General features: G+C 35.2%; 1 protein-coding gene across 1 annotated transcript; it reads right to left on the bottom strand.

Moving 5' to 3' along the window:
- Positions 1–6,306: 6,306 nt before the first annotated feature.
- On the bottom strand, positions 6,307–55,046 carry LOC149802903 (ubiquitin-conjugating enzyme E2-17 kDa). The gene is made up of 6 exons (XM_089952399.1): positions 54,919–55,046; positions 29,148–29,211; positions 21,836–21,867; positions 20,099–20,176; positions 15,868–15,973; positions 6,307–6,622 (listed from the first exon to the last, which is right to left on the bottom strand). The coding sequence occupies exons 1-6, from the start codon at positions 54,940–54,942 to the stop codon at positions 6,480–6,482; spliced, it is 447 nt and encodes a 148-aa protein (XP_089808525.1). The 5' UTR covers positions 54,943–55,046; the 3' UTR covers positions 6,307–6,479.
- Between the last annotated feature and the right edge of the window lie 437 nt (positions 55,047–55,483).

The following is a 55,483-nucleotide window of genomic DNA, read 5'->3' as shown; positions in this document are numbered from 1 at the left end:
TAATCACTGGCTTTGAGTAACCTTGGAGTGTGCTAGCAGTACAAATTTCACCTATCAAGTAATTACACGTGATTTGCTACTACTGGCCTCATGAGAAAAGCATTCAGTTTATTATATAATTCATATATTCACCCACATGTACAATGCAGAAACCATTTATGTTCGCTGATAAGACGTGTCCAACTGCAACCTGCATAGACCCAGATCTGCTGTATCATAATACACTGGCAGATCTGGGTCTGTGCAGTTTGTTGTGAGTAATCAATAACCTCGATCTCTGTTGTTTGCAGTATGACAACTTATAAGCAAGTATATATGGTAACCTGTTGAGAGTAAGATATCACTACAATGTATTGTTATTAACATGACAAGTTTACCACTGAATAAACACTTTTATTCCTAATTCCAACTGCAAAAGGCTTTCTCAGTAGCTAAGATGTACATGTCTCACGTGGATGAATCTATCTCTTCATAAACAGAATTACTTGACTCGTGTTTGTAACTCCAAATGTAGGTCACAGACCTCTTGTTTTAAGGGTATAATAGTATTAATAGCGATGCATCCAATTAACAAGCTCTATTATTGGAACATACACAGCACACATTCAATTAACAAGATTTATATAAAACCAATGAAGTAAGAAATATAGGTTTGAGACTTCTTTTGCAAAGAGGGATGTAGAATTTGTCAAAATTAATTTATTCACCAAGTTTTATGATTCTCACCAGGACAGTATGCATACAACATGCAAAAAAAACCCAACTAAATGCAAAAACTTGCAAAAGCAAATAAAGATGTAACATGTCATGATGAGTCTCTTAAGTATGTGGTATAACAGACATGCATATCAATTCATGATTCTAGCATTAACAGTGCCTGGGAAATGAACATCAAGCAAAAATGTTAACCTAAGTCAGCGAAGCATAACATATGGGTCATAATGACCTAGTACTGAAATGAGGAAGTAGTGCTCCTGAGCAAGTTTCATCATTCTAGGTAGGATACTATGTATACAACATGCCAAAAATCTATGTAGCATAGCCATGAACTAAATGCAAAAGCTGAACCGAAGTCAGAAAAACAGGAAATATAGGTCACAATGACCTTCTGGTATGGGTGTAGTACTAAGAGATGTATACAATTTAGATTAATGATTAAAGCATGAACAGTTAAAACATTAAATTGAATCTTCTCACTTAATTCATTTCTTTTCCTCCATTTTCATTCATGACCAACATGTAATTAAAAGAAATTTTGGTTTTAGAATAAACTTCATGTCTGTATGATCATCTCTTCAGGAGAAGTTGCTAAAACATTTCTAAGATGGCTACCATACTGAAGGTCTGTGTGCATGTGTATGTGTGCATGTGATAAGGATTTTTAACATAGTTTTAAAAAACATTTCAGTCATATTGCTACGATGTCTGCAGTGACAGTTTATAGGGATGTCTAGATTTGGGGCATACATGTAGCATGATGTCCCACCCAGTCACATTATCCTGACACCAGGCCGACCAGTCCTAACACTAACCTCTTAATGCTGGGAGCCAAGTGAGGCAGCTGTTAGTACCATTTTTGTAAGTCTTTGGCATGACTTGGCTGGAATTCGAACCCATGACCTCCCACTTCCACAGCGGACACTCTAACCACTAGGCCACCGGAGCGATCTGAAGGTCCGAGAAGCACCAGTTTCATTCAAGATCAATAAGTGAAAACACTATGTCCCTACCACTATACATGAAATAATACTGAAATGAGAATTCTGATTATGGCCACTCTGACCGCAAATTGGAGGTCTATTTGGATTAATTTTTATTCAAGATCAGCTGGATCTCATGTCACGACTTTTCATGAAAATTCTGTGTCAATATGACCATATATTCAGGAGTAGCAAAAACATAATTTTAAAGATGGACATCATGGCGGCAAAATGTTTCCAGATCAGCACCATTCCGATTTGTTACCAAACAGATATCATAAGAAGTCTTTTTGTGAAAACCATGTCGATCAGGAGGAATAGTGAATAAATCTGTACAAGAATGGCAACGATGTTGGACTTTAGATTAACACTATTTTCATCTATGCATTCCAAGCCTATGGTAACAATTCCGTGTTATTCAAAAAGTTTTTTCATGATGGCTATTATAGCCATGAAACTGAAGGTATGATTAGATTAATTTTCAATGGACCAACTTGATATTATAAGTATTTTAGTTTAAACTCGACATCAATATGACTACCATGGTGGCAATATTTGGGGCAAGATCACCAACATTTTCATTTAGCATTTACTAGGCATCACAATATGTCTTTTTGTGCAACAATTTCAATACAATTATCCATTAAATAATGACAGGATTTTTAAGATAGCTGCTGTGGTGGCCATATTGGATGTCCTATGGACAACTTTTTTTGCTGACCAACAGGAACTACTGGCAAGCTTTCTCACATACCCTTGTTGGTTGAGCCAAGAATTGAGCCCATGTGGACAGAGGTGAGATTTGAGTAATATCTAAAGGCTATCTTCTTAGCTCACTTGGTGAAGATGAAAGACATTCAACTATGTAAATATATGTAGATAATCTAACACTACCGTAGGTTAATTAAGGTGCAATTCAATGATCAAATATGTTGCTAGAGAATATATAAAATTACATTTTAATTTTTGACAAAAATTGTGTAATATTATAGTTGGGTTGTTTTCACACTGAAAAAATCATTACCCCCCTTCCAAATTAATTTTGAGTTTTCCTAAAAATGGAGTTTTCCACTTTTTTTAAATGACTTTTTAAAAGTATGAGACAGAGTGGAAGTGATATTGATTAATAAAACAAAGGTCTAAGATATGACAAATAAATGTGAGAGTTGCTGATAAAGTGAGTACTTCATCGACAAATTTTGAAATTGCCCTGGAGGGCAGAACAAAGTTGCATCAGTCAATCAAGAAACTTGATTGACAGGGTATGCTAATATGAAGCATCACGGAAAATTGGAAGTACAATAAAAAGTTACATCAAAAATATATAAAAACATTAAATAAATTTAAACAGATTATGACAAAGGTCATCTCTTCTGGGCAGCCATCTTTAACCTTTTTTTTCAGTCCATTTCTTAAAAATACTTGCCTATGCTTAGCATGAATGTAACCGTGAACATCATACATCTTGCATTATGCAACAGCAGATAGAAGCACATGCTGCTTGCAGTAGGATATTCATTATTAATATTACCATGATACAGTTTGCTAACGAGCATGTGGATTATGCCTCGCTATCCAAAACGAGTGCACTACACTACATGATGCCATTATTAGTGCACTCAAAAACACAAGATGCCATTACCAGTACACTCAACAGCACCAAGATGCCATTATACCCATGACATGAACTTCTTCAGTGTTCAAATTTTTTTAAAAATCAAGAGTGTACAACATTTTACACTTTAACATTACATTTACTAGCAAGCATTCTTTGTAACTTAAAACAACAAATATTTTTTTCTAAATATTTCCCCAAGGCCACATATATATCAATGTTTTGCCAGTTTGTTTTTAAATGCACTTGCCAAGTAATACAAAACTATATCACAAGGTGAAAATTCTGTGTCACGAAAATGACCAAGCTCCATTCCTTCTAATGAATTCTGATCCTCTACCAGACCTGCCAATGAGACCTTCTCAGTAAGGGGGTTGATTTTTGTTGTTGCAAGATTGGTCTATTTTCAGTAAGGTGTTAAATAATATCATATACTGATATTGTTAAGTTGGAAAACATGTATTTAAAAGTTCAGATGTTACATCCAAAACTGATGCAGCAATGGTAAACATTATGTTCAACTAAAAAGTTGGCAAAATATATTTAGACCTTAAATACCTCCTGTACTGTTGTAGCAACTTCAGTTTTAAACTCTATGGAGCTCAATGGCTTGTTGATCTCTAAAAACTTTACATACTTCTTGGGGTTTTTGTTTGTTGATTTCACATGACAATCAAATCTCCTACTATGTAATGTACTCAAATTGACACGTGATGATCAATAAACATAATTGTTGTTTTTCCTGCTTTTACCCAAAGAATCTTAATATTTCTTTTTGATCTTCTGTACTAACTATTAACACGTTTTAAGAGCCTTATTTTCCCTTTCATCTTTAACATGTATTATCTGTGGGATGAAATTTTTTTAAAAAAAATTCTATAAGCGACAGTTTGATCATACAGACATTTTGCATGAAAAAGGTATGTGTAGCTTTAAGCATCCGAAGTACTCCTGTAAAATAAGTCTCAATCCCTAACTCCACTAAATCCAATATGAAACAAAGATCCAAATCAAACATGGACGAATCAATTATCTGGATTTCACAGCAACAATCACATTTCCGTAATTTTTGTTTTTATTTGGCAAGTCCATATTTTAAGGGCCATTTTCGTAAGAATTGAGGCAAATTGTAAAGACTGGCAGGTCTCCTCTACCTAGACATCTCTAACCCATGCTAGTGCATAAAACCTATCCTATTTACACTCTCTGACTCTCACGTACATACTGAATACACTAAAACACAAAGGCATATATTCAGAACAATTGCTTTACTGTTTTTATGTTTATACAACAGACTTTACAGCATATATCATTGTTTAATCCAAAACGTAGGAGTATTACATTTACATAAAGATGAAACATTTTTCAACAGATATTGGTGTTACTCCAGTAGAATGTACTCACCGATTATACAGCTCGCCTCTATGAAGCATCTTTATTTTCCAGCAGCCAATGCAAACGTATAAATTATTACGTAAAAGGTAAATTTTAACTAAAGTGATCTTCACCTATAAATGTTGGTCCCTATGACTGGGTATAAAAGAAAAACTAAGAAGTTTCTTTTCTATTAATCAAAGCAGAGCTACTATAATGAGTTGACTTGTTTTTTTATTATATAAAATCACCACCCAGTAAATCCAATCCTAGAAGACAGATTTAATTAAGTGGAAGTAACAGATTTTTTAGTAACTTTTGAGTGACAGCCAGTATTACATACACAGTTCACATATGAATTAGTGCACTGACTAATCACTACAGCTGAGGAGTTGCATACAGCCAACCTGTCAAGAGTAACACATCAAGATATATAATGTCTAGTCATTAATATGAACAGTTTACCACTGAATAAACATATTTATTCCACTTTCAAATGCAATTGTCAGAAAGGGCCTTCTGGTAGGCTTCAATGCATATAGCAAGAAAACCCCTATGTGATCATGAGCTAAACACAACTACATGGTAGTAGTATCAAATGTAGGTTACACTGACTTTCTGTTGTAAGGTGGAGTAAAAGCAGAGATACTTCCAATTATACTAAAAGTCCAATTATCAAGTTTCATGATCCTAACAAGAAGAGCACCTATGATATGTACCTTTAACACAATATTTCAACAATATCAATGAAGCGTGAAATATGGGTCGCCAAGACCTTTTTCAGTATGGGTGCAATACTTATCAAAATGCATCTTCTCACTAATATCATGATTTAAGGTTGGATAAAAGTAAATGATGATCAATTTCATAATTATTAAATGAAAAGTGCCTGGAAAACACAACACCAAATACAAAATTTAGTTAGTGAAATACAAAAAAAATGACTACACTAACCTACTTCTGAAATGACGGTTCAGTGTCCATCTAGATGCATCTCTTCAAGTTTCATTAATCAAAGTAGGACAGTATGTACATTGCATGTAAAAACCTATCTGGTCATGAGCTGAATACAAACAAAAATCACTGAAATGTGAAATATAGGTCACAGTGACCTTTTGATGTATGTGTGGTACTAATAGAGATGCATACAATCATCTTGTTAATATATCTAGCAAGAACAGTGGCTGAAAATACACATAAGATACAAAATTTAACCCAGGTTAGTGAAGCAAGAAATATTGATAACACTGACATAATTTTGTGATGAAGGTGTAGTACCCATCAACAAGCATCCCACACAAAGTTTTAGGATTAGAGGTTTTACAGTATGTATGCATCCTCCAAAAAACCCAATGTGGTCATGTGCTAAATGCCAAAATTAGCCTGAAATGTGCATGTATTAAGACCCTTCATGTAGGTGATGTGGTGGTGGGGCAGGCGGCAAAGATGCACTAAAACCCACTCAAAACTGTTGCCTTGGAACCAGAAAATAAAGTTCAAAACCGCACATATGAATATGCTGGGGGTAGTACAATAGAGCTGTTCTTCTCTACTTTGTAGAGGCGAGATAAAAAAAATGACAAGATCAAACTATAGTATAGACTAAACCACAAATAATCGAGATTAAAAACTGTTTTTAATTTGGGAGCAGAAGCGTTAGTGTTTGGTATTCAACTTTTATGTTGGTCAGAAATTGTTGTCCTTTCATTTTATAATTTTCTTTTTTTTTCTTCTTGTTTTCCTATACACACAAATTTGTTTTGCTGCAAACTCAAATCAATCATGCACTTTCACTGCGATGCATATTTCTTTGTCCATTCTGCCGCTATTTCACTGTATCTCTTTCGGTCTGTTTTGTACATTCTTGCTATTTCTGGCACAAGCGGATCATCTGGATTGGGATCCGTCAACAGGGAGCAAATTGACAACAGAACTAAAACAAAAGGAAAAATCTCAAGTACTACCCAATTAAACCACAAATTGAAATACATATAAAAATTAGTTATGTTAATGATTTTACAAACAAAATACACACAACTCACATAAATCTATGTTGTAAAAAAAACAAAAAAAAAAAACACTTCACTCTACTGATCTAGCATTGTAAATTTATTTCAAAACTTTGGATTTTTGGATCTGGTCGCAAGCCCTAATTAAGGATAAATTCTTACAAATAACTGGTTTGCAGTTTAACATACTTTTAAAAATCTGTTTATGGTCCAAACACTCAAAATGAAGGATAATAAGATTATATCCAACATTTACTATCAACAATCACTACCATTGGTGAATCCAGGACTAATTATTTATGTTTATGCAACAAAAGCCATTTTAGAGTACTGCCATTATAGCAACCCTAGCAAAGAAGTCAGTAATATGCCCACTGCCTATTCATGTAAACATGTTGCCACAATATGCTTCTCCAACAGACTGGTGTGAGATTGCAACCGTATTATGTCACTTGGCAAAAGAAGTTACAGCTTCATGTGCAAAGCTTCAACTATAGTACTTTTACTATGCATCAAATAAAACTTGTTCCTGAATTTTTAACAGATTTGCCAGACATAATAAAAATGTATGAAGGTATAGCTATTTCTGTACCATTTATTCAACCATTCAGAAAAGTTAAATAAATGTGTGTGAATAGCACAAATCAACATTCTGTATCCAACAATGTATTACATTAATCCAAGTTTCATTCAGAACTCTGGGGAATTGCAATCCATGGACCTATACCAAATGTACTACCAATGAAACTTGCACAAATTTATAAAATCACAAGATTGTCATGTCAGTAAACTTTAAGGCTGTTAACAGTTGGAAAACAGATTCCATGGCACTCTTCTTTATCAGCCACACTGTGATGTAAGGATATTAAATAAATCCTAACTTCTTGCTTGCTATAAATTTTTGTTATAAACATTGTTTAGAATTCACCCCATTACCCAAGGTTGGCACATGTAATATTCCACACAGATGTAACATTTTTCCTGAACAATAATACAGTTGTTAAATTACCTAGTGCACCAAAAAAGGGCTGAACTATGGAATTTTCTGCTCCAGAATCCGGCTCTTAATGAACATTAAAAATTACCCACAGTCTACAAGTATTCTCTTTCATGATTCCATTCTTTCCCAAAAACTTTAGTTTTCAAACTTAAATTACGCATTTCTACACATTCCCTTGTCAATAAATGTAGTCCTTTGCATCCTGTATACAAAATATATTACAAAAGTGAACATTGGAAACCTCAAATCAAAAGGGCTATTTATACAAGTACAAGCCGCAACATTCATAAACACCAAATATGTTGTATTTATTATAACTAACTTATATTGGAAAATGTTGATCCTCATTAGCAATACTGGTGATCTCTAGTACCAACACAGAATTACCAGCAATTGGATATTCAAAAATGTGCTACAACTGTGAATATCTAAACAGACGAAGTACATATAAATTTATAGCTCTTGATATTTCTTTTTTTTGTTTTGTTTTACCCAATACACTGTCAGACACAACAGTTTAATTGATAAATGATGCAGAGGTCATTAACACATTTAATGCATGCCCCAAACAGCAAGTAAATTAAGTGTACCGAGACTTCATTTTAAAAAGATTATCATGAACGGTACATTACTAGCAGGTTTAACAGTCCTCTATATAGGCCTGAGTAGGGCATGGCATACTGTGGAGATTATTCGCCAATGTTTCATCTTTAAACCCCAAATCTATACATTTCTTTATTACCCAATGGGATTGCAGCCATTCACAAAGTTTGGTTAAGGAATTTACATTAAAACAAACACAAGTTTTTGTTTGTTTTGACCTCTGACCTCTTGTTCCTGAAACAGACATCTTCCATTGCTTAAGCGCAAGCCGTCCACAAACTTTATTCAACAGACATAAAAAACTAATAAACTGCTTTTATACCTTTCACAAATGTTAACTTTATCATTTATTTTGTATATCTTTACAAAACTGTAACATCTTTACATTTAATATTCTATTTTGTTGCGTTTCATGTTTTTACAATTCTTCCTCTTTACATCTGTACAATTTTACTTTTAATTGGTACCATATAGCCATACGTGTACAGAGATGCAGTTAAATACTTGTACATACAGTTAAATACTTGTACATACAGTTAAATACTTGTAAATACAGTTAAATACTTGTACATACAGTTAAATACTTGTACATACAGTTAAATACTTGTACAGTCCTCTTTCAGTGAGTCATCTTAACCTCTAACCCCAAAAATAAATAAGCTTCAACCTTACTTCAAATAGGTCTGTAATGCATAATGTTAAGTGACTGCATTGAAATCATTTTTCTTCTTCCAGTCATATTGATGACACTTGACCCCAAATTGATACGCTTTTACCTGATCCATATTGCAACCCTCAACAAAGTTTACCTCAGGTTTGTGATGTAGAATACTGTATAGAAACCATTTTTCTTCTTTCAAATACAGTAACCCTGACAGCTGAAATTTGGATTCCAATATCACAAATCCCCTTCCTCACCCTAAACGGAAGCCATTTATACAAGTTTGGTAACAGTAGATGTCAGAGATTTACAAATATTGAGGGAAGAGAAATATCAAATAGAGAACTGGATGGATGGTTTTCATACAATATGCTCTACCATATGCAGGTGTAAAAAGAATTTACAGCTAACATGAAAAGCTGGTTCATGACAGGAAAATGGGTGTTTAATTGTTCCACCTACAGGCTGTTAATGAAAACATTGCAGAATATAAATAGCCACACAATAGCAGACTGGGCTCTTCTACCTCTAAAAAATGAATGTGAGTGTCACAGGCAGTGTGCCTAAACAGTGAAATTTTGTTGTCCACTTAAAATATTACATAGAATACATACTCCAAAAACTGTCAATAACCAAGAAAACAATAGATTCATGTGATATACAAATATTTGTACCTGGGATGGTTCAGAATAAAACATTAGAACTAATCACATAAAAATGATAACCACTAAGCTGAATGTCTGCAAAGGAAAATGCCACTATGTTTACAATTATTAACACAAAATGGTGATGTCATCAGAATATTAGTCATGTACTCCCTACTTTTGTGCAGGCAAAGCTTATAAAAGGCACAGTCCCAAATGCAAAATAGGCTGATAAGCAATGCCTAACAAAAGATTATCTTCATTCTGAACAGAATTTGTTAACAAGTGGCCAAAGACTACATTTGAAAGCACTCTATTTGACAGCCCAGTAAATGTTTCACTCATGACACGTGTTAAAAAGACGTCAGAGCATATGTAAAATTTTATGTACATCATATATGGATCATTCTTGTAGGCCATGACGATAAAAATTTCCACCAAGGCTATTAAAAAAAAATGATTCTGAAAACAAAAAGAAAGATATCAAGAATAATATACGTCAACTAAGGAACAATCTAAACCAGGATAAAGTTGTTCTATCCAAGGATTATAAATGACCTGCAATGAAGACTGCGTGTAATATGAAATGGAGATTTTGCTCGTGCTGAGAGAGTTGGGCAAAATAAAGAGGCAGGATACTATAATTTGTATCAATATGCTTTTTATTTTGTATCTGATCTTTTCATCTGTTTAACCCATCTCCGAGTTATTGCCACACACAAAACAGATGGACAATATCAGCAAGTTTATGATACAGTATGAGTAACGGGTTGCAATAAAGTGTGAGTGATTTGGATTTTTAACATAGCTTTAACAATTTTTCAGTCATATCGCTATGATGTCTGCAGTATGACAGTTTATAGTGATGTCTAGCACTGGGGCGTCATGCCGCAGACATGTAGCATGATGTCCCACCTATTCACATTATCGTGAGACCAGGCCAACCAGTCCTAACACTAACCTCATAATGCTGAGCACCAAGCGAGGCAGCTGTGAGTATCATTTGTATAAGTCTTTGGTACGATTTGGCCATTGTTTGAACTCCTGCCTCCCAGGCCACCGGACCCATCTTCTTGTTGCAATCAAGTCTGTACAGCCCAACTTGTATGATTATACTTGTTATCAGATAGGCAAGCAAACATCACATCCCCAAATTACTGTCATATTCTAAACTATCTGAATAATGTTCAGGTCCTGCCAATGAGTGCACTGCAAGAAGATTTTCCTGTAGTCTTAGCAGTACAATGTGCCAATATTTTCACATTCCAGGTGGGTTAGAGACTATAATGACTGACAGTTTGGTGACGACATTTTTAAAAAGGATCAAAAGTCAAGAAATGCTACCTGTACCAGGGTTAAGGACAAAACTGTCCTTTACTAGTCTGTACTGGACAATTTCAGTCAATTCTGCTTTACAAACTATACACTATGTTACAAAATGTGCAAAGATATTCTACTTGCAGCATACAGCACTCATAAGAAATACTCTGGATCTCAAATGCATACATCATTGTACTGACCAGTGTCCACTAGTTAGCATCATCGCGCAATCTAACACCAAGACTGGAACTTGTACATTGTAATGGAAGGAACTATCAGAAATTTTTTGTATACAAAGATACATATGCTCAAATCAGTTCAAATGATTTGCAGCATAAGAAGAAATGTCAACATTTTGAAAAACCATTGCAGAAATGTTTCCAGGCAGAAATATATATATGGTTGATGTTTAACCTAAAATAATGCAACCCAGTCAAAGTTAATAAATGGCACAAGCTATGCATGTCTACTAATATCAAAATTAACTATTTCTATAATATCCCTTCAGGAGGATTATGGAGATGCTACAACCAGGCTGTCAACTAGAGAGACCTTCTGGGTGACAAACTTATTCACGTATTATTGATTAGACTAGTACTGACCCATTTCCAAGACATATACAAGCCATCTTTAACCAATTAAAAACAGCTCTAAGTAGCCACAATTTTACTTTTAAATACAGTACTTGAATAAAGTTTGCCACAATTTTACTTTTAAATACAGTACTTGAATAAAGTTTGCGACTTGAGGGTGTTTCATTTGCAATTCTGAACCATCCCAGATGGCAGTAACCAAAAACAAGTAGATACCCCATGAACTAATGTTCTAATGATTCATAACCCCACTTGTGGAGATTTGTTTTGTTTGGTCATAAATATCCTTACATTCTTTCATTCTTGCTTCTGTTGATTTCAACTAGATCACAATAACAAGGGTAGGTTGGAATAATCTCCAAGTATAAACAGGGACGTTATGTTTGAAGAACTACACAAATCCAAAGTAATTTATCATTTAGTGAAGCAGTCATCTGTGTATCTTTTATCATCTGAATAGAACAAACAATCCCTACTATCCCTTTCTAAACAACTGAGGGTTTGGTTGCTCCAACTGACAATATTTTGGCAAGCATCAATCAGCCACTTAAATGGAACAAAATGACGCCAAATAAACTTAGATCTAGACCTTTAAATAACTTCTGCTATTATAAGCGAATGACAACATGTTAAATACTAACAATAAAAGCCAAGACACCTTGGTATTATATTTTTTTGCATGAAATCACTTAATATGGCAGATATTTTGACAAAGCTGTATGTTTATCCAGTCAAACCAAAGATAAAGATTTGATGCATTACCATGACAACACCACCAGCTGCAACAAGGATGAATATCTAGATGTCTTCATCATCTATTCTGCTTGCACATCTGTTCAAGGTCATCAATGGCAGCAAAACCTCATACTTAGGACGAAAAAATGCCGCATATATTTTTGCGCGGAAGAATATTCAACCATGTCCACTGATTATATATATATTTAAAAAAATGTGTAGAAACTTTGGTCTTAATAATCTCATTTTCGACACTATCCTGCTGCAAGCAAATTTCAACCGTTTATCCAAGTAAGAATCAAATCTTACAAGTAACTTCTTGTACAATCCAAGTCACTATATTTACCGGTACTCGATCTCCGTCCATCCTTTGCATGCTTAAGGGACAGATGCCACTGGAGTGACTATCAATCTACCTTCTCTTTAAATGGGGAAAACTTATCGGCTTATCACACGCTGTAAATTAAGGTACATCTTATCCAAACAGTTCTTCAATTATGGACATTCCAACACAAGAACAACTTTAATCAAATATCTCTTTCCACATTTATGGTGCTACCATGCATATGTGTAAGATATTTTGCAAAGTAGACCAGCAGTCTTTCCATTAAATATAGTCAGAGTTTCCTCTGACCCTTGTCACCCCATTTTTAAGCGTTTGATATTTATGTTCGGGTGTAGGGTCAGAGACCATTCCCTACCGAAAAGTTGGAATACGCTGACATCATTTGGTGTCAGCATGGGGTAGCCGCTTACTAGCCGGCCCAGCAAACTTGAATGACCTTTCATTGAGATATATCTGCATGAAATCGATTGGAATGTGATTTATTTTCTCAAAAATCATGAGCATAGCATTCGTCATGTCTTTAATCTGCTGACAGATGAAAGTATATCATTGCTGAAATTTGACCTGGATCTGGCCATTTGCATCTAGTCACATGATTATACAAATCTCGTAACCAACATGTCAATGACATCATAGGTAATATAGACACATGATATTGACAATAAACAAATTTCAAAAAGTTGTTGTACATAGAATTTGGACATATTATACAGAAGTCTCTTAATGTTTGCAAATAAATATAATGCACACTTAATTCTCAACATATTATTTCTGAGAACAACAACCAGAAACCTGTCAGTATCGCAGCAGGGTGGAGAAAACCATTATCAAGAGGTACCTAGCAGGTGTCAGCGACGTTTTTGTTGGTGTCACATAACTACCACACTGACATGTGCTATCTATTTAGTGAACCTGGTTTTCTTCCAATTCCTGCAACATTTAAGATTTTGGGTCATTGTTTTCACAGTTACTATTTTGGGAAGTTTATGTTTTTTCATTTTTTTAAAATAAAAATTATGTGACCTTCATTTATATGTTCGATTTAGTTTCCTACAGCAACACTAGAAATTGCTTATTGTTGATATCACATGACTGTATGACCTCTGATGTCATTGACAGGTAGGTTGCGAGAGATGTGTAGTCACGTGACTAGGAATGCAAATGGCCATATCAAGGTCAAATTTCAGCATCAATGTACTTTTGCCTAGTCTGTCAGCAGATCAAAGACATGATTGAAATTTCTGAAAAAATAAATCATATTCCGATCGATTTCATGCAGGTATATCTCAATGATAGGTCATTCAAGTTTGCTGGGCCAGCTAGTAAGCGGCTACCCAAATGTTGGCAAATCCCAACTTTTCATTAAGGAATGCTCTCTGACCCTACATCCCAACATAAATGTCCAAATATCAAAAATTAGTTGGCATGCGTCAGAGGAAACTCGGACTACATTAATTAGTATTCAGTTATTTTGAAAATAATTATTTAGCACACAGAAACACTATATAACAGATAAAGCAGGTGAAACTTCGGTATCAAAAGTCCATGCTATCTCAATTTTTTTAAAAAGCCACTGATAAGAAAAGGTGTTCAAAAAGTACTGCTTATCAGAATTTCACATTCATAGGTCATAAAAGTGGCCCCTGCTAACAGGTGTCACAGCCATTAGGATGTCAATCTATACAACAAAATAATAATCTTCATCAGTTTCGCATCACCAAACTTGCACTCACAAAAAGACAGCTTGTCAGAAGTCTACCATAATTAGCATGTTTTAATTTACCTGCAAAGTTTGCGTTTCTTTTGGTGTCAACTGAATAAGACTACAATTATAACTACAGTACATATTCAGTCCTGGGAAAGGCTTTTGATATACCTTTCATTCAACACATAAAAGACAAATCATCCTAACAGCTGCGAACGAATTGTCTCATTATCACTTTAGCACTGAATCTGAAATCCGTCACCATGGCTTTATTGAATGATCCATATATGTAAGATTATGCCATCATCTATAAACAGTTCTTTATTTTCAATAATGGTGTTTTCATACCAAAATTACAGTGCAATTCGAATTCTGAACAAAATAATTAAGAATTGCCATCATCTGGAAGGTCAGGCTTCAAGCACATTGGGCAAAGAAATTTCTGTTTCTAATGCACAGTTTCAAGTATTAAATAATCTTGGCTTTGTGAACTAATTCTGCACAATAAAAGGACTGTATTGTTTGCATTTTTTGATGTTAGTACACAATACTTCCTGCCATGAACAGTCATGTCTTAAAATGAGAAACAAACTCTGCTAGATCAAAATGTTTAGAAAAGAATAAATGCATGGGCCTCTGACATCAGACAGTGTACACACTCCAGTACTTTCCTGGAATAATATGACGGTATATCTGGCATGGACAAGGGTTCTTTCCTACAGGAACAGAGCAAGCTGCACAAAAGTGACAGGTAACATATTACTAATGTTAAATTTATACATTTTAACTTGTAGCTCTGCCTCTCATTAGAATATCTTCAATATATTTAGCCAATATGTATCACTATGATTATTCAATTGTAAGCCTCCCCCCACCCTTCTATTTTCAATCACCTGCTTATTATTGGAATAGTTAACAGCAAGTTTTCTCTATTTCAATGGGTACCAAATTTGGGGATTTCTCGATTGCTCAATACCAGAAATTTAAAGACCTAGCATAAAATGGTTCTTCTGTGTGATCAAAAGAATCCATAAAGCTCCATCTTCTAATAATAATAAAAATGAAAATATTTTCCACAAAATAAACACTAAAAATTCACACAACTCAAGCTATATATGTCAGTGTTTTAACCTGGCAGTTGCTTGTATCCTATATCATGAATCTATTCACAATCTAAACTATAATCTACTACTTGTAACACTTTTAAGCTGCCCTCCCTAATCCCATAAACATCCAGAAAACAACCAATTCTTGCACAATTTTTTAAATTTCTATAATAAATGTACACTACTGCATTCATGTCACTTAAAAGCAGCCATTTTAAATCTGCAGTCAGATTACTATATATTTAGCATTTATCTTTAAAAGACTTTGAAACTGATTTTTATCTGAATCCACTAGCACTAGAATGGGTAAATGGAAATGGGTAAATGGAAATACAAAAAAGTACATGAACAATATTTTAAAAGCACAGCATCAACAACTACTTCTTAAAAGATCTGCAGACACATCAGACAAATAGTAAAAAACTTGTTTTGAATTATAAAAAATTCAAAGCTTACCTTTTGAAATAGTTAGAGCTGGTGACCATTGTGATCGTAGTATATCTAAACAAATACTTCCATTACTGTTGATGTTTGGGTGGTATATTCTAGTAGTAAAGGCAACCTGCAATACATTTGGAAAATGCTGATGATAAATACAAGTGCAACTACTCAAGTTTCATCATAAGAAAAAATTAACTATATTATTTGAAATCAGAAAAGGACAAACTAAGACAGTGCTGCTGAAACCATCTCAAATTGCTTTATATTCTCTCTTAACACTTCCCGATTGAATCAAAAAGAGTTTTGACAACCTTGTAACAGTCTTGATGCAATTTTTCATTTACCCCTACAATGCTTCTGTAAGTACTATCTACATGCATGGTAACTCCAACAAGACTTTCTCAACACAGTGTAATGAAATACCAAGAACAGCACAACTTGCGTGTATTTTTGGAACTCCACACACTGTTTGGGGGGGCTTAATCCAATCCACTTTCACTCTGCGACCGTGCAATAAAATACCAACAAATCAACACCACCACACCTCAGCCGACAGGCTGATGGTATCTCCACTGTGAACTGGTTGTTCATTATTACTGAATGACATTTGTACAGCCTGACATTTGTACAGCCAACCAGTGAAGACCACCCACTGAAAGACCAAGACATCATGAATGATTAATAATCAAATACCTTTTCAGCAATCAATTATCTTTATTTCAATCGTGTATATGGACAAAAGAAATTAATCTGAAAAGTCTTGTATATTTTGTACATTTAGAAAACTTGTGCACTGACTGGACAGCCCAGTTACGAGATTGAATATACATGTAAACAACTATCAACGTGTTAAACTCTGAATGCAACGTGAACTGGCCATTTAATTTTATGGGGCTAAATTATTATTTCTGACAGGTATTTTTTTTATTATTTCATTAATCACAAGATATGTTTGTTTCAAGTAAAGCAAGGAATGGCAGTGTTGTTTTTATCATACCACAAATCAAAATAAGCAAATAGTTTTCAAGCATTTATCACCACCACCCCTTTAGAAATGTATGTGGTCTCTCCCTAATAAAGACTAGGCTTCAGCATATGTTTAGCAGATATCAAGGCAGTTAACTTTGTAAACACTCTATAAAATGTTAGCATCTGAAGAACTTGTCAATTTCAGCTTTGTTTCTATCACACGAATGACTGGGCGAGTTGCACTTAATACATGTAGCTCAAATGATGGTCCAGTCATTAACAACTTACGCTTTACTGATTGACATTTGACACCCACAGAAAGCCTGAGACATTATGCGTGATTTACAATCAGATATAATTTCAAGAATAAAGTGATCTTAATTTCTATCAAATATATTGGAACAATAAAAAATAAAATAAGGTCTTGCATAGTCTGTACATTTAGAGATGGCTTTGGTCTGCAATACATTTACACTTTTATTTTATTCAAAGAAATCTGAACAAACTTGCATACTGACTTGATGACAGGTACAACGTATTGATCTTCTTTTGAACGGTGCAAATTATCACGCTGTTTAAACATGAAAAGTAATCCTCTAAGGTTTTGCCAACTAAATTCCAGCTGACAGCCATTTTGTTTTACAAAAAAAAACCAACAACAAAACAAGAAAAACGAGCAAACTCTGAATTTACGAATCATGTAATGACCCAGTCAAAAGGCTGTATATACATACTTGTTGGATTTTAATTACACATGTACTGCAAGGGACTGGCCATTTAATTTATGGAGCTAGATTGTTCTTACTGACTGGGATTGTTTTTGTCATTTCATTCATCACAAGATAAATTTATTTCAAATAAGAAAAGGAATGGCTTGGTGTCATTTTTATAATACAAATCTCCAGTTTAAATCACCCTTCTACAATCCTATGATTGGCTGCCTGAATAAATGGTACAATATATTACTGAGAACTTATCAGGGCCCCTACTCCCTGCTAAAAAAAAACGTATAGTCATTTAAAATTTTACAATTGTTTAAATCTTGTGTATGTGTTTTGGGTATTATGAACACTTTGAGTAAATAGACACAGCAATTTGCTTTGGTGCTCTTTTATGGATACTTAGAGACATTTTGAAATTTTGACAGAAAAAACCCCACACATACTTGAATTATTATTATTGAAGTTCATAATTTAAGGGTCATTTCAATAAAACTTAGTCAAATTGTAATGGCAGGTCTGTGTCTATACTCCATTATAAGCAATTTGCACCAGCAAATCAGGATAGAAAGAACAATAGTGATTTAAAGTGGGAATTTCTCAAGGATGATTGGGAATGGATGGGGTCTGGGCAGATGACCTTTAGAAAAACAGGCTGATTGGAAACTTTTCTCTCTCTGAAGTTGTTAGAATTTGGAAATTCTGCTCGATTTTAAAATACTTTTCATTGTCAGCCATAGGGACCCCTTAAATCAACTATCTGAAAACAGTGATGGCATGGAGGGATAGGTTTTACTAATTTATGCAAAAGCAAATGTAAGAAAAATTCATGGTTCCTTTTAATATTGTAAAGTTCTAAACAATTTAAAATTATTATTCAAATTTTTTTAAATAATTTTTTTAATATGCCAACAGAACTTATATTCACATGTGAAACATTATTTCTGAGTAATTACTCTGATTTCAGTCAATAAATTTTAAGCTGTTGTTTCAAGTATTTCCAGCAGTGTAACAATATCTAAGGGAAATAACTATTATAAGAGCCAATCATTTAGATAATTTGGTGTTGCCTCCCTCTACATAAAATTGACCTTAAAGGCTGGTACGTCTCTACTTTTGCTAAATTTAGCAAAAACATATGATTTGCTACAATCATTGGTAATATAAACTATATTTGGTAAAAGGGACTAGATACTATATCATAAACACAGATGGACCAAAATCCCTCAAGCCAAGAATCACAGTGCCATAGGTAAGGATGGATTAAATTCCCAAACTGCAGTTCAGTTACTTTTTCTTTTTTATTTAATTATTTAACAATACAAAGGCAGCAGTGGTTTGTCCAAGTCAAGCCACATCTCTCATGTATCAGCTTTATCTACTTACTCCAGCAGAATTATCTCTTTTAAATGCTGAACAAATGATACAATGAAACTGAGACTGCAACACTGATCGATCTAATAGATCTGAAACTCAACCTTTCCCCCGATTTGCATGTTATGCATTGGCAATGTGCATGACATCTTCAATTAATTTGCAAATGTTTCATTTGCTGTACATATTTTGCATATTATGACAGGATCCAGTTTGTAAAATATACCAATGATAAATACATCCGACAGCTAGGGTAACACTTCCTTACAATTGCTTTGATATCCTTTAGTACTGCTATATAAATGTATCAATAATTCAAATGGACATACTGCTTGGATGATTTTGTACACTCTACAATGGGGGCCCCCGAGTGGCCGAGTGGTCTAAAGTGCTATCCGTTACGGATCACTGCCATCTCACCTCTGTCTGCATGGGTTCGAGTCTTGGATTCGGCCAATATGGGTATGTGAGAAAGCTTGCCAGTTGCTTCTCTCGAGGGTTGGTGGTTCTTTCCGGGCATTTCCCAGGTTCTTCCTCCACCATTAATACTGGCCAACATGTATAGGCTATCATGTGCTGAAAAATGGCAACAAGACTCTACAATGACTGAAAAAATAAATTCTACCAGCAAACTTGATACAGCATTGATGTTGCTGGATGTGAATTTATTTCTGTAGTGTGCATTATGTAGATGAACATTTGACTACCAGAGACCAGTAGTTTAAAAGCATGCAAATCATTATGCTTTTGGTATAATGTTTACAATGGTTTATTTTCCCCCACATAGTTTCATCTTAGGTTTGCCTGTATATGGATTATGCTTTTCTAGTACAAAAATAAAGCAATAAAAAGTTGTTTTTGTCATTTATATTGTCTTTTTAATTCCACTTATAAAAAATTGAGAATATTCTAAAAAGAAAGACTGCTGCATAAGAATAGTGTAAGAGTTATTTGTCCTTCATAGATCTACATGTACTTTCCTAATTTTCTATTTATAGCAACATCCAAATCTGTGCAGATTACATCAACAATGCCTACAGTGAACACATCATTCATATTTGTTACATGAGCCAAGATACAGTGAGAAAAGCAATGTTCTTCAGCACTCATGATTTTTTAATTAAAATATTGGCATAGTATGCAAATGTTGCTCATTTTATGGGAAAATGTGACACTAAACTTACCTTTGGTGGCTTAAATGGATAATCTGTTGGAAAATGAATTGTGAGGAAAAACACACCCCCTGTATAAGGACTTTCAGGCTGAAAGGGAAAACATGAGTTAATGCTACCACCATTTACACATAAAACCAACATTCTCCATGCTAATTCAAATGACCTCCAAAACTTCCAATGGCAATTCATTTCAATGAAAGCAACAAATCTGGCTATTGAAATATTTTAAAGATTGTTCACTTGTATGATGTTTCTGTGCAAAACCATGATAGCTTCTAGTGCCACACACGAGGTTCAATTTCAAAATCAACTAATGCTTTAAGGAAGAAACATTGAGAAATACGTAACTTAGTCAAAAATAATTATTTTTTTTTTAAAAACTTAAAAAAAGGGGTAATTATTTGATGAATCACTGATAGACAACTCATTATCTATCACTGATTCATCAGCACAAGCTCCAAAATAACCAAATAAATCCTTGTATACCTGGTTTATGAACAGTGGTTCCCAAACTTTTTCAGGCCACCGCCACCTTGGTTATCTTTAGTAGCCCTTTCTACCTTACCCCATAATGAGCATTATTTAGTATTAGTGCCCCCCCCCCCCCCCAGGGGGCAGTATTGCCCATGTTGGGAACCAGTTTTAGAAGGTCAAACTTGAAAACTTAAAATTGTAGCACAAACCTAGCATACCTAAAAATCTCTGCTAGGTTCACACTAAAAGTTATTTTAATCAGACAGCCTTGTTAGTGGCTGGCAAATCTTCAACTGCTCTTTCTTCAAGCATCCATTTTTTTAAATAAAAATCACATATTTGGTCACAAAATGCAATAATTCTTCCAAAAGAATCTGATAAAGATATTAACAAAATACTATTAGCACTTACTCTCAAAACTCTGTACCCTTGACTAACTTGAATGCAGTCATTATGAATGGCAACAACATACAAAATGCTTCTGTCTCGCAAGGTGGAAGTCCATACATTGGACAATAAAGTGTTCCACAGTCAGTAGATACAGGCCGAATATGCGCTCTGGTTGAGGATCACTAACAGGAGGCATGCAGAAGTCATACATGCATGTCCTATGCAGACATGAATTACAATTCAAGATTAGCCTATGAATATGTTTCACGGACAGTGGATGCTGGCAGGGTATGCACTCTGGTCATGATCACATTTCAGGATGTACACGCAAGTCATGTATACGTGTACCGCGTAGACATGGATTTCAATTTGAGATTAGCATATGTTTTAGCAATTAAATTTCTTGTCCTGACATATCTGCCATGGTATTTTGATTACCATTTTTTTTTATTTGGTATTTTAGCTCCAAACAACACCTCTACCTACTTTTGCATGGGAAAGCATCCAGAATCCAAAATATGAAGTCATCTCCTTATCCTCTTAAATTGTTTTACCAAATATAATCACATTCTCTCCAAAGTTATATAGAGTTCCTGTTACAAGAACTAAAGCATGGATGCATGGACACAAAGATGGACACAGTCTGGTCACAATATATCCCCAAAAGTACAGACCTGATAATCATTTTATAGTTTCATATTCACTCTGGCTGATGAACTTGTTGAAAATAAACAAGTTTAAATATTTGATAAACAACTCAAAGCAACATTAAGAACAATTAAGGACCCAAGTGCTGATACCAGATCTTTTTGCAAAAGGCTAGAGTATTAATAAAACATGGACAAGTAGAATGAGATCTTCTGCCTGCTAGACTATACTTACTGGACCCATTATAGTTGCCTGCCAATGGAACACTGAAAAAAAAATACAAGAAGAGTTATAAAAACAATATATATATATATATATATATATATATATATATACACACACATACCCTTGCAGGAGATCAATAAAATCACTGTAGGCCAAAAAATTTCAAGCCAAACACAATTCAATATTTAAAGAATTTGAAAATGCTAAATTGTCATGAAAATATAATCAGGTCATTTATATTTGTATACAAACAAGCCCAAAATATTGTCATTGTCTGCTTCTATGATTTTTACTTACTCTTCCAAGCCAGTTCAAAGAGTTGCAAAATGTAAAAATCTAAATATGGCTTAAAATCTAATTAGATCACGACATGTTACAATGACAATGATAGACTTGTTAAAGTAACTGGAAATGTAAGCATTCTGAAACAAGAGAAAACATACACAGAAGGTAGATGTTAAAGCAGAAAACATGTAAAAATGAAAATTTGCTTGTTGTGTTTAAAAAATTACCTGTAATTACATATTCTGTACCAACAAGACAGCTGGTTTACATGTGTTCACATCAAAGTGCTCAACAGGAAAATTGGAAAGGATGAACAACATCCAGCGCAAACTTTCAAGCCAAGAATCTTAAAATATGTAGGTGTTACCAAACATACATTAAGCATAATGGTAAAATGATTTTTAATCACTGTGGATATTTGGAAATCTGTGAGAGGAAGTGAGATTTTGTTTGTAAAACAAAAATTCACAATCATGTGCTGGGTGACAAGAAAATATGTTTCAGCAGTCTAAAATATGAATGAAAATGAGAAATGTGGTCTTTTTCTATTTTATCAGCCATAATACAATATTTTGCATAACATGCACTCACACAATGAAATGCACACAGCAATCTCTAAGATGCATTCTCTAATCCAATCATCCTGTAAAACCTCCACACCAAATATAAATGTGATAAATTTTCACAAACTGATGAAACTGAGCACAAGACATGAGTTTAACTTACCATGTATCAACTATTTGTACAAAGACCCGAGTAAGCAAATGCTGTCATGGATTTATTAACAGTTCAGAAAATATAACTGCTAGTTTTAGGGATCCAAAACTTTTAACATTTGTAAATTTCAGGGTGAAAGTGAGGAATTGTAACCTATGTAGATACAACATCATTTGTTGTGTTATTCTTGACAATATGACTGCAAAACTGTTTCTAAATGTCGAGTTGGTGGTAAATCAGTGTTTCAACCTGACCAAACTCTTTGATAAGTTCACACAATTAAAAATAAAAAGTTGCTGCCTATGAAACATGTACAAAAGTGCATTCAGAGTTTAGCAATTAGACCAGACTAAGAAATGACCTGACTGGAGTCTGTGATCATCAAAACAAGTTTAATATTAGGAAAAAGAAACAAAAGTTTAAGATCAGCGAAACAAACTGGATTTTGAAGTAGAGTTTAAAACAATGTAAAGTGTACGGTAAATACCTACAAGTATTAATACATGTCCAAAAAAGATGCAAGGCTACTTAGTAATGGACCTTTTTTGCCCCAAGTGCAAGCCATCCACAAAGTTTGGTAACGGCAGATATTTCAAAACTCTTTATACTATGCTGAAGCTATTATTCTTTCTTTAGTCACAGTGACCTTTATGCTTAAATCAAGAGGTTTCTTCCTGATCCCAAGTGCAAGCTATCCACAAAGTTTGGAAACTGCTGATGAAAAATGAGTTAATGTGCCAAAACCTTTTTCCTTTTTGTCAGTGACCTTGACCTTTGAACTTTCAACCCAAAATCAACAGGGTTCTTCAACAAAGTGAAAGTCATCCACAAATATTTAATAACTGTAGATAATGAAAACTAAAATTGTGTGGAAACAAAATAGGTAACAGACAGCTGGTCTTACCTACCTAAAAGAAGGTACTCAAGTCTTGTGATGAGCATATAAAACAACCCAACCTCGATCTTAAAGTTATTCTATCAATGTTTACCTTTAACCAAAACTGAATCAACATCAGAGTAGGAAGAGAGGAAAGAATTTGGTAATAACAGCAAGCATCACTTGTTTTACCCACAAAAATGTACAATTTAGACATAGAAATACATGCTATTATTGCTTTGTTGAGGCTGATGACCACAAGACTAGCTATCAAAGTCAACTTATCATTGCAGTAAGCAGGGTGCTCTACCAGACAATGGCTTTACAACTTCCTGGGTTGATAAATTGGCCCCATGCATAAATGTATTTGCTCTGGTGTGACACTTACCAAAGGTAGAGCACAAAGAAGATGGAATGAGACCACCAGATGTGTTTCATGATATCATCCAATGAAGAATGACTAAGAAAAGCCCAAGCTGCAGCAACTACACTGAGGGCTTTGATTCTTATGAAAGAAAAAGCTTTAGCGAGACTGATAACCTCTTTTGACAGTAATAACAATCCACCTCCAGACAGCAGTGTTTTAGCCAGAACTGACAAAATATGGACCAACTGGCAGCCTTATCTGAAAAAAGTGTGCCAATGTTGTGATCATAATGGGCAAACCTCATAACAATGTGAGATACCATTTATATGGTTTATTTTAGATGTCATCTGCATGAAAAACCAAGTAAATAACAATCTTTTACTTAAGGATTCTCATCTCTGAAGCCTATGACTAAAGTCTAACAGCATGGGAATCGTCTGAGTATATAATTTTATTCCCTTCCACGACGTTCTGAAGTTTCAACTGTGATGTGATTTCTCATGGGTGTGATGTTTTACTTTTTTCTGCCAAAGTGAAATCCAATTCTCCAATGAAAGTTTCACTATTTGTCTGAATTTTGTCTTGGTTTTTTTGTGGCTTTTAAATGTATGATCACAAGATATCACATTTGTGGTCATTAACATTGCTTTGGCATGATAGTGGGGTAATGAATCAGCCAGCCATTATTTCACATCTAGCACTTTGGGAAATAATGTCACCCTTGTAAATGATAAATGACACTTGATCATGAGACCATCATGCAACTGGAAATGTGCTTAGGAAAACTGCACAGACCAGAAATTTTTATTTTAGTTAAAAATATTAATAAAACACTAAAAAAATGGAATCTACCTCTATACATTCCTTGCATTTGCATCAAACTGAAACGGGGGGATTTCAACTCAAACATAAGCTACAAAATGGTAGCAAATTCTTAGCAAGAGTTACAGGTTGTCAAACAAGTAACCAAACCAGTTTCCATTTTAATGTAAGCAACCCTTATCCACTGACAAGGCAGGAATTTCACTATCGTTGTTGATGATTGGTTTTTTAAGGTTTGGATAGACCACAATGCACAAAAAGTTCCCAACAATGCATTAAAAAGTAAGAGACTGGTCTCTGGAACTCAAGTTGCAAGATCAGATCTGGAAGATGGGGATCCATGCCTGCCGATGGTGTATGGATATTGGAGATGCTGCCCTCTAGTTTAAATGGTGGATACAAAGCAGTCTTTTCCTCAAAGAGGAAAAGAAGGTAATGTGAAACTGCAGATAAAGGGGTGCACAGACAGGATTGGTGCATTTCCTGTTGCACCAATTACAAAATATTCTCCACTTGGCATCATAAACTGCTCAAGTTTACTGCTATTTACCATGGGTGATGTATTTAGCAACCTTGCTTGAAAATAGGCAAAGAGAATGTGTGGATTGCTGTGCAGGTGGAACATTCTGCTTTTCTTCTGTGGTTCATACCTTGGGGCATCTTCCAACCTGCCTAGGTAGGTGGGTGGGGGTGCAATCAAAATGAGCTGTGACTCACATTTCCTTAATAAAAATTAAACCTTCAGCACAAAAGAAATTAAAAATGGCAGCATAATTAATCATTCAAGTGTAAAGACTAGTGACCCACATAGTTGGCAACTTACCTTCAGAACCAAAAGACTGCAAAATAATTAGCTGATGTACAATTTTCTACCATTAAATATGAGGCTTTGTGTAAATCCGCTGCCCAAGTTGAAGCTAAAAGCCCTGGTATATGAAGTCAACAGAAGTGGGATAGATATCCTGCAACACTTGTGGATAATTTAATTTTCTATTTACATTTCAAATTTGAGCTCTGCATCTGAATGTGTAATCAAACTATTCCAATTTTGGCTTTACAAAAAATATCTAACATTTCCTTAGACATAAAAATGTTTATCACAAATTAAAACTGGCAACAAAACTAGTCATTTAAGTGTAAAACCTAGTGACCCACTATAGTCAGTGACTCACCTTCAGGACTAAAAGTGTGCAAACTATTAAGCAGGCAGAAAATTTGACACTGAAAGGTGGGAAGTTGTAGGAGTATCTTCTATCCCACTTCAGAAAGAATGCATCCAGCAACCCAGCCCTCTCAATGTTCTTTAGGTTTCTCCAGTCCCAGATCAGAGGGTAGGGGCAATGGATGCATTCTTTCTGATGTGGGATCAACTATACTCCAACAACTTTCCACCTACAAGAGTGTACAACTGCCCTAGAACAAATTGCCACCCTCCCCAACAAAAGGGTAGGTGTCTGCAGACTTATTACCATGTCATTTCCAGCCACTCCATCTTGCAAAGGATGGCAGAATGGGAGTTTAAATTTAGGACTGACAATTCTGTCAAGATCCCTACTTAAAATACTTAAAAGGGGACCCACAGACCTCTCAGGATTGAGGGGCAGGTTTTGACAGGAAAAAATTATATTTCCTTACCTGTCGTGATGTATTAGTTGACAGCATTTATGATTCTAACATTTTTGCTTATTCTGTACTGTAATAATGAGCAATGTCCTTGCATGTAACAAAATCTGAGCAAAAAATAAAATGTTGCTTTTTATTTCACCAAAACACCCATTAAATATAATAATTATATAAAAATAATTTAGCAAACAATAAACATCTACATAAGGAAACAAATATTTGCAGAAATGTCCCAGAATTATTTTTTCTGACTGGAAAGGTCTTTTGGTCAACAAACTAAAATGATTAAAAGGTTCATATCATGAAGCACAGTCATGACAAGGAACAAAAATAAGTAAGAAATACATGTAATCAGAAATTTTCATACTGACAAATATCCTGTTTTGATGTGAAAAATAAATCAATATAGTAAATAATTAATTTAAATGATTCCAAACCTTTGTTGATTTCAGCCTGAGAGAAACAACTGTTGGTTGTTAATGCAACTTTGGACGTGAGGGACAAGCAAGATTTTATGTCCTCTGACTTTTAAATACATATCTGAGATAATTTTCTCACAGAGAACTTACCTATATTGTACAGCACATCGCAAATCAAGCACCGATGCCATATTTAAGAACCCCATTTTTCACAACACTGTTTGGCGGCAATGTCATAAGTGATATGCTGTAGTTGTCACTTTTTGTGATGATGATTTGTATTTAGTCTGTGCAACTAGTATACTCACAATTGTTGACAGCCGACCTGAAACATTGGGTGTCTTTACTGAAACCTTTGAGTTTTGTCCTTCCCCCGTGTTTCATTTCAGTTTTGGACATGTTACACACAGCAACTGTTTTGTCAAGTGCATTGTTGCCAAACTTCCATTTTAGTGGAAAAATTATTTTTAGTGAAAAATTATTCCCAACAGAACTATCTGCTTATGGGTTTCTGAGGTTCATCATTAACTAATATTTAGAAGCTGGCATGTTAATAACAGTGCTAAGCCTAATGAAGACAAAGGTCTGTTCCAAGTTCCTTCTGGACAGTCTAGTGTAGGTAAAGAGAAAGAAAAGAAAAACTGATATACCGGTATTTCTATAATTGTATTGCGATATATCGTATGTGTCTTTTTGCATTACAATTTACTGGTATATTATTACAACCTTACTCAGGATGGGACCTCCTCTTTGTCAATCTGACTAGGCCTTTTGATGCAGCCAGGTCCAGTGTTGCTGCTCCCTCAGATCTTGTGGAAATAAGGACTCTAAATAATACATCTGCATCAAGAAGCACTGCCCTTGAAAGGTTCATGCTGTGCTACAGCATAACTTCTCATATATCCTGGGCAGAATAAATATGCAGGTGAAATAGGTTGACATAAAGCATGCTTGATGTTTAGATCAAAATGTGGTCTCCCAACATCCCAGTAAAGTGGCTGGAGGCAGAGATTCCTCATTCAACACTTTGGAGTTGCAGTTGCAAAAACAATGGCATGGGTGTTCTGCACCTTGTTAACTGCCTTGTCAAAAGTATAAATTTCCTCATCTTCTGTCACCTGACCCAAAGCGTAGGATGGCAATGAGTATCTGAACTCATCCAAGTCTATAAGTATTTAGAGTTCATTGCCCTGTCTTTGTGCTCAAGGCAAGACATGATATCCCTTCTGAACTCCCACCCTGATGCAGTGGATTGCCTTGTCTTTGTGCTCAAGGCAAGACATGATATCCCTTCTGAACTCCCACCTTGATGCAGTGGAAGATTGGTGGTTTTCCTCCTTTTCCTTAAATAATGAAGAGAAGGATACAAACTCAGCCAGGCAGATAAAAGACTACCTCTTATATATTCATAGATCTTGCTCATAATAAAAATCATGCAATATCTTAATACCAGACCGTTTAACAACCAAACTCTTATCACAAAATAGTGTTGAAAAAACCTCATTAATATGCATGGATCTCACTCAATATAGAACCCATTCAAGTTCTTGATAATTGAAGCCCATATTCCAAGTCCGATTAAAAGTGGATCAGAAATATGGTTGAGTGGTAACAAGCTATCCAATCAGATGCATGAACACCTCATTGATGAGCTAGTTACCAAACAAGTCTGAAAGGTTGATGATAAAGCATATGTTTAAAAAATTTGGTTAAAATCTGATCTGTCACAGGTCATCCTGAGCTGTAACAAGCAACTGTTGATTGACAGATGACAAACAAATGGAAGCTAAAACATAAAGAAAGTTCACATCACCTTATAATGATGTAAAATAAAAATAAATTGAGGAAAGCGTGACAATTTCTTGAACTATTCCACCTTTTGCAAAGTGAACATTTTTCAACTTTACCCAGCCCGGTGTTCCCTACCTCTTTCACCTGTAGTATGCTTTGCAAATGTGTGGGAATGGAAGCTACATCTTGCAATTCCTGTACATAAAAATATACTGATGCATCTCTGCAACATGCCTGAATATGGCAGTCATTACCTATAGGTGTGCTTTTCTTTTGATTTTTTTTATTTCCTGCTCATTATAGCAGTACCTGTGCCAATGAATGCACCAAACTGTGAAGACTTGAAATATTAATTTGAGTCAATAAAATTTCATTGTATAAATAAATAAAAGAATACTGAAATAGAGATAAATTACATACTGTCATCTCCCACTGGACCCGCTGAGCACTGTGCTGGGGGGTCTCTGTTCAGGTCTTGTAATTCCTGTGAAAACAAACATGTTAATACAATGAATCCCAGTATTTTAAGAAATCAATTTGCTAATTAATTTTGCACACAAATTTTCAGAAATTAGTTTTCTTGCAAAATACATGCAATTTTTTCCATTCTTGTAGCTACTTCCTCTCAACACATCAAAATTGTCTAAATTTAACTGTGCCAACGTTTCTAGCACGATGGGTGACAGGATGTCGTAACTGTGTAGTAACAATCATTCGAGTTCAAACAACAAACCAATTTTCCCACAAATAAGTCCTCTGGCTGGTTTCACAGGTGTATCTTTGAATAAATCTACTGCATTCCAAAATTAAAATCACTCATGATGCAAGTAGGTTCTTTTTCGTTTATCTGTTTAAAGGTAATTGTTTTGGACAATTCTTAATGCATTTTTTTGGTAACAGAAGAAAATGATCATTCAATCAGGGCTTTCAACAAGAAATAACGCTGAAGGCCAAAATGGAAAATCAGCTGGGGCAGGGGGCAATACCCTCTTCACGAGATCCAGTGGAGAACAACTCAGGTAGCGAGACTAGTGGGCAAAGCATTTGTGAAGCTAAAATGGCTTGGTTGGATGAACTCAATTAAATGTTCATCTCCTTAGTGAAGAAATCTGAAATTTGATTGAATAGAATATCATAGCTATTATGCTGATAAAAAATATATGGGGAAAAAAAGGAATGGACATTTTTAAAATATATTCCATTTCATTTGAATATAAGTACATGCAATGCCCGAGTGTTATTCACAAGTCACTGCATGCAATTATATTTATCTTCAAACACTTGTCATTAATCAACATCAGGATTTGACTCTACAACTGCAGGCAAACCTATGGTCTTGGCTGCAATTTTGTTTTTTGTCAATTCAACTTTCCCTATCTCATCAAAATCCACTCGTGTCCCAATGTCTTTGGTCATCATGTATGGCCTTGGATCATCCACTGTTACTGTGTGCTTTTGCTCGTTTTATTTCAGTCAAACTTGGGCCAAATGTCTTATTGACTATTACCAAAGTATATTGCAGGGGTCAAGCACCAGGCAAAGTTGGCAACCAAGTTGCCTAAAAAGTGTAAACTTCGCCTTCTTCTGTTAGGAAAGTGAAAACAACTTTGCCACTGATTTTTTTTTGAGGAACATTGAATAACCATCCTTTCTGAAATGCTCTATTACCTTGGCCAGGTTAGTTCCAGTGTTATGTTATATATAGCTCAATGTTATATATAGCTCAAGGCAAAATGTACACTTCAAGCTATCAGATAGTTGGTGTAGATATCAGTTACGCCGACAAACAAACTCTTGTACATTAACAGGCATGTGTTTTGATAGCTGAATGACCATTAACCATTTCCTGAGTAAGTTAGCAACTATAATTGCCTGATTCCCGCAAGTTATCCTTTAATGATAAAAACATACCAACTTTTGTTTTCAAAATAGAATTGGTAACATTAATATTTTAACTGCCCTGTGTACATTATTTTCTTGATAAAAATCTATTTGGAACCATAATGGCAGACATCACTGTTCTGGAAAGTAATGTTTTATTAGACTGTCTCTTTTCATAAACCATTAGGCAAATATATTCTGGAAAATATACAACTTGTAAGAAAGCAGAGACAAGATATTACATTATTAAAGATTCAGCTTTAAAATGCAACTGTGTAGGTCATAAATATATGGGACAATGCTATGTTATGGAATTTGATGAGATGCTATAGGGTCAAGGTTGTATTCTGAGTTTACTAACTGTTGTGAAAATACAAAAAAAAAAAAAAAAAAAAAAAACCACAAAAATACAGCAAAGCAAATACTATTTAACCAATGCCTAAGCAGGGATGGTGCTGGCTTTAAAAAAGTTGTCGGCAAAAAAAATCAAGAACCTTAATATTTTGTCTTCATTTTGATAATACACTACTACATTTTTATCTCAACATCCTCGAGACCAAGGTAATATTGTCGACATAAACGGATTATTATATAAGTAGGGGAGGGCTGAAAATAAATCAAAATTTCAGATACAAGTGAAATTTTTAAGAGATGATCTGTTGCCAGTGAGGATTTAAGCAGAGGAAAAAAAACCCATGAAATTTTGATTAAATGAAGAAAACTAGGCCTAGTCTGAAATACACTTGTATATTGACAACTTACATTTGTGTAGTACACACCACGTTGTGTTAAATAATATACAAGCATATGAAAAATCCATGAATTATAGTATTAGATCATGTTAGAAAATTTACGCATCAGTCAAATCCCGTTAGAAAACACAACTAAAACATATATATAAAAAACAAGACCTCGTTTTATCGATATCTCATTGTCAACAAACACGTTTCCCAAAACAATTCACTCTGATATTTTTCCTAGTAGCAAGTGGCTGTAGTAGCAGAGATCGATGATGTGTCATGTAAATGTGTTATGCATATCATGTGATACACAAAAGTGAAAGTGTAGGACAAACAATGACAGCAACTGAGATGTATTCGATAAAGCTAGAGGAAAATGATGTACCGGGAGCTAAAATTTCATTAATCTGAAATATCAGAACATACAGTTTGTGAGCTGAAGCACTGGCATGAATGTTGTGGATTGCCAGTTGTCGAAAAAAACAAGCTGCAATTAGTCACAATGTAAATTGATTCTTCCTTACGATACTGTAATGATTACTGTAAGGTTGAGTTTGTTATTGCAACATTCGTTTCAGGCAAATAATTGCCATCTTTAAACAACCATTTTCACTGCATGAACAGCAAACTAAAACTCAAATCCATGGCAACTTCTATATCTAGAATATTTTGCCATTTACCATTTTGTCATGGGGTGGGGGAAGCATGCAAGGATAAGTGTCGCAGTGTCAGTGATTCATTACTGTACTAATATTATGGGGTTACTCAACTAGATGTTTGTAATTTTCATAATTTTCTTTTATCACAATATACAATATATCATAAATATAGAAACATACTGAAATATGTACATGTAAGTAGACAATAAACAAGGACATCAATAATTACAAGGATGTACACAATTATTCATCCTACTGCACACATAGATGGCATTACAAGAATTATTAACAGGTTCTAATATGCCTGGGGTCACGTTGTGTTTTTAAAGTGTTTTTAAATGTTCACAGATATTTTGTTTTAACAGCTGAATGGTTTGTTTTGTAAAACTAAATAAATGTCCAAAATTTTAAGAACCTGTAAAATTCTAAATACCCTGATGCCAGAATATATTGAAATGAGAATCCCCAGGCGACTGATGCCAGTTGATATTCAGATTTAGGATTCGAAACATTGTCTATGTTCATACTGGTCCACATTTTACATTTAACTTGTATTAATTGAGAAAGTGGGTAAAAAAAACCCACAATTATACAAATACAAAATGAACAATTGTACAATGGCTTGTTTTATTTATAGTGGGTCCATGTATTATAGTTTGGTGGCAGTTATTCATCTTTATGAACTGTTGTAAGAAAATAAGGTTCTTGATAATATAAGATGTGTAAGGAAATACAAAACAATGGTATGGAACTGCATTTTTATTGCTGCTTTTATCTTATGGCCTTCAACAATGGAATATTTATATCCAGTGTACAAAAACAATTGTGGCAAGATGCAATATATATATATATATATATATATATATATATATATATATATATATATATATATATATATATATATGCGAGAGAAAAAAAGATATAAATAAATGAAGTAATTGACGTGATTCTGTTTTGATTTAGTCTATACTGAATACATAGTTTAATTCCATGTTTTTAGAACATTTTGAAGAGTTAATCTCAGACATGATTTTGGTCTCCCATAAAAAAAAGCAGAATTTTTTGAAAGGGAGATTTGGGGGTCCTCTCCCAACAGGGTCTCGAGGGGTAGCACATTTTACACTCATAAAAAACTGCTCCTGGTGCAACTTATGATCATAAAATAAACCAAAATAATCAGTTTAAAAAGTAATAAACTTACAAAAAATTTTCAACTTGACTTCAATAATTTCACAATATTTATAGCCACACAAATTTGTTCTCCAATACTATTGATGCTGAAGTTATTTCATGTGCATGTCAGTGTTCATATCATAATTAAGTCACAACGATTTGTAAATTTTTGCAGCAAATATATTATAATTCTCTCTTTTCATAACAAATCTGTAAAATAAACACCTAAGTACATCAACTATATTCAAATAATCCCATCGAGTGCCAGCTGCCCAGGCCTTCAGATCTGGGGCTGGTGTAACAAAGGTTGGGAGTTTTGCAATCCCCATCACCAATATATCCACAAGTGGTCGATCTGAACAGGCACATATGCAAGCGAAAACTGAGGAATGAAGAGACCATCAAGCTTATATTAGCTGATTTTTTGAAATAGCAAGTCCGCTAATACCTGTTTCCAGCCTGGAATATGAAAAACTTGTGCATCTATTTGTTGCTGGAGACAATAGTTTCGAAATTCACAAAGAACAATGCAAAGGTCTGGGGACTTATTTAACCATGCCATTTGAGATATGTTGCACAGAATGAGAATGCCTTTCCATGTAGATTCTCCTGACATCAAAGGAATGCTTCCCATGAGCTTTCATTTCTAGGATATTGATATGCAAAAGACAATCCAAAATAAGCCACTGTCCACTGTTTTCCTGGAATGATGGAAGGAGATGTGCACACAAGTCAGTTGTGCTCTAGTCCATATGAATTGTTGACAAAAAAATCTGTACCTGCATGGGACCACCTGGTGTTAGCCAAGTGATCTTTTCTCATTCCTAAGACGGGAAATTCTAAGCATTGCTTGCTCCAAGGAGCAAAGTTTTGGGCAACACCAACACAACAGTATCACTGTAATGGCCTCGTAAGCAGGCAACCTAGGGCAGTGATGTCCACTGTCCTAGTGAGTAATACCCAATGGCAGTGGACTATGGGACTTAGACATAGTTCTTTGTAAGAACTAAAGATATCTGCTGCCCTGGGCATTTATTACGAACTGGAAACAAAGGTATAATTGACCAAAGAGTGGCATGGCACTATCATGTTACTATACAGTATGTCGGCAACTGGATGTTTTTCCCAGCATGGATATATGTGCTGCTGTGTGGATGGAATATGTGATATCAGATCTCTGTAAGCAGTGGACCCAGTCATATTGGAAACAGGTCCCTACTGCACCATTCAAAAGGTAGTCTGATGTGCTTACTGCCTAGGACCTCACCTTTCTATTGCTGACTGGAGGAGGAGAGCGAAACTCTGGTAGCAACAAGCAAAATAATTCCTCGATTGACAATCAGATGGCAGTCTTGTCTTGGCAGTGAGATCAATATAGGATGATAGAGCTTGTGAACATGTATCTTCTTGTATGCAATCTGAAATGAAACTGGAGAAACAAAAGGAGCAGACCACCTTGCTCGCACAATGTCCTTATCTGATCAGAAAGCGAGTATTCACTTTGAGTGACAAGGGCATGATAATGCAATGACTCCCTATCCCGTGTGTACGGAGGCACTGAACTGGGCACCAGGTGCATTAAGTGACCTGTGATTGATCCATTAAAGTGCCTTGTGGCATGAAGTAGGTAAAATGCACAAATACCTTCCATCCATCTTCAATGATAAGATTGACTAAGGTAGTGACCTGTTCCTAAATGAAACACATGTCAGTCAGGTTTGAAGAACAGTAACATTTTAGCTTTCATCACATGCAGCCATTATTTGCTTGAGAAAGGTTAAAGGATATTTCATCACAGAACCAGTCCATTAAGCTCTAAGATCAAAGACATTCCATCTATTATCTAAATGGTAATATCAACTGCGGTAGTTACCTGATTAGGTCTGAGACATATGGCAGAGTTGTTTTTATGATCTGTGCCATTTAATCTTGCATGATGTGCTATTTTGTTGAGATAGATTGCAGAATATTTGATCAACAAAACTGGTCAATAATGCTGTTTGAGATAATATTTGAGTGGGCTTCCTTTAATCTCGATCTGCTCAAATGTATTCTTCAAAGGTGTACTAGCAATGTATGATCAAATGTGATGGTGAGATATGCTAACTTCCAAATGGTCGCTAAGTAAAGGTTACCTCTGCATGGCAAGGCTTGAAAACAAAATGAAGTGACATCCCCTGGGTAGTGGGCCCTGAACTGGGCACCATCTGCAAGAAGCATCTTGTGGCACCATCAGTGGTTCCCATCATGTAATATTTTGTGATTCAAGTACTAGCTTTATGAAAAATCTATCACTTTGTTTCAAAGGGTCTGTTCATGTAAACAAATTTTGGGGCATAATTTTTTTAAACAAAAATGGATTTAATGACCAAAAAGGTGTCTTAATTGATTGATTTTTTTGTTGTTGTTGTGGGGTTTAATGCCATTTTCCAGCACAAGATAGGCTATACATGGCAGCCAGTATTAATGGTGGAGGAAGAACCCGGAAAAAATCCAGTTAAGAATCACCGACCCATAAGAAGCCATTGACAAGCTTTCTCACATACCCACATAGGCCAAACCCGAGACTCGAACCCATGCAGACAGATGTGAGATGGCAGTGATCCATAACAGTGAGCACTTTAGACCACTCAGGGCCCCTCTTAATTGATTGAAGTATGCTGTTTCCTCTGAATCACAAAGGCCCCAAAAGAATTTCCAGCAACAGTAGAAGGCAGAATTCATTTGGCATTCTCACACTCAGTAGAGGGATAAATAATTTCCAGTGGTCAGCTCTGATGTGACCTCAGGTAGTTATTATTGTTTATTGCTTTGATTTACATGTAAATTTTACTCGAGAGAATTTGAATTATTCCAAAATGAGACTAGAAATGTGCTTACTCATTTCCACCACCACAACTTATTTTCCCAGATTTTGCTACCTTAACAAACATTATGATGACACCATCTCTGACATGTGTCACACGAAGGAGATTTTTGTCTGCAAAATTGGTAAAAAAATCAAAGTTCAGAAACAGAATTAAATTTGCCATGAAAATAACAAAATCTGTTAACTCATTAACCCCTGGCGCCGCATTCACATGACAGGAGGTAGTATCCTACTGCTGAGCTCTGTAGCGTCAATGTCACGTAAGATACACTAAAATGGGTGGTATTACAGAAAGGTAGACAGATGTAGTTCTACAATGATAACAAATAATCTGGAAGTTCTAGTTGCACTACAAAATACTACAGGGAATACCTCATTTTTGGGACCTGAATTTTTTCCACACAAAATTCGCCTGTGGTCGGAATCATATTTTGTGTCAGGATTTTAGACTTTGGTCTCAGATCTAAAGCAGACTGGTCTGATCTGCACAGAGACAGATGAACCTTTGCAAAATGTAGGATAAAATGGGCATGTGGAATAAAGATTGGTCTCAATATGAAAATGATGGGTTCGTTAAGCACAAAAGAACAAAACAAGAAGTCCATCTTTTACCCTTCTGCTCAAGCGTGACCACAGTAGCCAATGACAAATGAGGTTTCTAAAAAAACTAGGCATTAGGTTAATGAAAAATCACTTGGAAGTTGATGTATTCAGAAATAACCCACAAAATGTGTTTCCTACTTGCATTTCGGGCGAAAATGACAAAAACCTAAACGGGTTAATGAATTAAGCAAATTGCTGATGCTTTACCTGTGAAGTCAGTAAAACACTTTATGTAAGAAAGGTCAATAAATTTACCAGTACTTTAAAGTTTAATCCAAGATGTTTCACATCAGTTAAAAGTTGTTAAGACCACCAAAAATGTTTCCTGCAGCATTAGTGTAGGATGTTTTTTTCCTCAAACAACAAATATATACAAGTGTATATATTCAAAAATAAATTTTTTAAAATACTACAACCTGGATAACCAGTGAAGAAAACCTGTAAAATTCGAAAACCTGGAAAATCCTTTTCCTTTAAAAATCAAACCCTTGGCAAAGTACCATACTGCTGAGTGGAACCTTAAGAGGATTAGCAATAAAAACATTTTCAAGACGGTCACTTGTTGAACCCCCACTAACAATTAAACTATTTTCATTTAGGACTAACTAGCCCATGGGATGAACTTGTGCGTAAAGTTCAGTGGCAATCCTTCACGTAGTTTAGTAGTAGTAGCAATAACAAATTTGTGCAAACAGGACAATCAACAGTCCATCCCATAAGCTCTTCTGGTCAATGAAAAGTCGTGATAAAACTGGATCTTATTGCTTATTACTCACTGACAGCCTACAGAAAATCAACAGCTTTCATGAACAAGGGTCGACTTTATTTGGGACTAGCAATGTTTAGTGTTGTCTAAGATTAGTCCGATAATTCAACACTCAACCCAATATGATACTGGAAGAGTAGTGTGTGTTACGATCTCACCTATTCCAAAAACCAAGCATTTATTACAGACTGAGTTTTAGCAACACATCTATGCACATTTAGATCTTTTTAGACTATTACTATTGTATTTCATACCTTTCGAGTTGAAGTCAGCTGAAGAAGACTTTCATATATACAGGGAACAATTTTTTTTTTTATAGGAGTATAGTGTGACCCCGCTATAGCATGCTGTTATAACACAAATTTGGATATAGCACGGTCATGGCATGGCTCCAGAAATTTTATATACATGTATTTTTCTCATATATGAAAAAATTCTTTATTAAAAGTATAAAAATAAAAAAAAACCTAAAAAGTTTAACATTTTGGGGAAGAGATCGAACATGAATAATACAAGACAACCATGGTGTGGTTCTTAAATTGTATATGTATTTTTTTTGTACACAAAAATAAATATTTTTTCTCTTACAATTATGAAAAATAATGTGTAAATGTTTATTTTGGGATTGCATAGGACTTTGCCAATGTCACAAAATGCCATCCCCCCCCCCCCTTATTGGCAGCAAAATATACCATCTGGCAATTTTTTTGGGGCGACACTGTTGGCTGTTTAAACTTGTATTATATAACCCTTGGTTTGGAGTGGAGATATTCACTGGCCCCATGAAAGGAAGCTGCAAACTTAATATAAAATGCACTGAAATTTATCTATTGCTACATTAACAATTTCTTTGTCCATATCGACAAGCCATCTTAACAGTGCATTGTTATATCATAATTCGCTTATGTTGACATCAAACATGAGTACTGTATTTTGTGAGATATCCACTTATCTTGTTGACATTTCTGGTAGCGAAGATCAACTGGACAAGGCATTATCTCATAATCTCTCTTTCATCGGATTTTTGGCCACTTGCTAGTAATTAATATATTTACACAGACTGACATTTGTATCTGGATGGTAAGTAAAATTTCTCTTCTTTTCACTCAGAATTAAATCCTTCAGAACACTCACATTTTATATGCTAATCCTTGCCATCAGACCAGAACACCTGTATCTCTATCATCTGTTGACCCTTTGTTAAATTTCTGATGCATTCATTGAAGGCAGCATTACTGTTACCACAAATGTAAAAACAAAACAAAACATAACAAAAAAACAAACATCATCTTACTTGTTGGTCTATTCAACAGGCAGGGAGGAACAGTAGCTACAATCGACCAAATGACGGCCAATTCCTTTTATAAAAATGTACCCAGATAAAACAGTTTGCTGAAATTTCAAAGAAAAGAGATTATCTTTGAAGCACTGACTGTTATGAAAACGTACTAAGCAAATGGAAAAAATCAGTCTCAATCATGCAATACAATTATTTGATGTTGCTGCCACAATAAGAAATGGGCATTTGTTTGGTTCTCCAAAGCTGTCCTTTAGAGGTGGCTTCAATAACGCATGCAGCATTCATCAAAGAAAGCAGACTACAATCTTCAATAAAAATAAAGAACCTTTCTTCAAAGGAAGTCAGTACCAAAGTTACATAAAAGCAAATTAACTTTTACCAACTTGGGACGTAGTGTAAAGTAAACATGCCTCATCATTCATTACGTGATTGTGCTGTTTTTCCACTGAATTCAGACCTATATGACCGCGACATACTGAATATTTTAAATCTGTATGTATGCATATTTTCAATGGAATTACTTGTATTGTGGATTCAATGCATGTGCACAGATTCATGGGTGAGTACACGATGTTGATACTCCATTCATGCTGTACATTAGACATGTATATATAAACAGTATACACGTATATGTACCAATCCATAGTTCTCTAAACAGAGTAAAATACTGTATATACACCTTCTGTTTTCACTACAGGTGTATTTCCCATTTAATATGCATCGATTTAAGATGGTAACTGTGCCAATGAAGCAAGTATTGTACCGTCCACATTTATTACCTACCCCCTCTGCAAATTTTTGGGGTACAAGCATCCTTTTCTTCAGCTAAATGACCTGGTTGTTTATCACACGGTTCAGTCTATAACACAGGTTCCATGGCTCCCAACTACCGTGTTATAGCAGGGTCACACAGTGTATGTAATGTAATTTTTTGTGAGAAGTATATGTAATGTACATAGTAAGAAAGCTACATACTTCAAAGCATTTAATATCTTCATTTAAAAGTAACATTAATTATTAAAAGGTTCTTACTGTTATAATAATAGACTTATTTCAACTGAACATACATTAATAGTTCTTATTCTTGGTGTAAGCATAATATGCGAGCGGTTATTGTTGTCATGCACAGTGCAAATCCATTCAAACACGTCATTTAATACTTGGTACATACATAATTCTCTTTTAATTTGCTCCCCTTTCCCACTGCTGCTGAATAACCTCCTTATCGGTTACGATGTTTGAGTCTTTTCCACATAAAATTATTTTAGTCGAGTCTTTTCCACATAAAATTGTTCAGCAAGTCCATCCTTAACACCTCACCCGATGTCATCAAGTAGAATAACCTACTTTCTTCCAAAATATCTCTCCTTTTACGTGATTACATGTTAACGTTTGGTAATGATTTATTTGGATGTTGCTAACTGTATGCAATTTAATTATGCAGACGAAACTTTTGTCAAGTGGATGGTATACAGTGGAACCCCGCTATAACGCGATAATTGGGGTCCACAAAATTGGATCACGTTAATGCGGGGTTTTGCAGTATTTTACTTTTTTGAGAGAACAACTCATTGGCACATATACATGTATTCATGACTACGGTATATGATGAATAGGGTATCAACACCGTTTACTATCGTGCCGTCGTGGCATTCAGTTCATCTATAATGCATGGAATTCCACTGAAAAATTGCACACAGATTTACAATATTCAATATTTTTCACCTTATCATTGTATCTGAATTCAACATCTAATATACAGCATAAACACAGTATCAACACCGTTGACTTGCAGTCTGATATCGTACCGTCAGGGCTTGAAATTAATCCATAAAATATGTAATTCCATTGCAAAAATTGCATACATATTTAAACTATTCAATAATTTTGTCACACATCATTATGTGTCTGAATTCAATGGAAAAAATTAACAGCAAAATTAGGTTAAGAAAGACGAAACACGTGTACGGTTCATTACGTTACAGGATAATTGAACGGTGTCTGCACAAATTTCATATTGTAAAATTTTCTCATATGCGTTTCAATGTACATTTATCCATTGCAAATTTACAATAATTAACGTTTGTACACCTATTCGTTTGAACGACTACAACAGAATAATTACAAATCAACACATGTTTTCAGCATACATGTAACTTTTACTTCAGATTTTGTGAATATCGAAAGAAACGTGTGATTACTATACTAATCATGGTGCAAAGTGCAGAGAACGATTTGCGTTTGTGAACTTGCTTTTCCATAACGGTAAAATATTTTTATAAAAGATAGGATATTAATAACGAGTTCATAAACAAACAACATACCCATGTAAAACCCGAGAACAAAGTGCAGTAGGCCTGCATTGGTCACGAGTCACTTTTTAAAGAAAAATGCAAATCTAAACGCCTGTGCAATTTCATACCCTTCCAATTTCCAGCTAATAAAGCAGGCATTATTTACTGGTCAACTGATTGCATGTAATAACACCGACAAGCCCAGCAAACATGTTGGCGGCTTTCGTTTTATTGATGTTTATTAAACTGTGAGAATCTTTTATCAACCACCGCATTGTCTGCTGATTGGTTGTGTATGCAGTTAAAGAAACACATGTCGGCTATTGTTTGAGCAACAATGGTATACAGAATTAATTGAAGACAACCACAAAGACGACTTACTGGCTTTACTCATGGACCAGTAATAAGTAACATTTCCGATGTTTATTTTGGCATAAGACTTCAAGAACCTGGTGAAATTGTTACATTTCAGAAGCCAAGCCACGATTGTATTATACTCGAATTCATAAGCGAATTCTTCCACAAAATGAAAATAAACATTTTACACACTATTTCTCTTACTTTAAAAAAAGTATTTTTTCCGGGTACGAGAAAAATACACGTACATGTATTTAAAATTTCAGGAACCATGCCACAATCGTATTATACGTCGTATTGTATTCAATTTCATACACGATCTCTTCCCCAAAATGATAATCAATTTTTTTTGCACAAAGTGTAGAGAACGAATTGCGTTTGCAAACTTGCTTTTCCGTAACGGTAAAATATTTTTTTAAAAAAATAGGAAATTAATAACGAGTTCACAAGCCAACCCCATGCACATGTAAAACCCGAGAACTAAGTGTAGTACGTCTGCAAACATCATGAGTTACTTATATATATATATTTTTGTTTAAAGCTGAATGCATGTACAATTTCATACCCTTTTAATTTCCAGCTAATAAAGCGGACATTATTTACTGGTCAACTGACTGCGTCTAATAACACCACCAAGCCCAGCAAACAGAAGCTACACTACGATCGTATTATATTAAAATTTATACGCAAACTCTTCCCCCAAAATGATAATAAACTTTTTACACCCTATTTCAGGAACCATGCCACGATCACATTAAATTGGAATCCATACGCGATCTCCTCTCCATAATGATACTAATTTATTTATAAACTATTTCATGTACTTTGAAAAAAAAAAATTTTTTTTCATGTGCGAATATACGAAATTTCGGGAGCCATGCCACGACTGCGTTTTATCCGAATTCGCGTTAAATCAGGGCATGGTATAGCAGGGTTCCACTGTACCTTCTTTGTAAAGGAAGCGATAAATGCGGTCAAGTGATTTTTCGGTCTTTGTCTGACACACTGTTTTGTTCAAGGTTAATTTCTCTCTGTGTGTGTGTATGTTAATGCACAAAATTTATTTTTCGCCTATGCTGACCCTGTCATGATCTTGACAATTATGTCCGGTTGTAATCATCAAGAGAAAAACTCGACAGATGTGTGAAGCCCAAAACTCTATCATAACATTCTCGAGCCCATTTCTGTAAACGTCAGCTTTTATAGACAATGATATAATATTAATCTTACTGTTACATGTCCTTTAATCAACACTTCTTTCATTAACAGAAACTTGACATTGGATGGAAACTTGACAATGGGAGACACGTATTGACTATCGTGATAATCTGATTACATGCCTTACATTATGATATGAATTAATTATTGGATCTGGATACATTTGAAAAAAAGTGGCTGCTCATGAGGGGAACATTTTACATTTATGTACTAATATGCTGGTCGCATCAGAGAGACAGCCTTTCGTGATGAACACATACTAGTTGGTGCCAAGGGATTCTGGCCGTAAGAAGCAGGTGGCTAATGGTCAGGGAGGGACCATTCAAGAGGGGTCTACTGTACATATTTACCATTTACCAATCAAATTTGATGTCTGACAACTTGTCAATCTGATTAAAATCAGATCTCTTCTGTCATATGTGAATATCTGAGAGTGACCACATAGGGGTCATGTTCTGGTACATTTGAATTAGTCAACCAATATCCAGCTTTCAAAAATCAGAAAGTGAATAAATTGTTCAGTACGCATTGATGCTCTTCAGCTAAACTGTTCAGTCTCTCAAACACAAAGATATAAGATTTCATCTGATTTTCTGATAAAATTAGCATAGCTGCCAGAGTACAAAAAAGTACTGCTTTATGACAAAAATACCAAGTTTCAGGAACAAATTATGAATTTTTAAATTTTAATGCATATGCAACTATTAAAAACATCTACAACGATCAGTAAAACCGGACATTTAATTAGTTAACAATTGAATGTCATGGATGCATGTGTAACACTCTTGCTCTTTCCAAGTTATCAGACACGGGTTGTCTATAGGAACCTTTCCAAACCTTGCCTTTTCTATCATTATTGATTTCAAGGTACATGTACTATCTTTCCTTGATGACCTGAATTCTGTGAATTTTTTTAGTGAACTAAAACTCCTATCACAATCAGCATTATAGTGGGGTAAAGAAAGAAGTCCTAACAAAATATAACTCAGACTGATTTGTGATTTTACTGTCTGGAAAAAATGTGTACAAAATAAATCACCAACATCACAAGCAGCTGAAAGAGGAAGGTTCCTTTCTAAAAGAAATTTAGCAGAACAAACTTCTGATAAAATGACCTCAAGAATCTCTGGTATTTATAAACATTGTTAAGTTCATGCTCACAGGGGTTCACACTGTTGTTTACATTTTTTTTATCTGTCATATACGTACTATATAATAATATGTAGTACAGGTATGACAGGTAAATTGTAAGCAGCAGTAAGAGCCCATCTGCACATTCCCAATTCTAAAATTTGTGGAACATCTTGAGCAAAAAGCATAATGTACATTGAAGTTTGATGGCTGAATGAAAGGCCAATTTTTGCTGTATTCCAATCTATGCTTCACATTTTATGGAATACATTTCATTTTCCTTGGCGGTGAAAACTTTTTAACTGTAGTGTAGGTTAGTTATAAAATGGTATTAGTTCAGAAGATGAGACATTCAAAATATAGATTAAATACTTTAAAATGCTTGCTACATGGCAAACTGTAACAACTGGATATAGTTCAAAATATAGATCTGGATATAGTTCTACTAATATCATGACAAGTAACAAAGGACCATTATTGGCATCAGTGACTCGGGGATCGCACTGGGCGTAGCCATTGTCGCAAATTGCAAATGTTTTTCCTTATTGGTGACAAAATATACCATCTGGCAATTTTTTTTTGCGACAACATTTTTGGCTGTTAAAAATTATATAGTCTTGGGCGAGTTGAGAAATTCAAAGGCACAATGACAGGAAGCGGCAAACTTAGAAATTAAACTGCACTGGAATACACCACTCCCTCGATAACTCTAGAACCCACTTATAACGCAGTGTCAGGCATGGATCCCATTTTTTAAACCCGAAAATACCCCAAGAATGTATCCCTATTTGTTGAACTTTAAGAAAATCGTGATCAAAATTGGTAACAGAAGCTTTGATGTATCGCTCGCTTTATCATTGAAAACGGTAGATAGGACCTGGAAATTTTAATCAACACTATAAAATATCAAATTTAAAAATAGCTCATACAAGATTTTACATTTTCTTTCCAAATGACGTTACTAGCACACTGCAATTAACGATATGTACGGAAAATTCAATCAATGAAAATGTCATGCTGAGTGGAGGCAGTACTTTAATAAATAAATACAAATTAAAATTTTTTTTATCTATTGAAATTTGTGTTCCAGTTCCATCTTTTAGTTCCTTTTAAGTGTAATCGTCATAAATGCAATGTGTCCTCTTGTAATTAAACGTAAAATGCTTCAATCTACCGCAACAGCTATGTCCGCAAGCGTTTCTCTGAGAACCTAATTAAATGCCGTGTTTTGATAACTAAATTGCAGAAATATTTGTTGTATTGTTGCACTGAATTAAAAGCTGGCCTCCTCTGTATTATCACATTGTCATTTGAATAAAAAAAGGAGGTGGAATAAAAGAAAAGTTAAAAGGCACAAAAACTGGACTAACTTAAAATCTAGTGGCCCAGGTCGTATGTCAGGTGAACTCGCTTCATTTGATCAATCAAACACTGTAATAAACGTTATTATGTAACATAAACTACCTTAAATTAACCGACTCTTTCATAACTGTGATCAAAGATAACAAGGCAGCCAAGCGAAATGAATACTTCGTAAAATATAGAGCTTGATTTCACATACGGACCATTGTGGGCAAGTGAGGTTCAGAGAATTCTTGAACTGGCATTTAGAGATATCATCAGGGATGTTAAGAAATTTCATTATTACTTCCATTGAAATCACGACATTATCACTGTACTAACTGAAAATAAATTGAGTTTCGTCGTAGAAGTGTCACAAATTAATGTCGCGTTTTTTGGAAAAAATAAGGAATTTTGTTTGGTGGTGTACCAACAGTTAGTCTAGTTCCCAAATTATGGACTACTGATTTGGCAAGATACTATTAAACACCAATACCTGAACCAGACTCATCAAGAAAACAAAAAACAGTGACGTAATACACAGATTTTTCGCGTACACGTGATGGTTGCTCAAACCAGTTAGAACAATCTTTCATACGTTGGATATTTTTGAGAAAAAAATGTTACTTAAACAGAATAACGAACAACTTCATTAGAAAAAGTGCATTATTAAAAATTATTATCGACATGATTGTAAAATGAGGAATCAGTCATTAAACAGCCCAGTTCCCTAACGCTGCCCTCCCCCCCCATGGTTTTCTCGATGTCAAAGTGATTTTTTCTCTCAATTTTTGGAGGTCCCTTGGTAACTCGCGCCTCGTTTATAGTGCGGTCTATGTTTTGTGGACCCCGTTGTGCATGAGTTATTGAGGGAGAGGTGTATATTGTTACAAACTCTTTGTTCATATTGACAAACCACCCTAACATGGCATTGTTACATCATAATCCGCTTATGCCGATGTCTGGTCATAATTTTCTTTTTGAAAAATATACCAGAAAAAATAGTTTTGCTGAAACTTCAAAGAAAACTGATTACCTTTAAAGCATTGTTCATTCTGTGTATATAATTAGCAATTTTTAAAAAATCTATGTCACTGTGTTTCAATTATTTGATTTTACCGCAGCAATAACAAACTGGCATTTGCTTGGTCCTTAAAAGATGACCTTTAGTGGCACCTTCAACTGTACACAAACCATCATCAAAGCAAGCCAAGGTCAGCAACAAACTTAATTAAAAGCATTGTTTCATATTTCTTAGTGAATGGAACATTTATGTACATTGAAATTTTACCGTTAAAGCAAAAAAATTCATGCTTACCAATGGCGGAATAAAAAACAAATTAAGGTACCGATATTTTGAAACAAAAGATATCTGGATGTTGAGTTACATGAAGGTGGGACACCTTGCAAGAATGTTAAACTTTTTAATTTCTTCACATGTTGTCATTCCATATGACTAGCCTCATCCCTTGATAGCCTCAGCATCATGGTAGTTGTCTGGCTGAACAAAATCTAGGTTAATTTAAGTACATATACATGTAACATATAAATGACTATAAAATCACGTGCTACTAGGATAATAAATATCAGAGTAAACTGTGACATGAAACATGTTTACTGACAACAGGATATAGATCCAATGAGGAATACCAGTCTTTTAGATAGATGTTTTAGTTGCGTTAACGGGATTTGACTGACATGAATTTTCTAACATGATCTGTTACTAGAATACATCGATTTTTTATATGCATGTATATTATTTCAGACATTGTGGAGTATACTACACAATTTTAAGTTGTCAATATACAAATGTATTTCTGACTAGTTGTCTTCATTTAATCAAAATTTCCATTTTTCTCTCTGCGTAAATCGTATTCATTGACAACAGGTCACCTCTTAAAAATTTCATTTATATGCGAAATTTCACTTTATTTTCAGCCCCCCCCCCCCCGTAAACATCAGTTTATGTCAACAATATTAAGCCTTTACCTCATCCAAGCGCCATTGGACGCCTCTACCCTATTTGCATACAAACACCTTTTGATGCCTCTACCCGATTCACAAACATGCACATTTTGACACCTCTACACCATTCTCATGGAAGTGCCTTCTGACGCCATTTTTAGCGGGCTTTTGTAGCGCCTTTCTCAACGAAAAAAACTATTATATACAACATTCATTTCTGTGAATGACCATTATGTCAGATCATACGGTCGCTGTTTATGCTCTGATTAAAATATATTTACAGTAACTGGGTCTTATTCTCAACTCTCCAAAATGTAGGTAACGGATTTTGTTCAGTACTTACTGAGTTTTCATGATTAGAATCACAACTATGAAAGCTTCATTACCTTAGGTAATGGTTCTGATATTGATGTAGATGAAGACAAAGAACTTGTAAATTTGGTGTATGAGAACAGTTGGTCATGCTGCTTCACTGACTTGATGGTGAACGAGTTCTCAAGATTTTAAAGGACATAAAAAATTCTTCCGCAAAAAATAATTATACAGCTATAATGATCGGATGTTGCTCTTAAATCTTTCAATATGTGTACCAAAAATGTAAAATGGTTAAAACTGCTGTTAAATGTAACATATGCTACACTGCTTAACAGTTGACTGGCAGGCCTATGTGTATAGAGTCGCATAGGTAACAGGTGTTCTATTTATAGTGCACTACACTGGGTAACTTTGCTACATGTATATCGAAGAGATAAAAAGCCATACGCTCTATGAGGTAAAGGGTTAACTTGGTCCTTAATATGTTTAAGTAAATGGATAGTACTGTATTATGAAATAGTGATATTGTTTTGAAAATTGGCAACAAAATATTGAGGTTGGCGATTTTATGGGCGACAGCTCTTTTAAAGCCAACACCAGCCCTGTTGACCACTGCTGATACTGTGACTAGCACTTAAAGGGATAAAAGATATTTTATTCCGGACTTAAACTGAGAATCGGTGGGGGGGTTGATGATTTTTATACATGAATTCATGACTCGCTATAGAGTCATAAAATTCATCCCAGAATCACGAGGGTTGGCAGGTCTGTAGATGGTTTCACATATTTAAACAAGATGATATAATTGTCATGCCAATTCTTTTTTCTTTTCCTTGCACGAGAAAATTTTGAATCTTCTGCTTTTCTTTCTGGCATGACGAAGATGATATACAGTGATAAAGGACTTTGTGTAATCCAATATGTTGGTTAAAGATTGGCACAGTAGCCACGATTTCTAATGAACCAGTCATATTTTAGAACCCTATATCCATATATGCAATACATTTACTCTAAGAATGACACAATGCCAGTTCTAAATAGAAAATTGCATGGAAATTGTGAATTTAATATTTTTATTACCAAAATGGATTTTAATATGAAATACGTAAACCCATATTCAGGTCCAAAATATCCGGGCTAAATATGGAATTTGCGATTATGGCAGTAACATAGGTGACCAGAATGTGAGCCCTAAATGGTTGGCATCAGATTTTCATGGACAGTGGAGACCAGATTTTAATTTCACTGGACAACTTGTAAATCCAAGTGAAATTATAAAACCCTACCCCTTTTCACCATTCTGAATTGTTGGGCCGCATCAGTTGTTACATCAATATTGAGGAATCAACTGAATTAGACTTTGCATTCCAAATTATGGTCATGTGCTTCAGCATACATAGATATATCACATTTGTCATGTGATGAAATGTCTCTTCATATGATTATCAAGTTACCAAACTAGTTGGATTCATTTTGCTCTTTATTTTTGCTCTTTATGCCATATTGTTCAAATTAACCTTTCCATTTTTTAAACCTGACATGCTGTTTAACTGTTTAGCTACTTAAGTTTTTGTACAGCTTCCCAATTGTGAGGTATAACATGTACAGAACTGAGACTGATTATTAGTCTAAATATTAGCACCTCCTCAAGGCAGACTACACCTGCATAAACTGGGCATAAAAACTTGGTTCCATTTTTGTTTCAATACTTATTGCTGTATTTCAATTAGCCCTTAAAGTACATCCTTTAACAAGTCACACAGACTGCAAAATTCTTATACTGCTTGTCATAACTTTAGTCATTTTTCAGGTAAGCAATTGGTCACATATTGCAGTAAGTCAGCTTGGCATGAATAGTTGTAAAACTAAACCAGAGACCCCATGGTGACAATCAGGTTAGAGATTATAAATTGCTGAATGAAATGACCAAGTTTTGTGCATTCTTTATATATTTAAGGTTGCATGTTGTTTAAATCAGTAGGGGGTACAAACGTAAATACTATAACTGAAATGTCAGTAGACCTTGAAAATGCAACCACTTGCTTTTGTCAGAATTTGATTCCAACAGGAAAAATATATCAAAGTAGTCCAACTAAAGCAATTAGACTTTAATCAGTTGCAAAGTGTCAATATTGGCTGCATAATGTACAAGATATTCCTGAAACTTTGGTCTCTAGTCTCCTGTCTTTGTCAGTTGACCGGAGAATGGAGCTGGATATTTTCAACTCAAGTTCGTCTTAATACCTTGGTTGGACTTGTCTTTAACTCATTCGGCCCCTAGCACTGTTTTCAGTATCTCTGCTGATATGCCTCAGAAGCACAAAGCTGTGTCTAGCTGCTTGTGCCCCATAGTTTTTACCTGTTTGGAAACATAGTGCACATGCATTCACTCTTACCTTAATTTCTCTTCTTATATCCAAACAAAATCCACAAAATTTTCACCATTTATTTCAAATGAATTTGTCGACACATTGATGTAATTTTTTCCCTATTTGTCGAAGTCTTTCACAACTTATTTATACAGTATTTACAAACTTATGTGCAACATTTATCCGCAAAAACTCCGTCATCATCGCTGTCAGCATCATCATCTTTGGACGATTCAATCTCAGAACCTTCTATGTCCAAATCTAAATCTCACAAATATTCAACTGCTGAACATATCTTTCCTCAGCTTGCTCAATAATTTCAAGATCAAACCCGAGAAACTCCACATTTTCATCAAAAATCACTCTTCCATCCGCCATCATTTACGATTTTTCATGAACAGAACATGTGTAGTTAAACCGCTCTCAAACTTTAGCCTTTTGCTTCTGAACAATTCAAATTTCCACAAATGAAAGTAAAATCATTTCTGATTGGTTTAATAGTTGTTTAGTTCTTGGAATAAACCATTTCTAACCAATCAGAGACGTTGTATCTAACACACATTCATCATGCCAGGAGATGGGATCAGCCATTGAATGCAGTAAACAATTCACGACTACAGGCGGAATCGGCCAATGAATGCAGAAACCAGATCATGCCAACAGACGGGATCGGGGCCAAATGAGTTAACAACTTAGCCGAGTTTAATCTGGGTTGCATCCAAGTTATCCCAAACACAGAATGACTTGTCTGTGCTCCCTGTTGTTTAGTCGTACAATCTAAGACATAGTACGTTATTTTTGTTTTAGTGCTGTCTTACTACCCAAATAATGTCGATTGATATCGGAACGAGTAATCTGAGTTTCAGAAATATTTAACATATTTGGCAGATAATATCGACACTCTTCCAAAAATTGATATGTAATTAATATACCGTGCTGTTGTTATCCCGGTGGAATAAAAATCTGACACTAGCAAATGGACACATTTTTATGATCCGTTGGCATACATTTAAATTTGTTGAAATGTTGTTGTTATTGTAGGGTTTGACGCCATTTTTCAGCACAAGATAGGCTATACATGGCGGCCAATATAATTGGTGGAGGAAGAACCCTGGAAAACACAAAGAACCAATGACCCACGAGAAGCTACTGGCAGGCTTTCTCACGTGCCTATGTTAGCCGAGCCTGAGACTCAAACTCACGCAGACAGACGTGAGATAGCAGTGATCTGTAGCGGAGAGCGCTTAAATCAGTGTTTCCCATTACCCTCATTTGCGCTTCAGAGATCCCCCAAATTTTTAATTTGACCCCCATTTTTGGTACCAAAGTTTGTTTTTCTACTTAGTCTGACCCCAGTTTTGACACCAAGGTGATTTTTGACTCGCAGTCTTGCACCCCTAGGGGATACACTGGCTTAAATATCACTAAGCCATTTGAGGCCCCATCTGTTGAAATGTGATCGGAGCCACGAGGTATGCTGAAGTATGTTCAAGAAGGTTCATGTGGGGGATATGTTTCTTGAATGAAATGAAATGTTGCTTACAGTTCCAAAAGGCATAATATATTTATATTCATTTTGTTAAAGAATAATATTTTCAACTTAACCCGATTTCATCATTCCTTTATCACTTTCCAGCCAAATGAAATGTAGGCCAAGGAAACTTGAAAACAGGTCACAGGGATCGTCCTGGGCTTCGCCAATGTCGCAAATTGCGATTTTTTTTCCTTATTGGCGACAAAAATATCCCATCTGGCGATTTTTTTGGTGACATACTTTTTGGTTATTTAATTTGTACATACAATCATGGATTTGGACTGAATAAATTTAAAGCCAGAACGAAAGGAAGCCATAAACTTGACTAAGCAATGCATTGGAATCAATCTGTTACACAAACGATCCTTTGTTCTTATTGACAACCCTATCTTTACAGTGCATTGTTACATCATAATCTGCTTATGCTGACATCTGGGCTGAGTACTGTATGCTGCGATACAGTCAATCATGCTACCTCACTATACCTACAACTGACCCACTTCTGAAGACGCGAATAAAACAGATACAATTAATTGTATGGCTAATCCTTCTGTTTTTTTTTTATACATATACCAATACAATAGTTTTGCTGAACCTTCATAGAAAACTGATAACCTTTGAAGTACCGACTACTGTGTATAAATACAAAGCAAATGGAAAAAATCTCAATCACAATTACATCTGTCGCCAGTGCAGCATTTTACTCACTGATCTTTTCCTTTTGCCATCAGTCCCGTGTTACGGCTGCAGAGACTTAAACTCCGCAACAAGAAATAGCAAAAAAAAAAAAACAAACAGTTTTGCATAATTAATAATAATTATTTATTTCTCAAAATACAGGAGTGAAAGAATCCCTAAATTGGGTGTGAATTTACGCTTATATATACGGTCCAATATTGCCAGGTGTTGACTCGTGTAAGTTTCATTCATGGGAATGGAGATCCTATTTTTCTTGTCGAGAAAATTTATACAGCATTCAGTGATCATTCTTGGGATTTAGGAAGCAATTCGCTACAAGCTTTGTGAAGCTATCCATAAAGGGGTGGGGGGGCTGCTGAGAGACTACTGGTGTCACCTGCCAGCACTGAGGACTGTGAACGTGGATTCAGTAAGATGAACCTCATGAAAACTGACATCAGAAATAAGCTCTGCATCTCATCTCTCGAGAATTTAATGAGAATCAGCATGTACAGATGTGAAAAATTAGACTTTGAAACTGCATTCAACAAGTGGGCAGCCCTAAAATCACGACGGATCTTCATGTAACACTTTGTAACATTTTGTTAATGCTTGTTGTAATTAAAGTATTAACTAATCCATCATTTGTAATTTTCATTGCCTGTTACATTAATAGACTAAATTAACACTTGGAAAAATGTACACTACTTTTTTTGGCGACACTTTTTGAAAATTGGCGACAAAATATTGAGGTTGGCGATTATTTTGGCGACAGCTTTTTAAAAGCCAGGACCATCCCTGAGGTCAGTTTCTCTTTTGAGATTATGAATTAGAAGAAAAGATATCAGAGTAACTAAAGTCTGACTAAAACATTACGACTTAATATGTAGAAAAGTATCATTATTTTAGTTGCCATTTGTGAGATATTCCTTAAAATTTTACTTTTGTTACAACTTTAGTTGACATAAAACACGCTACACAGCGCCATTAGTTAGGCAGTAAGACCCTGACGCCCAAAACATAAATATCCCTGTCGAGGTCTTACATGTAGGACTACCTGTTGTCAAATTTCTGTGTATAATCCGACTATACAGCCCGTTTGTTTGTTCCCCCCCCCACCGATATCAATAATGGAAACCTTTAATGTGATAAACAGTGCAATTCATTCATTGATTTACAATTTGTAACCTGAGTGGAGTGTCTCTGACGCTGTCATGGTCTGAAAGTTTCACACTTAATGGAAGTTTTCAATATAATAGACGGACATGCTCAAGATCCATTTCTAGTTCCTGGACAAGTCCATTTCCAGCAAAGGGGTGTGTGCACGACTACAGATGTACATACATATGTCATCTGCTTCCAATATTTACAATTTCGAATCAAGCAAAGGAAAAAAATAACAACAAATTTGCCTTTCAAGTGGATTTAACTTCTATGTTCATGTGTGCAGAGGGATATAATTCCAAACTCTCAATGTTATGGTAATCGATGGAATTGTCCGGCAGTTACTAAATAGGATGAACTACGTCATTATGTTGTCTGATGGAAATAAACTAGCCGATAGCGTACACAATATGGTGCCATGTTAGCATGGAAAGTTCATTACGCATGAAAGGTACAGGAGATGCCAGTATTAGTGCCAGTCTGGTCACTGTCAGGTTAGAAATTATAAATCAATGAACCAATTGACTCAGTTCTGTGAACTTTTTATCACATTAAACGTTTTCATTATTGAAATCGGTAGGGGGTACAAATGGGAAGGGGATGGGTATATGGAGAACTCGCCCCATTGAGAACTCATTCTGGGAGAAGTCGTCACAACATATCTGGTGAAATCACCTCAAAACTTGTCATCCAGATAAAGTATTTAATATTTATCTCTGAAATAAATAATTTAAGAGATAGAAATGTGTACCTTAGAACAATACTGTTAGCAGCAAGATGTCGCCACCTTAGAACAATACTGTTAGCAGCAAGATGTCGCCACATGGTGGTTACTGCATTATTCAAATACACAATCTGGTATTGACTCTGCACATTAGCCATGACGTTGAACTCATTTCACGTGTAGGCATCAATGATACTTTTTATCGAGTTCAAGTATCATTCATTAATGGTTAGCAAATCTCAAGAGATATGATACTATAACCCTTTGGCTTACTGACGGTCAGCACCAATTCAGTTGATTTTGGGTTATAGAGGTCCATGCCATAAAGTCATCACAGGATGACTTTGGTCATTAGGTATAAACCCTTTCATATATAAAACTGCAGACATCACAACATGCTTACACCTGCTCTATATTTCCAAACAAAATGCATCTAATGGTTTAAAGAGCAGAGCAAAAGGGTCAGATAACACTTCTTTTCGTTAAGTACAGAAGCAGAGTTGATCAAATGGAAAAGTTTAAAAGTTGCAAATTTTATAGATTTATAAAGTTATTAAGCTGAAGAAAAATAACAATAAATAAAGCCTAACAACCATGTGGCGACATTTCAGAATTCGTATATATGATCCCTGGGGCGACTTCTTCAGGCGCAGTGGGGCGACTTCTCCGACCACCATGGGGCGACTTCTCCCGACACCTGGGGTTTGTTCTCCCAAGGTGAATTCTCCATGGGGCGGGTCCTCCCAGCGCGAATTATCGATGGGGGCGAGTTCTCCAAAATTCACGGGGATGTGTAGTCAAACTTTAGTATACAGACGAAATCGAGCACTTGAGGCCATTCTACATTTTTTCTCGACTTTTCACATTCTGTTTTATCTTAAATCAACATTGATTACTCTTACAATATATTCGAAGTAACATTCAGACAAGTCTTTGATGTAAATAATATAGTGAAAAGGGGTTAATTCAGTGCAAGAATGACCGTGTTCACTGCAACAAAATGGCGGGCGTGAAAGAGAAAGAAAAAAATCTCGATTATTTGAGAACTGGTAACCTATTAGTTACATTTGTTCTTCTTCGTCACATTTCTGACGACTACCGAATACTTACTTTGTTTATTCTTTTAAGTGCCATGGCTTATGTGTGTCTGAAAAGGTCAAATGAAACAAGGGAAAATGGCCCTCTGAAAAATTTGACTTGCTGAAAACCCGGAACCAATATAGTGGACATGCGCGAACCGTCGCTGGGTGTATTACAACACTTAACCTCGACTAAACGCGGCGAAAGAGTTTTGAGCGAAAAGAAGCGAAACATTACTTGTAACATCTGATCAATGCCATTAAAGATCTGCATATAAACAGGGGCAAAGGTGATACGTCAGAAAGATCCGCCATCCCTTTGCAGCCACGGTGGCATCCAACAGGTACTATGGATTCCTCCTCCTCTGTATGATATCCTCCTGTCACTTCCCGTGTAGGACTTGTGTTGCATTGTGAAGAGAAATCCAAACTCGTTCCGAGTTTATTAAAAGCCTTTCATACACCGTTGTAGATACTTGGACGAACTCTGGCGTAACTGTGAAGATATCTAAATCGGGGATATCTAAATCGGGATGCAAACGTCAAATGAAGCCCAGACTATGCAAGGACCTTAAGTCGACTGGATAATGTTGGGC

This window comes from Sinohyriopsis cumingii, chromosome 3 (assembly GCF_028554795.1).
Source record: "Sinohyriopsis cumingii isolate HCF-2022 chromosome 3, ASM2855479v2, whole genome shotgun sequence".
Lineage (NCBI taxonomy): Eukaryota > Metazoa > Mollusca > Bivalvia > Unionida > Unionidae > Sinohyriopsis > Sinohyriopsis cumingii.
This window is presented reverse-complemented; position numbering and strand designations above follow the sequence as displayed.

Excerpts from the sequence above, each read along its gene's own strand:
- LOC149802903 (XM_089952399.1), bottom strand. The coding sequence starts at position 54,942 with ATGGCACTTAAAAGAATAAACAAA. Across the intron at positions 21,868-29,147 it reads GGGTCCAGTGGGAGATGACA|TGTTCCATTGGCAGGCAACT; the intron begins GTATGTAATTTA and ends TTTTTTTTTCAG. Across the intron at positions 6,623-15,867 it reads AGCTCTAACTATTTCAAAAG|TTCTGTTGTCAATTTGCTCC; the intron begins GTAAGCTTTGAA and ends CTTTTGTTTTAG.